We start from the raw sequence: 72,089 nt of genomic DNA on the forward strand, positions 1-72,089 counted from the left end.
GGTTAAAGAAACATGACTATTTTGTTCCAAAAAAATAGCATCAGACTTTTCCAGTGGTTGTCTGTTATCATTGCTCTGTCCCAATCATCCCAGGAAAGGGGCTCCGGAACCTGAAAACTGGACTCTGCAGAATCCCCCTCTTGAATGAAGCCGAGATGCACATGTTTGCCTTCACTTCATTCATTGTTTATGGGCCTCACAGAGGACGTCATGTACAGATCAGCTATTTTGGGCTGTACCACAGAAAAAAATGAAGGTCAGGTTGAGCAGACCTTCAGCAATCAGGTGTAGGTGGACTGTCAAGAGTGTTTCCTCAGCGGCAGATATCTGTAGACTGTTGGGATTGTTTCCTCAGTGGCAGAGGTTCATGGACTGTCTGGGTTGTTTTCTCACCAGCATGAACTGTCAGGATTGTTCCAATAGCAGCAGATGTTCATGGAGTGTTGGGATTGTTTCCAGAAGTCATTAGTTTCCTCAGCAGTAGATATTGGTGGACTGTAGGAATCGTTTCCTTAGCAGCAGATGTCTGTGGATTGTCGGGATTTTTTCCTCAGCTGCAAATGTTGGTGGACTGTCAGGAACGTTTCCTCAGAGGCAGATGTAGGTGGACTGTCAGGATTGTTTCCTCAGCAACAGATGTTGGTGGACTGTCGGGATAGTTTTCCCAGTGGCAGATGTTGTGGACTGTCAGGATAATTTCCTCAGCGCCAGATGTTGTTGGACTGTGGGGATAATTTCCTCAGCGGTAGATGTTGGTGGACTGTCAGGATTGTTTCCTCAGCAACAGATGTTGGTGGACTGTGGGGATAATTTCCTCAGCGGTAGATGTTGGTGGACTGTCGGGATCATTTCCTAAATGTCAGCTGTTTGTGGATTGTCAGAATTGTTTCTTCAGCGGCAGGTGTTGGTGGACTGTTGGGATAGTTTCCCCAAGTACAGGTGTTGTGAACTGTGGGGACTGTTTCCTTAGTGGAAGATGTTGGAGGACTGTAGGGATAATTTCCTCAATGGAAGATGTTGGTGGACTGTCAGGATCATTTCCTTAGTGGCAGATGTTGGGTCTTTTTCTCTTAACTGCAAACATTGAGAGACCATCGGGACTCTTTTCTCATTGGCAGACACTGGGGGTCTGATATAAACCCTCTTTTTCTCAACAAACAATATTGTAGTAGCGTAGGGATCTTTTTTTTCCCCCAACAGTAAATGGTAGAAGACTGCTAAAATACCTTTTTTCCTATGAGAAGAGTCTTAACATTATATAACATTATTGTTTGTTGTTGAAATGACAAGAACAATTAAAAAATGCAAATACAAATGTGTGAGAGAGATAAGGACAGATGAGGCTAAAATCCAAAATTCCAAATCCTCATAGACGCCCCTATACCAATAAGGTTTATGTTGGTTCCTTTGGGATGTGATAATGTCATTTCATTTCATATTTGTTTTTTATTCCTTTCGCATTCTCACTGTTGCAAGTGCAAGAAGTCTAAATAAGATTTAAGGTGGAAAGAGGGAATCGGAGAAGTAAATGTTAATGTAGACAAAGCCAGTCGTCCTTGGTTTCATGTAGGCGTTTTTTGGATTCCCGAGTAGATAACTTATTTGTACTTATTATCTGCGGTTGGCACCCCGCTGTTCCCTCTGCAACAACCAAACCTACCGCAGAGCAGCAGCCTGTCACCTTTTTATAGGTTGAAAACCCTTTCCACAAAGAGCACTTCAAAAGCAGCAGATTGAGCATGAAATATACAAAACATTTCACTGCAATTTAGAAAATATGCGATGAAATGCCATCCTACCTGATTGCCATGCTTTTTAGATTTGAATACCTCTGATTAGAGCCAGGTTCATTATCTCCCACCGGCCCGTTCTCTGCTGCCTCGCACAGCGTGTTCTCCGTCTCCGGTCTAGTAAAACTTTGAGCTTCTACAAAACCACATAAAGCTTGTGGGCGCCATGGGGTCAACTGCAACACAACTTCCTTATAAAAGTCAAATAAAATGGATGAACCTGTGGGTCACCAGTCCGGACACAACACATTACGTTGACATACCGACAACCAGTCACCTGATTCTGCATCTAATGACCTCACTGGTTGTCAGGTCACTGGTGGTAGTGGCATAATCACTTCTGGTCTGGTGGAGATCTTCAGAGCGGGCAGCGGAGGGCAGTCTCCGATGCTTTGCATTACTTCTTTTTTCCTATGCAGCTGTCGTGCTCGAGTCTAGAGAGCCGCCGGCCAATCCGAGCATTGCGTTGCGATCACCGGCCGAGTCACATAGCCATCTTGGCCATCTGACTGATACAAAGGCAAATAAAATAATGGGATGCATTAAAAGAGGCATAGATGCTCATGAGGAGAACATAATTTTACCTCTATACAAGTCACTAGTTCGACCACACTTAGAATACTGTGCACAGTTCTGGTCTCCGGTGTATAAGAAAGACATAGCTGAACAAGAGCGGGTGCAGAGAAGAGCGACCAAGGTTATTAGAGGACTGGGGGGTCTGCAATACCAAGATAGGTTATTACACTTGGGGCTATTTAGTTTGGAAAAACGAAGACTAAGGGGTGATCTTATGTTAATGTATAAATATCTGAGGGGACAGTACAAAGACCTTTCTGATGATCTTTTTAATCATAGACCTGAGACAGAGACAAGGGGGCATCCTCTACATCTGGAGGAAAGAAGGTTTAAGCATAATAACAAAGCGGGTTCTTTACTGTAAGAGCAGTGAGACTATGGAACTCTCTGCCGAATGATGTTGTAATGAGTGATTCATTACTTAAATTTAAGAGGGGACTGGATGCCTTTCTTGAAAAGTATAATGTTACAGGGTATATACACTAGATTCCTTGATAGGGCGTTGATCCAGGGAACTAGTCTGATTGCCGTATGTGGAGTCGGGAAGGAATTTTTTTCCCCAAGGTGGAGCTTACTCTTTGCCACATGGTTTTTTTTGCCTTCCTCTGGATCAACATGTTAGGGCAAGTTAGGTTAGGCTATGGGTTGAACTAGATGGACTTAAAGTCTTCCTTCAACCTTAATAACTATGTTATGTTACTATGTTACTATGACTCTTCCCTTACAGAAATCGCTATCAATCTTTGACAAAGGCATTTAAAGAGAACCTGCCAGCAATATCGATACATTAAAAACTCTTGCCACGTGACTTAGGACAAGAGGCCAAACCAGAAACTCAATTTGCAAACACATATTTCGGGGTGTTTGCTCCTCATCAGCACAAGGCAATAGAACTGCTTGGCTGGGGGTGAGGCCTCTGACAGGGAGTAACAGGTACCGTCACATTTAGCGACGCTGCAGCGTCGCTGTTTGGTCGCTGGAGAGCTGTCACACAGACAGCTCTCCAGCGACCAACGATGCCGGTCCCCTGGTAACCAGGGTAAACATTGGGTTACTAAGCACAGGGCCGCGCTTAGTAACCCGATGTTTACCCTGGTTACCAGCGTAAACGTAAAAAAAAACAAACACTACATACTTACATTCCGGTGTCTGTCCTCCAGCGCTCTGCTTCTCTGCACTGACTGTGAGCGCCAGCCGGAAAGCACAGCGGTGACATCACCGCTGTGCTCTGCTTTCCGGCTGGCCGGCGCTCACAGTGCAGAGAAGCACAGCGCCGGGGACAGACAGCGGAAGGTAAGTATGTAGTGTTTTTTTTTTTTTTACGTTTACGCTGATAACCAGGGTAAACATCGGGTTACTAAGTGCGGCCCTGCGCTTAGTAACCCGATGTTTACCCTGGTTACCAGTGAAGACATCGCTGAATCGGCGTCACACACGCCGATTCAGCGATGTCTGCAGGGAGTCCAGCGACGAAATAAAGTTCTGGCCTTCTAGCCCCGACCAACGACATCACAGCAGGATCCTGATCGCTGCTGCGTGTCAAACTCAACGATATCGCTATCCAGGACGCTGCAACGTCACGGATCGCTAGCGATATCGTTGATTGTGAAGGTACCTTTAGGGGTAATGTTTCTCCATGTGCAGAGTGACAAGTTTGCATAGCCAGACTTATAGACCATGCAATGGCTACGTCCCGGCTTCTTATCCCAATTAATATGGCAAGGACCACTAAAAGGTTGATATTGACTTTAGATATTGCCACTTCCAATAGGTGGCGCTGGAGTTCCTGCCTTCTTCATGTCTGAAGAGAATATTTGCATATTTAAATTCCAGGGGAGCATTGCATGGCTTATAAGTCTACCAACGCCATCTTGGGGCTCTCCACAAGGAGAAGAATTATCTGTGAGCCACATTACTATTGCATTATCAGTATTTTAGGGCTTGTTCACACATTGCGTTTTTGCTTCTTTTTTTTGCAGTGGACAATACAGTATTTTACAGTGCCAGCAAAGTGAATCAGATTTCTGAAATCGTTTATTTTTTCCTTGCAGATTTGAGCATCGAAACATTTTTTAATTCAGTCACCGTGTTTTCACCCATTCAAATAAATGGAAAAAAATGCAGGTATAACTCCATCAAAGAGGCAGGTACCTTGCATGGAGCTATTCCTGCCAACAAGCTGGTTGTACTGCAGAAAAGTCGCCGCATTGTCTGAGAGCTGTCAGTGTTACACTGATCGCCTGTTAGACTCTGCTGCTGGCGGACCCCCTGAAGGTCATCATGTGAACTCCGGCTGCCATGACAACGCTCGGTTCCCCTGTTATGTGATCACGTCATCACGGGGGGCGTCAGAGAGGTAAGTGAAGCAGCGCTCTACCTCTGCCATCTTCTAGATGCCATGATTGCGACATTTAGAAGAGTAAAAGGGATAATATCATTGGGACCAATCACATATCACCTGTCAGAGCTACCGATCTCCGCCGGAATTGCACTTGCAGGACCCTACATTCACTCTGCAGACTTTTGCATCCCCCCGGAGCACGCACCGTGCGCTGCTGCAGGGATTGTGACCCAGAACCGGAGGGTGTGTATGCGTTATACATACTCCCGGCCAGTGGGTGTGGCCTCACTCCATACACTTCAATGGGGAGAGGCAGCGCCCTCTAGTCGGCCACACCCACTGGACAGCTGCGTCACTAGTCAGGGCGTGGCCTCAGTAAATACAAGTGCGTGGAGCGAGGCCGCGCCCTCTGGACGGGCTCTGCCCGGGAGCATGTATAACGCATACATATCCTCTGGTGCCGCAGTGACTGCACACTTATCGGTTTGGACCGGATGACCCTTTTAACAGCCAACGCACAAATATGGCCAGTTTTCAGATCAGTCTAATTAACCAATGAAATGCTGATGTGAAATTTCTGATGATTCCAAGTTGGGCGTCCGTTCAGGTGCCCATTGACCCCTCCGAGAACACAACAGGTTACCATGGCAGCCAGAGACCGTGTCTCCCCTGAGACCCCCGGCCACAATCCGGCTCTGTATGATGCTGTGGTTTTCACTCTATGCTGCAATACTACAGTATCCAGTGCAAGAGACCGAATGATGGAAGCTTCACCGCGCCGCGGGGACTAGAACCAGAGAGGAAAAAAAAGTTTTAAACAATATAAAAATTCCAATCACCCAATTTCCCCCAATTCAAAAACAATGGAAGAAATCCCATCTAAATATACAAACACTGCAGGAAAAAATCAAAACACCAAAATTGCCGAATTCATTAGGGGGAGACCAAAAAATGAAGAAAAAAATGATTAACCCTCCATCAGGGGCAACTGATCTGACAGGCGCAGCTCACTTAGGCTACTTTCACACTAGCGTCGGGCTTGGCCTGTCGCAGTGCGTCGGGCCAAGGTTACTGACGCTAGCAGTGAATGCGCCGCACAATTGCATTTTTCCAGCACATACGCTGCCCTATTGTGAGGTGCGGGGAGGTGGGGGCGGACCGTCGGCAGCAAAAACGTTACATGTAACGTTTTTTGCTCCCGGCAGACCGCCACAACACGGCGCAACCGTCGCACGACAGTTGCAACGTGTGTCAATGCGTCGCTAATGTTAGTCTATGGGGCAAAAACGCATCCTGCAGACAACTTTGCAGGATGGGTTTTTTCCCCTAAACCACGCGTTGCGACGTATTGAAAAAAACGCCAGTGTGAAAGTAGCCTTAGTTTCAGTTCTCTATTTTCAGTGGTTTGTCTGGGAGACACCATCCTCCCAGTACCTTCATAACTTTAAAGGCTGTGTGAAACCTGAGAAGCCTCTTGTGCTGCAGAGCTGCAGGAGATCAGATTTATTATGATGGAATATAGGCTGAACTGGATGGACAAATGTCTTTTTTCAGCCTTACTAACTATGTTACTATGTTACTAGATATCAGTGTTTTGGCTTCTCAGGCTCATTGCCCCTGAACAGGGCCGGACTGGCCATCAGGCAGTTCTGGCAAATGCCAGAAGGGCAGGTGGCAGTAGTGGGCCGCTCGAGTGTGCCGCTGTCGGCACACTCTCCCCGCTGTCAGCACACTCCCCCCGCGGGGAATGATGGAGGAGAGAGCGTCTGCTGTCGCTCCCTCTCCCATCATTCCCCGCTCTGCCTGCCGCTGACACTGCGGGTGCGCGATGACGTCATATCATCGCGCACCTGCTGTGTGTCGGGCAGGCAGACTGCAGCTGCTGAGACCGGAGCCAGGAGCAGCAGAGGAAAGGTGAGTAGAGTTTGTTTTTTTTTAATTATTATTATTATTATTATATATCAATGAGTGATAACTGGATTGTGGGGCTATTGGGGGGGGGGGGGCTGCATTACATTCTATGGGGCTGTGCTGCATTACATTCTATGGGGCTGGCTGCATTACATTCTATGGGGGATGTGCTGTATTACATTCTATGGGGACTGGCTGCATTACATTCCATGAGGGCTGTGCTGCATTACATTCTGTGGGGCTGTGCTGTATTACATTCTATGGGGGCTGTGCTGCATTACATCCTATGGGAACTGGCTGCATTACATTCCATGGGGGCTGTGCTGCATTACATTCTATGAGGGCTGTGCTGTATTACATTCTATGGGGGCTGTGCTGCATTACATTCTATGGGGGATGTGCTGTATTACATTCTATGGGGACTGGCTGCATTACATTCCATGAGGGCTGTGCTGCATTACATTCTATGGGGGCTGTGCTGCATTACATTCTATGAGGGCTGTGCTGTATTACATTCTATGGGGGCTGTGCTGCATTACATTCTATGGGGGCTGTGCTGCATTACATTCCATGAGGGCTGTGCTGCATTACATTCTATGTGGCTGTGCTGTATTACATTCTATGGGGGCTGTGCTGCATTACATCCTATGGGAACTGGCTGCATTACATTCCATGGGGGCTGTGCTGCATTACATTCTATGAGGGCTGTGCTGTATTACATTCTATGGGGCTGTGCTGCATTACATTCTATGGGGCTGTGCTGCATTACATTCTATGGGGCTGTGCTGCATTACATTCTATGGGGACTGAGCTGTATTACATTCTATGGGGGCTGTGCTGCATTACTTTCTATGGGGGCTGTGCTGTATTACATTCTATGGGGGCTGTGCTGCATTACATCCTTTGGGAACTGGCTGCATTACATTCTATGGGGGCTGGCTGCATTACATTCTATGGGGGCTGGCTGCATTACATTCTATGGGGGCTGTGCTGCATTACATTCTATGGGGCCTGTGCTGTATTACATTCTATGGGGACTGAGCTGTAATGATAGATACAGCTGTAATTATATGTTATATAGTCGTCTTCCCCTCACTTCTTGTAACCTACAAGTGTACAAAGATATTATACAGTCACCATGTGACAAGTGGGCCTGTGTGACTCCAAATGCAAGGGCTGAATTTTAGTCCCAGTCCGGCCCTGCCCCTGAATGCGTCACACCTTTGACGATTAGAATTTGCTGTTTTTATTCATCCCAATTGTTTTTTTAGCTTGTTTTGTGAATAGCTAGTGCTAAATTTGTGTATTTGTCATAGAAGGTTTTGTTAGAAATAAGAGTGTGCTTCTCCGGCACATTGTGCCCTAACACATATTCTCTCTCTTGCTTCTGCTTTTCTTCTGAAATGGCGAGGAGAATATTTGACTTGTCCAATGCCCTTCATGTTGAGCAAGTGCAAACTATACTGCTTGATGATGAGACAGACCCCTTACAGCTAGAAGATTTAGGGGAAGAAAGTGACATTGATTCAGAAGATGATGTGGAAGAATGTCCAGATGTGTCTGATACAGATCAAGAGGAAAGAGTGAGGAGGATGCTCAAGACATAGAAACATGTTACTTTTCTGGTTATTAAACATTTTTTTTTACACCTGATTATGTGTATTCTCATTTATTACATTCCTATTAAGGTAACTGATCACTTTTAGAGCATTGGAATTTTTAAAAAAGGAAAATATAGCCAATTTTCTAGCCTGTGCCGGATAGGCGCAACTCGTTATGAAACATATTGCCCCTGACGGAGGGTTAAAGTCGACTCTGCAAAAACTCTTACTGTCTCACTTATTCATTCTCGTCTGGACTATTGTAACTCTCTACTAATCGGCCTCCCTCTTACCAAACTCTCCCCGCTCCAATCTGTGCTGAATGCTGCTGCCAGGATCATATTCCTCACCAACCGTTACACCGATGCCTCTACCCTGTGCCAGTCATTACACTGGCTACCCATCCACTCCAGAATCCAGTACAAAACTACTACCCTCATCCACAAAGCACTCCATGGCTCAGCACCACCCTACATATCCTCTCTGGTCTCAGTCTACCACCCTACCCGTGCCCTCCGCTCCGCTAATGACCTGAGGTTAACATCCTCAATAATCAGAACCTCCCACTCCCGTCTCCAAGACTTTACACGTGCTGCGCCGATTCTTTGGAATGCACTACCTAGGTTAATACGATTAATCCCCAATCCCCACAGTTTTAAGCGTGCCCTAAAAACTCATTTGTTCAGATTGGCCTACCGCCTCAATGCATTAACCTAACTATCCCTGTGTGGCCCATTAAAAAACACAACATAATCAGGTTCCTCGCATCATGTTCTCATACACTTTATGCAGTTATTAGCCCTCTGTGTCTGTACTGCTACATACTTAGGCAGTTAACTGGTTCATGCAGCTTTACATGAACACCCGAGCCTTACACTATAGCTGGTCCGAACGACGAAAGCAATTGTTACCATCCACCTCTCCTGTCTCCCCTTTTCCTTATAGTTTGTAAGCTTGCGAGAAGGGCCCTCATTCCTCTTGGTATCTATTTTGAACTTTAATTTCTGTTATGCTGTAATGTCTATTGTCTGTACAAGTCCCCTCTATAAGTTGTAAAGTGCTGCAGAATATGTTGGCGCTATATAAATAAAAATTATTATTATTATAGTATGTAAGTACCCCAAAAGGGCAACAAAAGGGGGCACAAAAAACATACCTCCCAACCGTCCCGGATCCAGCGGGACTGTCCTGATTTTGACAGTCAGCCCCGCGATCCCGGGCGGGACATTAATTGTCCCGCACTGGTTGGGAGGTATGCGATATCACCCGGTCAGCTGAGAGCTCCCTGAGTCGCTGCACCCGGCCCGCACAGCAGCACACCACATAATGGCTGCTCTGTGCGCACAGGACCTGTGATGAGGTCACAGGATGGGAGGAGTCAGGGGGTCACATGATCGGGAGGACATCCTTGTACAGGACTCTGCTGGTTGCCATGGGCGCCGGAGGAGGTTAAGTGTATGTGTGCGAGGTCAGGAGGTGTTTACAGTGTGGATGTAACAGAGCCGTGTGTGTACGAGGTGTATGGATCGGAGCAGCGTGTAAGAGGTGTACGGAGCGCAGCTGCGTGTGTACAAGGTGTACGGAGCGGAGCAGCATCTGAAAGGTGTACGGAGCGGAATTGTGTGTGTAAGAGATGTACGGAGCCGTGTGTACAAGGTGTACGGAGTGCAGCCGCGTGTGTACGAGGTGTACGGAGCGGAGCAGCGTGTGAAAGGTGTTTTGAGCGGAGTCGTGTGTAAGAGGTGTACGGAGCCATGTGTACGAGGTGTACGGAGTAGAGCCGTGTGTGTACGAGGTGTACAGAGCTCAGCCGCGTGTGTACGAGGTGTACGGAGCTCAGCCACGTGTGTACGAGGTGTACGGAGCGGAGCAGCATGTGAAAGGTGTACGGAGCGGAGTCATGTGTAAGAGGTGTACGGAGCCATGTGTACGAGGTGTACGGAGCAGAGCCGTGTGTGTACGAGGTGTACAAAGCTCAGCCGCGTGTGTACGAGGTGTACGGAGCGGAGCAGCATGTGAAAGGTGTACGGAGCGGAGTCATGTGTAAGAGGTGTATGGAGCCATGTGTACGAGGTGTACGGAGCAGAGCCGTGTGTGTACGAGGTGTACGGAGCGGAGCAGCATGTGAAAGGTGTACGGAGCGGAGTCGTGTGTAAGAGGTGTACGGAGCCATGTGTACGAGGTGTACGGAGCTCAGCCGCGTGTGTACGAGGTGTACGGAGTGGAGCAGCATGTGAAAGGTGTACGGAGCGGAGTCGTGTGTAAGAGGTGTACGGAGCCATGTGTACGAGGTGTACGGAGCACAGCCACGTGTGTACGAGGTGTACGGAGCGGAGCAGCATGTGAAAGGTGTACGGAGCGGAGTCGTGTGTAAGAGGTGTACGGAGCCGTGTGTACGAGGTGTACGGAGCACAGCCGCATGTTTACGAGGTGCACGGAGCGGAGCAGCGTGTGAAAGGTGTACGGAGCGGAGTCGTGTGTGTACGAGGTGTGCGGAACAGAGTGTGAAAGGTGTATGGAGCGGAGTCGTGTGTGTACGAGGTGTACGGAGCACAGCCGCGTGTGTACGAGGTGTACGGAGCGGAGCAGCATGTGAAAGGTGTACGGAGCGGAGTCGTGTGTGTACGAGGTGTACGGAGCACAGCCCCGTGTGTACGAGGTGTACGGAGTAGAGCAGCATGTGAAAGGTGTACGGAGCGGAGTCGTGTGTAAGAGGTGTACGGAGCCGTGTGTACGAGGTGTACGGAGCAGAGCCGTGTGAGTGCGAGGTGTACGGAGCTCAGCCACGTGTGTACGATGTGTACAGAGCAGAGCCACGTGAGTACGAGGTGTGCGGAGCAGAGCCATGCGTGTACAAGGTATACGGAGCGGAGCAGCGTGTGCAATGTGTATAGAGCGGAGCCGTGTCTGTACGAGGTGTACGGAGTAGTGCCGTGTGTGTACGAGATGTATGGAGAGGAGCCGTATGTGTATGAGGTGTACGCAGCGGAGCCGTGTGTGTGCAAGGTGTACGGAGCGTGTGCAATGTGTATAGAGCGGAGCCGTGTGTGTACGAGGTGTACGGAGTAGTGCCGTGTGTACGAGATGTATGGAGAGGAGCCGTATGTGTATGAGGTGAACGCAGCGGAGCCGTGTGTGTGCAAGGTATATGGAGCGGAGCAGCGTGTGCAATGTGTATGGAGCGGAGCAGTGTGTGTACGAGGTGTACGGAGTAGTGCCGTGTGTACGAGATGTATGGAGCGGAGCCGTGTGTGTATGAGGTGTATGGAGCGGAGCTGAATGTGTACGAGGTGTACGGAGCGGAGCCGTGTGTGTATGAGATGTATGGAGTGGAGCCGTGTGTACGGAGCGGAGCCGTGTGTGCAAAGTGTACGGAGCGCAGGAGTACCTATGTGTGGCCATTATACGGTACGAAGTATCATGTGCTGCCAATATACAGTATGGAGCATCATGTGCAGCCAATATACAGTATGGAGCATCATGTGCAGTCATTATACAGTATGGAGCATCATATGCAGTCATTATACAGTATGGAGCATCATGTGGGGTCATTATACAGTATGGAGCATCATCTGCGGCCATTATACAGTTTGGAGCATCATGTGCAGCCACTATACAGTATGGAGCATCATGTGCAGTCATCATACAGTATGGAGCATCATGTGCGGCCAATATACAGTATGGAGCATCATGTGCAGTCATTATACAGTATGGAGCATCATGTGCGGTCATTATACAGTATGGAGCATCATGTGTGGCCATTATACAGTATGGAGCATCATGTGTGGTCATTATACAGTATGGAGCATCATGTGCGGTCATTATACAGTATGGAGCATCATGTGTGGTCATTATACAGTATGGAGCATCATGTGTGGTCATTATACAGTATGGAGCATCATGTGCAGCCATTATACAGTATGGAGCATCATGTGTGGCCATTATACAGTATGGAGCATCATGTGTGGTCATTATACAGTATGGAGCATCATGTGCAGCCATTATACAGTATGGAGCATCATGTGCAGTCATTATACAGTATGGAGCATCATGTGCGGCCAATATACAGTATGGAGCATCATGTGCAGTCATTATACAGTATGGAGCATCATGTGCGGTCATTATACAGTATGGAGCATCATGTGTGGCCATTATACAGTATGGAGCATCATGTGCGGTCATTATACAGTATGGAGCATCATGTGCGGCCATTATACAGTATGGAGCATCATGTGTGGTCATTATACAGTATGGAGCATCATGTGCAGTCATTATACAGTATGGAGCATCATGTGCGGCCATTATACAGTATGGAGCATCATGTGCAGCCATTATACAGTATGGAGCATCATCTGCGGCCAATATACAGTATGGAGCATCATGTGCAGCCATTATACAGTATGCAGCATCATGTGTGGCCATTATACAGTGTGGAGCATCATGTGTGGTCATTATACAGTATGGAGTATCATGTGCGGTCATTATACAGTATGGAGCATCATGTGTGGCCATTATACAGTGTGGAGCATCATGTGTGGCCATTATACAGTGTGGAGCATCATGTGTGGTCATTATACAGTATGGAGTATCATGTGTGGTCATTATACAGTATGGAGTATCATGTGTGGTCATTATACAGTATGGAGTATCATGTGCAGCCATTATACAGTATGCAGCATCATGTGTGGCCATTATACAGTGTGGAGCATCATGTGTGGCCATTATACAGTGTGGAGCATCATGTGTGGTCATTATACAGTATGGAGTATCATGTGTGGTCATTATACAGTATGGAGTATCATGTGCAGCCATTATACAGTATGCAGCATCATGTGTGGCCATTATACAGTGTGGAGCATCATGTGTGGTCATTATACAGTATGGAGCATCATGTGCAGCCATTATACAGTATGGAGCATCATCTGCGGCCAATATACAGTATGGAGCATCATGTGCAGCCATTATACAGTATGCAGCATCATGTGTGGCCATTATACAGTATGGAGCATCATGTGTGGTCATTATACAGTATGGAGCATCATGTGCGGTCATTATACAGTATGGAGCATCATGTGCAGTCATTATACAGTATTGAGCATCATGTGCAGCCATTATACAGTATGGAGCATCATGTGCGGTCATTATACAATATGGAGCATCATGTGCGGCCATTATACAGTATTGAGCATCATGTGGGGTCATTATACAGTATGGAGCATCATGTGGGGCCATTATACAGTATAGAGCATCATGTGCGGTCATTATACAATATGGAGCATCATGTGCGGTCATTATACAGTATGGAGCATCATGTGGGGCCATTATACAGTATGGAGCACTGCGGGGCCATTATACAGTATGGAGCATCATGTTTGGCCATTATACAGTATGGAGCATCATGTGCGGTCATTATACAGTATTGAGCATCATGTGTGTTCATTATACAGTATGGAGCATCATGTGTGGCCATTATACAGTATGGAGCAACCTCTATTGTTGGTAAAATATTTGAAGGGTTTCTGAGGGATGTTATTCTGGATTATCTCAATGAGAATAACTGTTTAACTCCATATCAGCATGGGTTTATGAGAAATCGCTCCTGTCAAACCAATCTAATCAGTTTTTATGAAGAGGTAAGCTATAGGCTGGACCACGGTGAGTCATTGGACGTGGTATATCTCGATTTTTCCAAAGCGTTTGATACCGTGCCGCACAAGAGGTTGGTGCACAAAATGAGAATGCTTGGTCTGGGGGAAAATGTGTGTAAATGGGTTAGTAACTGGCTTAGTGATAGAAAGCACAGGGTGGTTATAAATGGTATAGTCTCTAACTGGGTCGATGTGACCAGTGGGGTACCGCAGGGGTCGGTATTGGGACCTGTTCTCTTCAACATATTCATTAATGATCTGGTAGAAGGTTTACACAGTAAAATATCGATATTTGCAGATGATACAAAACTATGTAAAGCAGTTAATACAAGAGAAGATAGTATTCTGCTACAGATGGATCTGGATAAGTTGGAAACTTGGGCTGAAAGGTGGCAGATGAGGTTTAACAATGATAAATGTAAGGTTATACACATGGGAAGAAGGAATCAATGTCACCATTACACACTGAACGGGAAACCACTGGGTAAATCTGACAGGGAGAAGGACTTGGGGATCCTAGTTAATGATAAACTTACCTGGAGCAGCCAGTGCCAGGCAGCAGCTGCCAAGGCAAACAGGACCATGGGGTGCATTAAAAGAGGTCTGGATACACATGATGAGAGCATTATACTGCCTCTGTACAAATCCCTAGTTAGACCGCACATGGAGTACTGTGTCCAGTTTTGGGCACCGGTGCTCAGGAAGGATATAATGGAACTAGAGAGAGTACAAAGGAGGGCAACAAAATTAATAAAGGGGATGGGAGAACTACAATACCCAGATAGATTAGCGAAATTAGGATTATTTAGTCTAGAAAAAAGACGACTGAGGGGCGATCTAATAACCATGTATAAGTATATAAGGGGACAATACAAATATCTCGCTGAGGATCTGTTTATACCAAGGAAGGTGACGGGCACAAGGGGGCATTCTTTGCGTCTGGAGGAGAGAAGGTTTTTCCACCAACATAGAAGAGGATTCTTTACTGTTAGGGCAGTGAGAATCTGGAATTGCTTGCCTGAGGAGCTGGTGATGGCGAACTCAGTCGAGGGGTTCAAGAGAGGCCTGGATGTCTTCCTGGAGCAGAACAATATTGTATCATACAATTATTAGGTTCTGTAGAAGGACGTAGATCTGGGGATTTATTATGATGGAATATAGGCTGAACTGGATGGACAAATGTCTTTTTTCGGCCTTACTAACTATGTTACTAACTATGTTACTATGTGCAGCCATTATACAGTATGCAGCATCATGTGTGGCCATTATACAGTATGGAGCATCATATGTGGCCATTATACAGTATGGAGCATCATGTGCAGCCATTATACAGTATGGAGCATCATGTGCGGTCATTATACAATATGGAGCATCATGTGCGGTCATTATACAATATGGAGCATCATGTGGGGTCATTATACACTATGGAGCATCATGTGGGGTCATTATACAGTATGGAGCATCATGTGCGGCCATTATACAATATGGAGCATCATGTGGGGTCATTATACACTATGGAGCATCATGTGCAATCATTATACAGTATGGAGCATCATGTGTGTTCATTATACAGTATTGAGTATCATGTGTGTTCATTATACAGTATGGAGCATCATGTGTGTTCATTATACACTATGGAGCATCATGTGCAATCATTATACAGTATGGAGCATCATGTGTGTTCATTATACAGTATTGAGCATCATGTGTGTTCATTATACAGTATTGAGCATCATGTGTGTTCATTATACAGTATTGAGTATCATGTGCGGCCAATATACAGTATGGAGCATCATGTGTGTTCATTATACAGTATTGAGCATCATGTGTGTTCATTATACAGTATTGAGCATCATGTGTGTTCATTATACAGTATTGAGCATCATGTGTGTTCATTATACAGTATTGAGCATCATGTGTGGCCATTATACAGTATTGAGCATCATGTGTGGCCAATATACAGTATGGAGCATCATGTGCGGCCATTATACAGTATGGAGCATCATGTGCGGCCATTATACAGTATGGAGCATCATGTGTGGCCATTATACAGTATTGAGCATCATGTGTGTTCATTATACAGTATTGAGCATCATGTGTGTTCATTATACAGTATGGAGCATCATGTGTGTTCATTATACAGTATTGAGCATCATGTGTGTTCATTATACAGTATTGAGCATCATGTGGGGTCATTATACACTATGGAGCATCATGTGCAATCATTATACAGTATGGAGCATCATGTGTGTTCATTATACAGTATTGAGTATCATGTGTGTTCATTATACAGTATTGAGCATCATGTGTGTTCATTATACAGTATGGAGCATCATGTGTGTTCATTATACAGTATTGAGCATCATGTGTGTTCATTATACAATATGGAGCATCATGTGGGGTCATTATACACTATGGAGCATCATGTGCAATCATTATACAGTATGGAGCATCATGTGTGTTCATTATACAGTATGGAGCATCATGTGGGGTCATTATACAGTATGGAGCATCATGTGCGGCCATTATACAATATGGAGCATCATGTGGGGTCATTATACACTATGGAGCATCATGTGCAATCATTATACAGTATGGAGCATCATGTGTGTTCATTATACAGTATTGAGTATCATGTGTGTTCATTATACAATATGGAGCATCATGTGGGGTCATTATACAATATGGAGCATCATGTGGGGTCATTATACACTATGGAGCATCATGTGCGGCCATTATACAATATGGAGCATCATGTGGGGTCATTATACACTATGGAGCATCATGTGCAATCATTATACAGTATGGAGCATCATGTGTGTTCATTATACAGTATTGAGTATCATGTGTGTTCATTATACAGTATGGAGCATCATGTGTGTTCATTATACACTATGGAGCATCATGTGCAATCATTATACAGTATGGAGCATCATGTGTGTTCATTATACAGTATTGAGCATCATGTGTGTTCATTATACAGTATTGAGCATCATGTGTGTTCATTATACAGTATTGAGTATCATGTGCGGCCAATATACAGTATGGAGCATCATGTGTGTTCATTATACAGTATTGAGCATCATGTGTGTTCATTATACAGTATTGAGCATCATGTGTGTTCATTATACAGTATTGAGCATCATGTGTGTTCATTATACAGTATTGAGCATCATGTGTGGCCATTATACAGTATTGAGCATCATGTGTGGCCAATATACAGTATGGAGCATCATGTGCGGCCATTATACAGTATGGAGCATCATGTGCGGCCATTATACAGTATGGAGCATCATGTGTGGCCATTATACAGTATTGAGCATCATGTGTGTTCATTATACAGTATTGAGCATCATGTGTGTTCATTATACAGTATGGAGCATCATGTGTGTTCATTATACAGTATTGAGCATCATGTGTGTTCATTATACAGTATTGAGCATCATGTGGGGTCATTATACACTATGGAGCATCATGTGCAATCATTATACAGTATGGAGCATCATGTGTGTTCATTATACAGTATTGAGTATCATGTGTGTTCATTATACAGTATTGAGCATCATGTGTGTTCATTATACAGTATGGAGCATCATGTGTGTTCATTATACAGTATTGAGCATCATGTGTGTTCATTATACAATATGGAGCATCATGTGGGGTCATTATACACTATGGAGCATCATGTGCAATCATTATACAGTATGGAGCATCATGTGTGTTCATTATACAGTATTGAGTATCATGTGTGTTCATTATACAGTATGGAGCATCATGTGTGTTCATTATACAGTATTGAGCATCATGTGTGTTCATTATACAGTATTGAGCATCATGTGTGTTCATTATACAGTATGGAGCATCATGTGGGGTCATTATACACTATGGAGCATCATGTGCAATCATTATACAGTATGGAGCATCATGTGTGTTCATTATACAGTATTGAGTATCATGTGTGTTCATTATACAGTATGGAGCATCATGTGTGTTCATTATACAGTATTGAGTATCATGTGTGTTCATTATACAGTATGGAGCATCATGTGTGTTCATTATACAGTATTGAGCATCATGTGTGTTCATTATACAATATGGAGCATCATGTGGGGTCATTATACAGTATTGAGCATCATGTGTGATCATTATACAGTATGGAGCATCATGTGTGTTCATTATACAGTATTGAGCATCATGTGTGTTCATTATACAATATGGAGCATCATGTGGGGTCATTATACACTATGGAGCATCATGTGCAATCATTATACAGTATTGAGCATCATGTGTGTTCATTATACAGTATTGAGCATCATGTGTGTTCATTATACAGTATGGAGCATCATGTGTGGCCATTATACAGTTTGGAGCATCATGTGGGGCCATTATACAGTATGGAGTATCATGTGCGGCCATTATACAGTATGGAGCATCATGTGCGGCCATTATACAGTATGGAGTATCATGTGCGGCCATTATACAGTATGGAGTATCATGTGCGGCCATTATACAGTATGGAGCATCATGTGCGGCCATTATACAGTATGGAGCATCATGTGCGGCCATTATACAGTATGGAGTATCATGTGCGGCCAATATACAGTATGGAGCATCATGTGCGGCCATTATACAGTATGGAGCATCATGTGCGGCCATTATACAGTATGGAGTATTATGTGTGGCCATTATACAGTATGGAGCATCATGTGCAGTCATTATACAGTATGGAGCATCATGTGCAGTCATTATACAGTATGGAGCACTGTGTGGCCATATTTTTTTGTTTAGAATTATTCTTTATGAACAGTGTGATCAGCAGTGCTAAATGGGTGTGGTTGGGACGTGAATATGGGTGTGGCTAGTGAATGGGTGTGGTCAGAGGCGTTGCGCGCCGCAAACTTTGTCCCTTTCCCAGCTTCAAAAGTTGGGAGGTATGCAAAAAAAAGAGCTGTGATTGGACAACACAAGCACAGTCTGCGCATCACGTGTAACCAACATCCAATCACAGCGCAGCTCTCATCAGCGTAAAGAAAAAATGCTGCCATCTGATTGGTTGTTACGGGTAACATGGACTGTTTTTGTTAGGTAGTTTCATAAATCTCCATGAAGTTTCACCATAGAAACTAAATATAAATGTAAAATAAAGAATCGTCCGTTACATTTACCTACAGTCTTAATATTTACCTTACACCTCGGCTTCCAAGTGCCATGTTGAGACTGGCAGAACTGCTGTCGAAACGCCATCTTGTGAATGTCAAATTCGCCATCTTAAAGGGGGCAATGTTTTGACGAAAGACGCCATGTTGGGAAGGTCACGGAGCAGTTTCGTTGTTTCCGGTTACCGGCAGTGCTGCTGATTTCTGATAACATTTCCCCCACAACAATGTCTACTCCGCCGTTATCGGGAGTCGGGATGGCCGGAGCCGCCGCTGCCGCCGGTGGTTTTCCCGGACCTCCGCCTCCTGCTGCCGCCGCCACCCGAGAGGTGAACACGGCGTCCCTGTGCAGGATCGGGCAGGAGACGGTGCAGGACATCGTGTTCAGGACCATGGAGATCTTCCAGCTGCTGCGTAACATGCAGGTGCCCGGCTATACGGCGTGCGCCCCAGTGTAGTGTCAGTGTGTGCCCGGCTATACGGCGTGCCCCCCAGTGTAGTGTCAGTGTGCCCGGCTATACGGCGTGCCCCCCAGTGTAGTGTCAGTGTGCCCGGCTATACGGCGTGCCCCCCAGTGTAGTGTCAGTGTGTGCCCGGCTATACGGCGTGTCCCCCAGTGTAGTGTCAGTGTGCCCGGCTATACGGCGTGTCCCCCAGTGTAGTGTCAGTGTGCTCGGCTATACGGCGTGTCCCCCAGTGCAGTGTCAGTGTGCCCGGCTATACGGCGTGCCCCCCAGTGTAGTGTCAGTGTGTGCCCGGCTATACGGCGTGCCCCCCAGTGTAGTGTCAGTGTGTGCCCGGCTATACGGCGTGTCCCCCAGTGTAGTGTCAGTGTGTGCCCGGCTATACGGCGTGCCCCCCAGTGTAGTGTCAGTGTGCCCGGCTATACGGCGTGCCCCCCAGTGTAGTGTCAGTGTGTGCCCGGCTATACGGCGTGCCCCCCAGTGTAGTGTCAGTGTGTGCCCGGCTATACGGCGTGTCTCTCTGTGTAGTGTCAATGTGTGCCCGGCTATACGGCGTGCCCCCCAGTGTAGTGTCAGTGTGTGCCCGGCTATACGGCGTGTCTCTCTGTGTAGTGTCAGTGTACCCGGCTATACGGCGTGCCCCCCAGTGTAGTGTCAGTGTGTGCCTGGCTATACGGCGTGTCTCTCTGTGTAGTGTCATTGTGCCCGGCTATACGGCGTGTCCCTCAGTGTAGTGTCAATGTGTGCCCGGCTATACGGCGTGCCCCCCAGTGTAGTGTCAGTGTGCCCGGCTATACGGCGTGTCTCTCTGTGTAGTGTCAGTGTACCCGGCTATACGGCGTGCCCCCCAGTGTAGTGTCAGTGTGCCCGGCTATACGGCGTGTCTCTCTGTGTAGTGTCAGTGTACCCGGCTATACGGCGTGCCCCCCAGTGTAGTGTCAGTGTGCCCGGCTATACGACGTGTCTCTCTGTGTAGTGTCAGTGTACCCGGCTATACGGCGTGCCCCCCAGTGTAGTGTCAGTGTGTGCCCGGCTATACGGCGTGCCCCCCAGTGTAGTGTCAGTGTGCCCGGCTATACGGCGTGCCCCCCAGTGTAGTGTCAGTGTGTGCCCGGCTATACGGCGTGTCCCCCAGTGTAGTGTCAGTGTGCCCGGCTATACGGCGTGCCCCCCAGTGTAGTGTCAGTGTGTGCCCGGCTATACGGCGTGTCTCTCTGTGTAGTGTCAGTGTACCCGGCTATACGGCGTGCCCCCCAGTGTAGTGTCAGTGTGTGCCCGGCTATACGGCGTGCCCCCCAGTGTAGTGTCAGTGTGCCCGGCTATACGGCGTGCCCCCCAGTGTAGTGTCAGTGTGTGCCCGGCTATACGGCGTGTCCCCCAGTGTAGTGTCAGTGTGCCCGGCTATACGGCGTGCCCCCCAGTGTAGTGTCAGTGTGCCCGGCTATACGGCGTGCCCCCCAGTGTAGTGTCAGTGTGCCCGGCTATACGGCGTGCCCCCCAGTGTAGTGTCAGTGTGCCCGGCTATACGGCGTGTCCCTCAGTGTAGTGTCAATGTGTGCCCGGCTATACGGCGTGTCCCCCAGTGTAGTGTCAGTGTGTGCCCGGCTATACGGCGTGCCCCCCAGTGTAGTGTCAGTGTGCCCGGCTATACGGCGTGTCCCCCAGTGTAGTGTCAGTGTGTGCCCGGCTATACGGCGTATTCCCCAGTGTAGTGTCAGTGTGTGCCCGGCTATACGGCGTGTCCCCCAGTGTAGTGTCAGTGTGTGCCCGGTTATACGGCGTGTCCCCCAGTGTAGTGTCAGTGTGTGCCTGGCTATACGGCGTGTGCCCGGTTATACGGCGTGCCCCCCAGTGTAGTGTCAGTGTGTGCCCGGCTATACGGCGTGTCCCTCTGTGTAGTGTCAGTGTGCCCGGCTATACGGCGTGCCCCCCAGTGCAGTGTCAGTGTGCCCGGCTATATGGCGTGCCCCCCAGTGTAGTGTCAGTGTGTGCCCGGCTATACGGCGTGTCCCTCTGTGTAGTGTCAGTGTGCCCGGCTATATGGCGTGCCCCCCAGTGTAGTGTCAGTGTGTGCCCGGCTATACGGTGTGTCCCTCTGTAGTGTCAGTGTGCTCGGCTATACGGCGTGCCCCCCAGTGCAGTGTCAGTGTTACCGGCTATACGGCGTGTCCCTCTGTGTAGTGTCAGTGTGCCCGGCTATATGGCGTGCCCCCCAGTGCAGTGTCAGTGTGCCCGGCTATACGGCGTGCCCCCCAGTGTAGTGTCAGTGTGCCCGGCTATACGACGTGTCCCTCTGTGTGTCAGTGTGTGCCCGGCTATACGACGTGTCCCTCTGTGTAGTGTCAGTGTGCCCGGCTATATGGCGTGTCCCCCAGTGTAGTGTCAGTGTGTGCCCGGCTATACGACGTGTCCCTCTGTGTAGTGTCAGTGTGCCCGGCTATATGGCGTGTCCCCCAGTGTAGTGTCAGTGTGTGCCCGGCTATACGACGTGTCCCTCTGTGTAGTGTCAGTGTGCCCGGCTATATGGCGTGTCCCCCAGTGTAGTGTCAGTGTGTGCCCGGCTATACGACGTGTCCCTCTGTGTGACAGTGTGTGCCCGGCTATACGGCGTGCCGCCCAGTGTAGTGTCAGTGTGTGCCCGGCTATACGGCGTGTTCCCCAGTGCAGTGTCAGTGTGCCCGGCTATACCAAACCAAGCAAAGAATGGACTACAAAAAGGCCCGCACAACCATATATCATGAAGAAATACAAAAAACGTTTTATTCAAACACCACAACAAAACATTTAAAATACAATACCATGTACAAATCACCCCTATACAATTATATCTGTAGGCAATAAATCCCTATGGCCATATAGTATATAGAGCGCAGTGGAAAGGGTTAAGCAATAGACATAATACCTCAAAGATATCTCGGCTGAAAACAAAGCCCGCATGAATGCGATAATCCACAGTGGCTACGCTATACTGAAAGAGCCCCCTAGTGAAGCCTGGATAACGAGGTGAAGTATAATGCCTGCAAAAACCATAAAGGTAACATAGCGCCAAAAATACTCAGCTGATTCAGAGAGGAGCTGGGCAAAAACCCGCACACAATCCAGCCATAAGGTCCCAAACGAATGCCCATGCCTAAGTGCCCGGCATAAGGACAAGAAATGGGGTGAGTAGAGAGAGCCCCATGCGTATCGCCGCCGCAGCGGCTTCGTCAGGGGAAGTATATTAAGTGTGCCCAGCTATACGGCGTGTGCCTCTGTGTAGTGTCGGTGTGTGTCCGGCTATACGGCGTGCCCCCCAGTGTAGTGTCAGTGTGTGCCCGGCTATACGGCGTGTCCCTCTGTGTAGTGTCAGTGTGCCCGGCTATATGGCGTGCCCCCCCAGTGTAGTGTCAGTGTGCCCGGCTATACGGCGTGTCCCTCTGTGTAGTGTCAGTGTGTGTCCGGCTATACGACGTGCCGCCCAGTGTAGTGTGTGTGTGCCCAGCTATACGGCGTGTCCCTCTGTGTAGTGTTAGTGTGTGCCTGGGCTTACGGCGTGTCCCCGAGTGTAGTGTCAGTGTGTGCCTGGCTATACGGCATATCCCTGATTGTAGTGATAATGTGTCCTGCTGTATGGTGTGTGCACGGCTATATTTTGTGCCCCCCCCCCCCCCCCCGAGTGTAATGTCATTGTTTGTGTATATGGCATTTGTCCACCCCCCAAATATAGTGTCAGTGTGACCCACCGCCATCCCTGGCTGTACGGTGAGTGTGTGCCGCTGGCTATAGCTGTAGTCTGTGTGCCCCATAACCTCCCACTCCTTGTCGGCTGTAGTGTCGATGCGTGTGGTGCTCCTGTAGTGTCTGGTGCGTGTGGTGCTGCTGTAGTGTCCGGTGCGTGTGACGCTCCTGTAGTGTCCGGTGCGTGTGGCGCTGCTGTAGTGTCAACGGTACGTGTGGCGCTGCTGTAGTGTCGGTGCGTGTGGCGCTGCTGTAGTGTCCGCGGTGCATGTGGGACTGCTGTAGTGTTTGCGGTGCGCGTGGCGCTGCTGTAGCATTGGTGCGCGTGGCGCTGCCGTAGCGTCTGTGCGCGTGGCGCTGCCGTAGCGTCTGTGCGCGTGGCGCTGCCATAGTGTCGGTGCGTGTGGCGCTGCTGTAGTGTCTGTGCGTGTGGCGCTGCTGTAGTGTTTTGCGGTGCGCGTGTCGCTGCCGTAGCGTCTGTGCGCGTGGCTTTGCCATAGTGTTGGTGCGTGTGCCGCTGCTGTAGTGTCCTCGGTGCATGTGGGACTGCCGTAATGTTTGCGGTGCACGCGACGCTGCCGTAGTGTATGTGCGTGTGGCGCTGCTGTAGTGTATGTGCGTGTGGCGCTGCTGTAGTGTATGTGCGTGTGGCGCTGCTGTAGTGTATGTGCGTGTGGCGCTGCTGTAGTGTATGTGCGTGTGGCGCTGCTGTAGTGTATGTGCGTGTGGCGCTGCTGTAGTGTATGTGCGTGTGGCGCTGCTGTAGTGTATGTGCGTGTGGCGCTGCTGTAGTGTATGTGCGTGTGGCGCTGCTGTAGTGTATGTGCGTGTGGCGCTGCTGTAGTGTATGTGCGTGTGGCGCTGCTGTAGTGTATGTGCGTGTGGCGCTGCTGTAGTGTATGTGCGTGTGGCGCTGCTGTAGTGTATGTGCGTGTGGCGCTGCTGTAGTGTATGTGCGTGTGGCGCTGCTGTAGTGTATGTGCGTGTGGCGCTGCTGTAGTGTATGTGCGTGTGGCGCTGCTGTAGTGTATGTGCGTGTGGCGCTGCTGTAGTGTATGTGCGTGTGGCGCTGCTGTAGTGTATGTGCGTGTGGCGCTGCTGTAGTGTATGTGCGTGTGGCGCTGCTGTAGTGTATGTGCGTGTGGCGCTGCTGTAGTGTATGTGCGTGTGGCGCTGCTGTAGTGTATGTGCGTGTGGCGCTGCTGTAGTGTATGTGCGTGTGGCGCTGCTGTAGTGTATGTGCGTGTGGCGCTGCTGTAGTGTATGTGCGTGTGGCGCTGCTGTAGTGTATGTGCGTGTGGCGCTGCTGTAGTGTATGTGCGTGTGGCGCTGCTGTAGTGTATGTGCGTGTGGCGCTGCTGTAGTGTATGTGCGTGTGGCGCTGCTGTAGTGTATGTGCGTGTGGCGCTGCTGTAGTGTATGTGCGTGTGGCGCTGCTGTAGTGTATGTGCGTGTGGCGCTGCTGTAGTGTATGTGCGTGTGGCGCTGCTGTAGTGTATGTGCGTGTGGCGCTGCTGTAGTGTATGTGCGTGTGGCGCTGCTGTAGTGTATGTGCGTGTGGCGCTGCTGTAGTGTCCGCGGTGCGTGTGGCGCTGCTGTAGTGTCCGCGGTGCGTGTGGAGCTGCTGTAGTGTCCGCGATGTGTGTGGCGCTGCTGTAGTGTCCATGACGTGTGTGGCGCTGCTGTAGTGTCCGTGACGCGTGTGGCACTGCCGTAGTGTTTGCAGTGCGCGTGGTGCTGCCTAAGGCTACTTTCACACTAGCGTCGGTACGGGGCCGTCGTGATGCGTCGGCCCGACGTACCGACGCTAGCGTTGTCTCCGCCGCACAACGGGTGCAGCGGATCCTGCTTTTCAGCGCATCCGCTGCCCCATTGTGAGGTGCGGGGAGGTGGGGGCAGAGTTCCGGCCGCGCATGCGCAGTCGGAAAAGACAGTCCGTCGGCTGCAAAAAAGTTACATGGAACGTTTTTTGCGGCCGACGGTCCGCCAAAACATGGCGCAACCGTCGCGGTTTGCAGGATGCGTTTTTTCTGCAAAACGACGCATTGTGACGGATTGCAGTTAACGCTAGTGTGAAAGTAGCCTTAGCGTCGGTGCGCGTGGCGCTGCCATAATGTCGGTGCACGTGGCGCTGCCATAGTGTCGGTGCGTGTGGCTCTGCCGTAGTGTCTGTGCGTGTGGCACTGCTGTAGTGTCCGCGGTGCGTGTGGCGCTGCTGTAGTGTCGGTGCATGTGGCGCTGCTGTAGTGTCCGCGGTGCATGTGGCGCTGCTGTAGTGTTTGTGGTGCGCGTGGCACTGCCGTAGCGTCTGTGCGCGTGGCTCTGCCATATTGTCGGTGCATTTGCCACTGCTGTATTGTCCGCGGTGTGTGTGTGTGGTGCTGCTGTATTGTCTGCGGTGCATGTGTAACTGCTGTAGTGTCCGCGGTGCTTGTGGCGCTGCTGTAATGTCCAGGGCGTGTGACGCTGTTGTGTCTGCGGTGCGTGTGGCATGGCTGTAGTGTCCGCGGTGCGTGTGGCGCTGCCGTAGTGTCCGCCGTGCGTGTGGCGCTGCTGTAGTGTTCGCGGTGCTTGTGGCGTTGCTGTAGTGTTCCCGGTGCGTGTGGTGCTGCTGTAGTGTCTGTGGTGCTGCTGTAGTGTCTGCGGTGCGTGTGGCGCTGCTGTAGTGTTCACGGTGCTTGTGGCACTGCTGTAGTGTTCGCGGTGCGTGTGGCGCTGCTGTAGTGTTCGCGGTGCGTGTGGCTCTGCTGTAGTGTCTGCGGTGCGTGTGGCTCTGCTGTAGTGTCTGCGGTGCGTGTGGCGCTGCTGTAGTGTCGGTGCGTGTGGCGCTGCTGTAGTGTCGGTGCGTGTGGCGCTGCTGTAGTGTTCGCAGTGTGTGTGGCGCTGCTGTAGTGTCTGCGGTGCGTGTGGCGCTGCTGTAGTGTCTGCGGTGCGTGTGGCGCTGCTGTAGTGTTCGCAGTGTGTGTGGCGCTGCTGTAGTGTCGGTGCGTGTGGCGCTGCTGTAGTGTCGGTGCGTGTGGCGCTGCTGTAGTGTCGGTGCGTGTGGCGCTGCTGTAGTGTTCGCAGTGTGTGTGGCGCTGCTGTAGTGTCTGCGGTGCGTGTGGCGCTGCTGTAGTGTCTGCGGTGCGTGTGGCGCTGCTGTAGTGTTCGCAGTGTGTGTGGCGCTGCTGTAGTGTCGGTGCGTGTGGCGCTGCTGTAGTGTCGGTGCGTGTGGCGCTGCTGTAGTGTCGGTGCGTGTGGCGCTGCTGTAGTGTCGGTGCGTGTGGCGCTGCTGTAGTGTCGGTGCGTGTGGCGCTGCTGTAGTGTCGGTGCGTGTGGCGCTGCTGTAGTGTCGGTGCGTGTGGCGCTGCTGTAGTGTCGGTGCGTGTGGCGCTGCTGTAGTGTCGGTGCGTGTGGCGCTGCTGTAGTGTCGGTGCGTGTGGCGCTGCTGTAGTGTCTGCGGTGCGTGTGGCGCTGCTGTAGTGTCGGTGCGTGTGGCGCTGCTGTAGTGTCGGTGCGTGTGGCGCTGCTGTAGTGTCGGTGCGTGTGGCGCTGCTGTAGTGTCGGTGCGTGTGGCGCTGCTGTAGTGTCGGTGCGTGTGGCGCTGCTGTAGTGTCGGTGCGTGTGGCGCTGCTGTAGTGTTCGCAGTGCGTGTGGTGCATGCAGGTGACGGGGATGCACAGATCAGCCACTGTGGAGATATCAAATACCGGTAGGCTTTTTAAAAAAAAAAAAAATAATAATAATATTGTTTGAGGATAAAGGGGATTTTCATAAAAATATTCTTGAAAGCAATTTATTTGTTTCATTTTCACTTTATTTTTTTGATTCCCCTTATGGGCTTCACGATTGCGGTGTGTAGTAAATATCCGTCCCCTATGGACCCCTCCTTAGGATCAGCTCCTTTTTTGAGGGTAGGGCAGTGGTAAGGACTGGGGGGGATGGGAATTTAGAGGAGTTGTTATTTTCCTGACGTAAAATAAAACAATTACCTAGAAGGTTTGTCGCCCTCATGATTGAGTCTCCTCCTCTGGCTTACACATGTGGCCCCTATGGCGGAGACATGGGCCGTCCTCTGCTCTTTGTAGCCGTACTCACTTCATTTTTGTGACTTTCCAGCTCCCGAACGGCGTCACATATCACATGGGAACCTACCAGGACCGGCTCGGGAAGCTCCAGGAACACCTGCGGCAGCTCTCCATCCTCTTCCGGAAGCTGAGGTTGGTGTACGATAAGTGCAACGAGAACTGCGCTGGGCTGGAGCCGGTGTCCGTAGAGGTACGTGATGCTGACTGATCACACTTACTGCCTATGGGTAGTGGTCCTGAACCCGAAAGATCGCATCCTGGTCGCTCCAGGTTGTGGGACACGACAGAGGGTGCACAGATTTTCCGATTTACCACCTATGAGAGCAAGAGGATCAGGCATGTTGAGCCTCAACATATCTGATCCGCAACATCATCCACCCCTTTAATTGTCAATATTGCTTTGAAAACACATGCGCCCTCAGCCGAGCGGAGCGTCCACGTGTGCAGGGAGTCGGGTGTACATAACTGTTGGCTGAACGAGCCAGATTAGATTAAGTCCCATTCAGGACCTGCATCTATTGGTGTGGGGAGCGGATTTTGCTGCTGCGGATTTCAGTACAGATTCTCCTCTCTGAGTGGATGTACCCTGACGCTGCGGACAATCACACTACATCATTGTAACATCGCAGCGTAACGTCGGTGACTCAGATCACGTTGGGACCTGCGATCTGCCACCACTGCGATAAGCAAGTTGATAAAAAGTCAATTCATTTTGACTATTGTTGACTTGCTTGTTTGTGATCACCAGCATTGCGCTGCGTTGTAGCACATGGTACGGTCTCTGGCATTGTTGCGCTTAGTCGCCCTGTAGCTCCAGCCTAAATCTTAGCTTCCAATGAATTATTGCCATTTTTCCTCCTTATTGACACATCCACAAGTGTGAAGTATTTTACCATAAGCTCAGACATAAATGGCGATGCAGTGTCCCGATTTTTGCAGTCTGACCCGGACCGTCTTCCTCTTTCAGCACAGTGCGCCATTGCCTTCCCGCTCTGTATTATGTGTTCCGTGTTAGACAACAAACTACATTTTACGTCTTTTTTTTTTTTTCTTAGCAATTAATTCCATACATTGAAGATGACTACTGGAAGAATGACGACCGCGGCTTCGCCAGTCAGCTTCGGTACGCAAGCGAAGAAAGGAGGGAAATTTTGGAAGTAAATAAGGTAATGTTGAGAACATGGAGCTATAGTACTTTGCCATGCCCTGAATGATGAAGAAGCTTTCTAACAAAATAGGGGTTAGGAATATATGGTGGTCAGAGGCTGGCGGGGTTAGAGGAAGAGGCGGGCAGAGTTAGAGGAAGAGGCTGGCGGAGTTAAAGGAAAGAGGCTGGCGGAGTTAGAGGAAGAGGCTGGCGGGGTTAGAGGAAGAGGCTGGCGGGGTTAGAGGAAGAGGCTGGCGGGGTTAGAGGAAGAGGCTGGCGGGGTTAGAGGAAGAGGCTGGCGGGGTTAGAGGAAGAGGCTGGCGTAGTTAGAGGAAGAGGCTGGCGGGGTTAGAGGAAGAGGCTGGCGGAGTTAGAGGAAGAGGCTGGCGGAGTTAGAGGAAGAGGCTGGCGGGGTTAGAGGAAGAGGCTGGCGGGGTTAGAGGAAGAGGCTGGCGGGGTTAGAGAAAGAGACTGGCGGGGTTAGAGGAAGAGGCGGGCAGAGTTAAAGGAAAGAGGCTGGCGGGGTTAGAGGAAGAGGCTGGCGGGGTTAGAGGAAGAGACTGGCGGGGTTAGAGGAAGAGGCGGGCAGAGTTAAAGGAAAGAGGCTGGCGGGGTTAGAGGAAGAGGCTGGCGTAGTTAGAGGAAGAGGCTGGCGGAGTTAGAGGAAGAGGCTGGCGGGGTTAGAGGAAGAGACTGGCGGGGTTAGAGGAAGAGACTGGCGGGGTTAGAGGAAGAGACTGGCGGGGTTAGAGGAAGAGGCGGACGAGTGATTAGAAGTGAGTGGGATTTGCAGTAACAACGTAGCAGAGCGATCTACGGTCTTTGTGTGTCCCGAGTTACATAACAATGTATCTCACTGTGCCCCTCGCTTTTGGCAATTCCCTTTGAAAGTTACGCGAACAGTGTACCAAAGCCCGTTTTATTTTTTTTATCCTTACTCTTGGACACTTTTAGCCCGAACAGGATCTCCCGTCTCACCTGAGAATGGATAAGATGGGAATACTCCAAAATCGGGGCTGAGTAGTATAAGATGTGAAATACTTCAGCCCTTTACTTCCTCCCTGCTGATGTCAGAGAATAGGACGGAGAGATTAGGTTCTAATAATCTGGATAATAGATACATGGTCGATTGTCAGGTCACCTATAGAAAAACCAGATGCATGGGGGATCGCAGAAAAGAGAGATAGTGCCAGCATTGATGTCCTCTTCTAGAAACACTTCTTTATTGAGAAGTCCAAAAAAAATAAAATATTTGGCCTTAATTGATATTCTGCCAAAATATGGGATATTTCTTGACACTACGTGCAACAACTAAAGATTTGGTCTGAAACCCGTTTTCCTTTTGTATTGGTAATGGAAGCTGTGAATTTTTAGACTCATCAATAAAAAGTGTTTTTAGAAGAAAAGTTCAATGCTGGAATTATATCTCTTTTCTACTTGTCTCAAAAATAATAAATGTTTTACCTAAATTGGGAACATATTTAGTCTGAAGAGAGGATGGTTGGCTGATAGTCCTGTGCTTCCTGCAGCCTCTGCACCAACGCAGACTGTATAGGAGAGTCTAGCTTAATTATATTGGGTCGTCTTCTTAGTAACACGTTTTACTGCTATGTTTTTTTTTTACTTTTTTTTTTTTTTTTTTGTATTTTTCTCACAGAAATTAAAACAGAAGAATCAACAGCTGAAACAAATTATGGACCAATTACGGAATCTGATCTGGGATATTAACGCCATGTTAGCCATGAGGAACTAAGCCGGTTCGGCGATTTAATTTTTTTTTAAATTTAATATCACATCAAGGGATGTTTTCTGTGTAATAAATATTGTTTGTTTTTTGTCCTAAAAAAAACAATTATTACTCAGAATTGATTAGAAATACTGACCCAGTTTTTAAGTGTGACAAATAATCTGACCACAAAGAGGACTGTGAATTACCAAAGCTCCAAGATCTCCACTCAATTCTCTAGCTAAGGCATGTGAGATGATAAATGCAGATATCACAGTCACTAGAGGTATATTTGGGGTACAACTACTAAACAAATGGGGTTTGAGACAAGTTCTGACTTGTTATGATACGGTGGTCTAGGAGCAACATGGAACGAGCTCTGAAGGAAGTGGTAACTGTACTGACCGCAGTCCCTGAGCTCAACACAACACTAGAAGTAGCCGTGGAATGCTCCTAACTCTCCCTAGGCATCTCGTCACAGCCTAAGAGCTAACTACCCCTAAAGATAGAAGCAGGAAAGCTATCTTGCCTCAGAGAAAATCCCCCAAGGATAGATTAGCCCCCCCAAATAATGACTGTGAGTGGAGAGGGAAAAGACATACACAGAATGAAACCAGGATGAGCACAGGAGGCCAGTCTAGCTAAATAGATAGGACAGGATGGAATACTGTGCGGTCAGTATAAAACACTACAAAAATCCACGCAGAGTTTACAAAAAATCTCCACACCTGACTAAAGGTGTGGAGGGTAAATCTGCTTCCCAGAGCTTCCAGCAAGACAGAATTAATTCATACTGATAAGCTGGACAAACATAGAAAGCACAGAATGGATAAGTCCACAATCTATGGACAGAAAAGAACAAGCAAAAACTTAGCTTTGCTGAACTGGTCAGGATAACAGGGAACTCCAAAGAGATGTGAATCCAACCAGGAACCATTTACAAGTGGCACTGGCTGAAGAAAGAGCCAGGCCTAAATAGCCGAGCAGAAGAGACGATAAGTGGAGGCAGCTGATGACAGCTAACTCCAAGGAGCAGCCATACCACTAGAAACCACAAGAGGGAGCCCAAGAGCAGAACTCACAAAAGTGCCACTTACAACCACCGGAGGGAGCCCAAGAGCGGAATTCACAACAGTACTACCCAAAGTCATCGCAGTGGATCCCAGTGTCACTGCAGTACAGCAGTTTGGAGATACCGATGTGTTCTCGGATACATAACAAGGAATAACGACCGGGATGAGGGGTCAATGAAGATCTACCATAGGGAGGGGGGCACCTGCTTTCCTTCACTGTAACGTTTGGAAAGTTGCAGTCTTACTTGGACCCAGTGGGGTCAGCACTAGCTGTCCCGGTGATCGCATGACACTGGCCTAACTTCACTCTTCCTTTCTATGGACGTAATTGACATCCGATTAAAGTGAGAGCTGCTGGTCTGTCACTGTCTACGAATGTCTTGATTTGTATGGGAGAGTAAAGCCAGAGCTAATTGGCCCCAGTGATTGTGTGGCATAATAATGTCACGCGATCCCCGGGGAGAGCTACAGCCGAGACCACTGAAACGGGGCCGGGCGTACTGGAGGTGAGTATAACTGTTATTATTTTACAGGGGGGAAAAATATAGATTCGGATGGGGTTGTCCGATTTATGTACCAACCCATTTAAAGGGGTTGTCCAGAGTTGTCACCTATCTTCTGGATAGATAGGCTAGTGGCGGTCTGACAGACTGGCAGAACAGCCACTTTCATCCCCGGTAGAATGGACTACGACGCTTCTTCTCAACTGCTCCTCCAATGATTCCCTACGGGGCTGCCGAGTTGTGCACTCAATGTTCGTCACATTTATAGAGAATGAGTGGAGCTGCAGTCGGTCATCCTTCCAGTTGTTCCATTTTGTGGTAGGAATGATAGTTCTCCGCTCTGCCGATCTGTGCTGGTCCCGGCACTTGGACCTCCATCGATCAGTAATCGATCGCCTATCAATGTGGATAAGTGATGAATTGTTTTCAGGAGGCATGTGAGCTGTAGTCCTGAAGTGATAATCTCCTGCTGATAAAACACTGATTGTACAGAAACAGAGCCTAGTAAGTGACACATCACTGGAATCAGGATCTGTGTCCCTACATCATGGTGCTCTCAGATTTCTTAATGGGAGTCTGTCAGCAGGTTTTTACTAAGTAAACCGCTTCCCAACCGACAAAGCTAGCAAAGGATCTTAGGCACTGTTCACATTACCATCATGGTTTCCACTAATTTATGATGACTATGGCCGGTCCTGATGACCTCTTTGACTTATAATGAATCTTATGTATAACCAATGTTTTTTTTTTTTTCCATCAAAAAATGCCGAATCCTCCAAAAGAAGTGGGAAAGTGACAAATGTGAACAGGTCCTAACTGCGACGTCTTTAGACACTTGTGATGAGACACTGCGTGTGCAGTCGGCCATGATGGGGATATTGGTTCCATCACAATGTGCTTTCACAGATTGGAATGAAATTCTAAACCTTTTAGAGAAAAAAAAAAACCCGATCACAGCTGGCACCTGTTAAAAAATCATTTTGGAAATCATCTTTGCTATTACGTGCTCAGCGTCCCCGCGGGGATCCATGTGTCAGACGCACACACGTTCTACAGGATGGAACATTTCTTCTCTTCAGGGACTTCCTTCTACTTGTCTGAGACTTTTACCAACATAACATAGATTTATAAAACATCTTGAAGGATACGTACTCGACCCCCTAAATGCTGCGCACTCTTCCACTTCCAGAATTTCATACTTTTAATTTTCATAACCACATTGGAAATTATCTAAAATATTTTTTAGTCATCTATGATTTTATATAGGATAATTTATAATTTTTTTTACCTATTTTATTTTTATTATTTTTTACTTATTTTTATTATATTTTGCCTATTTTTTTAATCTTTTTTTTTTTTTTTACGTAATTATTTTTATTTTAGGGGTTGGAGGCTGTCAGTAAAAAAAATGACTTTTCAATGATCAATCCAAGCAGCTAGTTGCTCCTTTGACGTTGCCAAACATTTTAGTGCACCTTTCCACCTACTTGTTTTCCATCTATCTCAACTTTTTTCTGGCTCCTGTTGTGCCAGAGTTGTCAATCAAGGAAGAAAAGGATGGAGATCGATAAGGAGGAAGGTGCACTGAGCTGCTCGGCCACACCAAGGGTACACCGAGAGCCGGTGCTTGGTTTGAACAGTCGTTTCGTGCTATGAGATCATCGGTCATCACACATCTTCCCCTTGCGCATGTATAACAGGCTTATATTTAGAAGGAAATTAGTAAATTGCTTCGCTCTAGGGTCATGGGTCTTTTATTTGGCGCTGTGCCTTTTTTTCATTTTAAGTGGTCTCATGATGGCAACCACTGTTAAGGATATGCTCAAGTTTAAAGAGGTATTTTCCAAGAAGTTGTCCTCTATATATGCGGTAGTAGATAACTTCCCAAACTGTTGGGGGTCTGCCTGCTGGGACTCCTACCAGTCCAGAGTGTCCAGTGATCGATCATGGGCCCTGCTGCTTCATTCACTTTATTGGGACCTCCGTAGATAACGGAGGTCTTCTCTCAGCTGTTCACTGGCACTTAAAGAAGAATGAATAGAGCGGTAGTGCGTATGATCGACCACCGCGCCATTCTGGTCTCTTCACTTTTCCGGTTCTTGGGATCAGTAGCGATCACAGAGGTCAGACCCCAGCGATCGGGAAGTTAGCCTCTATCCCGTGTATAGGGGATAACCTCTAAATTTTAGTATACCCCTGTAGGGACATATGAATGCCGTAGAGGAGGGTTCCCCAGCTTGGGGATATCTCCGAGTCAGAGAAAAGAGTCAATCTTTAGGGTAGGTTCCGGATCTGGCAGACTCAATTACGTTGCTGTTGTACTTCATGAGTTGCCAAGGCTCCTTTCAGCAAAATATAAAAGTTCAATACTCCAGACCCCTGATCAGAAGCCAATGTACAAGTATGGAGTTAGCTAGTAGATTAGAGGTTGTCTCATGAAGACTCTTGTGCCGTAGAAGATGGAACTGTAATCAGCCGTTCACAGAAGGTCTGGCTTATTCAGGTCCTAAGTATCAGCTGGGGAAGCCAGTTCTAGCCATGCGTCTCTCATGAATTGGTAAGAATATGTACATTGATATAGTGGCCAGTTACACTTATGGCTAACCATGTAATCGGTAAATGAGCTAGGTCCGCCTTTTTCAGTAAAAAAACAAAAATACAAATTATTCTGTTATAATAATCCGTACTACAGACATATTGACATAAAATAGATTATTAATTGTAGTTACCATATTGGCCATTAGATGTCAGTATATCTTAGGAAAGCATCTCATTTTACAACCTGCTGTAAAATTGAATTTTAGATTCTTGTTGGCTTAACACTTAAAAAGATTGTGATAGTTTACAGTATAATTCATGCTGTACTGGGGGAAAATATATAAAGCATACAGAAAGCTGATCAAAGACATATAGAGCGTTGTGTAAAAGTTTTAGGATGGTGAGGAAAAAACTCTGCAAAGTAAGATTGCTTTAAAAAAGTGTTAGTTTATTGTTATCAATTAACGAAATATTAAAGTGAATGAGCAAAAGGGAAATCTAAATCACATCAATAGTTTGCGACTGCCCTTCATCTTCAGGAGACCATCAAAGCATCATTTCCTCTAAGTACTTGCACACATTTTGCAAAAGAACCTGTCAGGGAGGTTGCTCCAAACATCTTGGAGAAATAACCACAGATCTTCTGTGGATGTCACTCGTACAATACTATCTTTTCATATAATCCCAGACAGACTGGATGAGGATGAGATCAGGGCTCTGCGGGGGCCGGATCATCACTCCCTGGATTCCTCGTTCCTCTTCATGACATTGGCTGTGTGTTCGAGGTTGTCCTCCAGCTTTAGAATATATTTGGAGGCAATCAGACGCCTCCCTGATGGTATTACATGATGGAGAAGTATCTGGCTGTATTTCTCAGGATTGAGGATGCCAAGAAATGGGCAACGATGAAGATCATGGAAACTTAGTGCAGCAGCTGAAGGACCCATCATGCTACTTTCCTTTGAAATCAGAATATGTCCAGCAGTGCCATCAGCTGAGACCTGACAGCAACTGGGGGATCCTTCTACACCCATCTACTCTTTGGGAAAGTCTGTCCAGGATTGTGGCCAAACACTATACCCTCTACATGGAGACAAGGCCGGGTGACTAAACTATGCATGAAAACATAGAAACTGGGGTGCATTAAAATGGCCGCAGGTGATCTGGACTGAAGACTCAAAATCATAGAATGTTAGAAGGAACCTCTCCAGAGTCATCTGGTCCAACCCCCTGCTCAATGCTTGATTCATTAAACCATCTCAGACAGATGTCTGTCCAGCCTCTGTTTGAAGACTTCCATTGAAGGAGGACTCGCCACCTCTCGTGGTGAAATAATTGCTGTTATTGAAGGCAGATTGATTGCGAAAGAGCTGGAGAGCGGTACCATAATGAGGGTCTGTAGGAGCAGTGAAGCATGCGGGAGGGTTGTGCAAGTTTGCGGCTGCATTTCAGCAGATGAAGTTGGGGATTTGGTCAGGATTAGCGGTGTCTTCTATTTTGAGAGATGCAGGCAAATACTTCTCCATCATGTAATACCATCAGGGAGGCGTCTGATTGGCTCCAATTTTATTCTAAAGCCTGACAACGACCCCAAACATCCAGCCAATGTCATTAGGAAATATCTTCAGCATAAAGCAGAACATGGAGTCCCGGAATTGATGTGGCCTCCACAGAGCTCAGCATCTGGGACTACCGGAAGAGACAGAAGATCTGGGGTTAGTTCTCCATAATATTTCTATTGCTGACTTCCTTTAAAAACTGTTGAAGTGTAACTAGAAGAACTGATGGCGACAACGGACGGTCATCAAATATTGTGGGGCTTTAGATTCTTCTTGCCTTCATTCTCTTTGCATTTTGTTAAATTAATATAAACTATTGACACTTTTCTTCATTCTTACTTTGGAGCATTTTTTTTTCACACCTGCCTAAGGGTATGTGTCCACGTTCAGGATTGCATCAGGATTTGGTCAGTATTTTACCTCAGTATTTGTAAGCCAAAACCAGGAGTGGAACAATTAGAGGAAAAGTATAATAGAAACATATGCTCCACTTTTGCATTTATCACCCACTCCTGGTTTTGGCTTACAAATACTGATAAAAAATCCTGACCAAATCCTGATGCAATCCTGAACGTGGACACATACCCTTACACTTTTGCACAGTGCTGTGCATATAGGAAAAAACTGCTGTCGGAATAACTGGGGACGATTACCAAATCTAAGCCAAATGGCTTTATTTTGGTTCTCTCGGAACCATGGCAATACCTAACCTCATAGAAGCAGCTTTGTTTATCTGCCGCCAAAACCTGCTGCTCGTCGTGATTACTGCCGTTACCGACCAGCAGTTCCACTTCACAAAGAGGTAATTCGGCCGCTCCACATAAACGATCGCAGAATCCAGTGCAAGATGAATCGGGCAAAACCGTCAGCGGGAGCTGTCCATGCCTTACTGATTTCAATAGTTAACCAACCATTTCTTTCCGTACTGCAGCAGACAGATTCCCATTTAGCAAAAATATGAAAAATCTCACTCCAGTGTCAAAACAGTACATAAAAGATATAAAATACGCCGGGGATGCTGGGCTGCGGCAATGCGGTCTCAGAGCGGAGGAGCCACGTTCCCCGGGCTGCCGCTTTATGCTTAACAATATATTCATTGAGAATTATACAGTGGAGCACGCTGCGAGGCGCCAGCTCTGAGGACCTCAGCGCGCATCGGGACTATAAGGGTCAGATCACAGCACCGGGCTGGAGGCTCCGCTGGCTTATATCTGCAGGTGGATACGTTCACACATTTTTGTTCTTTGTGGGTTTCGATATCTCAGTTTCCCATCATTTTATAATCCTATAACGGCCCGTTCACATTGCGCTCTTTGTTGTGAATTCTGTGGTCAAGCTCACTCCTGTGGTCATGAGCGGTACTTCGGCTGATTCTGTCTATGAGCTTCCTCTGGTGGATGTGAGTGGGGCTGCGGCTTCTGAGTTTCCTTCCTCAGGTGACGAGGTTAAGTCGTTAGGTGCTGCTCTATTTAACTCCACCTAGTTCTTTGTTCCTGGCCTCCAGTCAATGTTCCAGTATTGGTTTTGCTCTCTCCTGGATCGTTCTTGTGGCCTGTCTGCCCTGCATAAGCTAAGTTCTGCTTGTTACTTTTGTTTGCTATTTTTTCTGTCCAGCTTGCTATATTGATTTGTCTTGCATGCTGGAAGCTCTGGGACGCAGAGGAAGCACCTCCGTACCGTTAGTCGGTGCGGAGGGTCTTTTTGCGCCCTCTGCGTGGTTGTTTGTAGGTTTTTGTGCTGACCGCAAAGCTATCTTTCCTATCCTCGGTCTATTTAGTAAGTCGGGCCTCACTTTGCTAAAATCTATTTCATCTCTGTGTTTGTGTTTTCATCTTTGCTCACAGTCATTATATGTGGGGGGCTGCCTTTTCCTTTGGGGAATTTCTCTGAGGCAAGGTAGGCTTATTTTTCTATCTTCAGGGCTAGCTAGTTTCTCAGGCTGTGCCGAGTTGCATAGGGAGCGTTAGGAGCAATCCACGGCTACCTCTAGTGTGGTGTGATAGGATTAGGGATTGCGGTCAGCAGAGTTCCCACGTCTCAGAGCTCGTCCTATGTGATTAGCAACTATCAGGTCATTTTCTGTGCTCGTAACCACCAGGTCCATTGGGGTTCTGAATCACCTGATCATAACAGCTCTTCCCTGCGTCCAGTGGTCCCGTTAGGGCTAATATCGGAACCCTCGGCAAAACGGGGTTTGGGCGTATGCACCGATTGGGTCATTGGCTATACTGATGCACATGGAGTCACTGTGTGCGCTGTCTTGCATAATTTTGGGCCGTATATTGGAGGCCGACACCAAGCCGTAGATTTTGTCTACCTGTCCGCCTCCAGTAGGCATATATATGGCTGAAAATGATACAGGGCACATGGTGACTCCATCTGCATCATTACAGTCAATGGCTTCGTCGCCACATACGCCCAAATCCTGTTTTGCAGGGGGTTCGGACGTAAGCCCTGACGGGACCACTGGAGAGGAACGCAGTGTGAAAGGGGTCTAACTGATGGAACAATCACCCAATTCATGGAAGAACTGATTCAACAACTTGTAGAAATAAAGCCTCAAAGATCTCACGTCAAATTACGGAAACTTTGCTTCCCTAGCCTGGATCTGAATGCCCTCGGCCAAGGAAGAGAGACAGGGTGGCACTGTTCCTCGTTCCCTAGCCCTCGCCAGATCTCAGAAGGCCAGCATGGTTTCCAGCTGCAAAAGTGGAGCTTATTAACCCCTACCCGTACTGTGCTGTAAATGAACGGTGCAGAATACTCTGGTGCAATGGCCGATATAGGAGACAACTTCAGTTCCTGCCATTAAACACATCAGATATTACTTATTATTATTGTTCTGGGTCCACACTACTCAGCAAAGACCCCTCCCCAAACTGCTACAATGCAATACCTTGTGATTCAGAAGTATTTGATCATATTAGGCCACTTTCACATTTCCGGCGGTACGGGCCCGTCGCAATGCGTCGGGCTGACGTACCGACGGACGTTGTGAAATAACTGCACGACGTGGGCAGCGGATGCAGTTTTTCAACGCATCCGCTGCCCATTCTGCAGTCCGGGGAGTAGGGAGTGGAGTTTCGGTCACGCATGCGCGGTCGCAAATGGCGGACGCGATGCACAAAAAAGCATTACATGGAACTTTTTTTGTGCTGACGGTCCGCCAAAACACGACGCATCCGTCGCACGATGGATGCAACGTGTGGCAATCCGTCGCGATCCGTCGCTAATACAAGTGTATGGGAAAAAAACGCATCCTGCAAGCACATTTGCAGGATCCGTTTTTTTCCCAAACCGACGGATTGCAACGGAGCTCTAAAAACGGAAGTGTGGGCATACACCCATGAGTACTAAGAGAACTAAGTAATGTAATAGATAAACCATTATTTCTTATTTTTAGTGACTCTATAGCGACAGGGTCTGTTCCGCAGGACTGGCGCATAGCAAATGTGGTGCCAATATTCAAAAAGGGCTCTAAAAGTGAACCTGGAAATTATAGGCCAGTAAGTCTAACCTCTATTGTTGGTAAAATATTTGAAGGGTTTCTGAGGGATGTTATTCTGGATTATCTCAATGAGAATAACTGTTTAACTCCATATCAGCATGGGTTTATGAGAAATCGCTCCTGTCAAACCAATCTAATCAGTTTTTATGAAGAGGTAAGCTATAGACTGGACCACGGTGAGTCATTGGACGTGGTATATCTCGATTTTTCCAAAGCGTTTGATACCGTGCCGCACAAGAGGTTGGTACACAAAATGAGAATGCTTGGTCTGGGGGAAAATGTGTGTAAATGGGTTAGTAACTGGCTTAGTGATAGAAAGCAGAGGGTGGTTATAAATGGTATAGTCTCTAACTGGGTCGCTGTGACCAGTGGGGTACCGCAGGGGTCAGTATTGGGACCTGTTCTCTTCAACATATTCATTAATGATCTGGTAGAAGGTTTACACAGTAAAATATCGATATTTGCAGATGATACAAAACTATGTAAAGCAGTTAATACAAGAGAAGATAGTATTCTGCTACAGATGGATCTGGATAAGTTGGAAACTTGGGCTGAAAGGTGGCAGATGAGGTTTAACAATGATAAATGTAAGGTTATACACATGGGAAGAGGGAATCAATATCACCATTACACACTGAACGGGAAACCACTGGGTAAATCTGACAGGGAGAAGGACTTGGGGATCCTAGTTAATGATAAACTTACCTGGAGCAGCCAGTGCCAGGCAGCAGCTGCCAAGGCAAACAGGATCATGGGGTGCATTAAAAGAGGTCTGGATACACATGATGAGAGCATTATACTGCCTCTGTACAAATCCCTAGTTAGACCGCACATGGAGTACTGTGTCCAGTTTTGGGCACCGGTGCTCAGGAAGGATATAATGGAACTAGAGAGAGTACAAAGGAGGGCAACAAAATTAATAAAGGGGATGGGAGAACTACAATACCCAGATAGATTAGCGAAATTAGGATTATTTAGTCTAGAAAAAAGACGACTGAGGGGCGATCTAATAACCATGTATAAGTATATAAGGGGACAATACAAATATCTCGCTGAGGATCTGTTTATACCAAGGAAGGTGACGGGCACAAGGGGGCATTCTTTGCGTCTGGAGGAGAGAAGGTTTTTCCACCAACATAGAAGAGGATTCTTTACTGTTAGGGCAGTGAGAATCTGGAATTGCTTGCCTGAGGAGGTGGTGATGGCGAACTCAGTCGAGGGGTTCAAGAGAGGCCTGGATGTCTTCCTGGAGCAGAACAATATTGTATCATACAATTATTAGGTTCTGTAGAAGGACGTAGATCTGGGTATTTATTATGATGGAATATAGGCTGAACTGGATGGACAAATGTCTTTTTTCGGCCTTACTAACTATGTTACTATGTTACTATGTTACTAAATTAGCCTTACAGAGGTCCCATATGAGGATAAGGCAGTGGCTACATAATCAACTGGTTGCCATGCAGGTCACGCCGCCAAAAAACGCTGCATGTCGCTGCTACATCACGGCATGGTGGAAATTAATGGGATCACATTATGGCCCGCATGGTACAAGCAAGTAGCAAACTAGTTGGATTTTTTGTGACTTGCTTGCTGCGGTCACTGTATCGTGTGGTGCAAAATGCACCCCATTCAATAGTATGTCCCGATTTAACAGCGATCTTTGGCAGCACAACCCATGTAATGGCCAAAAGTGCCGCATAGCCCCTGTCATAAAATTACAATGGTCAATAAATTTTCTAAAGAAAAGAGTTGTGCAGATTTATTAAAATATATACCCATGGCTGCCTTTGCTTTGCCGTAACAAAGTAAGCAGTATTTTTTTTTTATCAAAGCCCCTGTTGCTCCGGTGCCACTTGTCTGTAGTTCCCTGTAAGTGTGGTGGTGTCCAATTTTTATCCTGTGACCACTGCTGCCCTTCATTGTGCGCAGCGGTCTCATGCCATGTACCGTAGTATGACTGCTGTGCTCAGTTATTGGCTGCAGTGTACACATGATGTTGACTAGACATCACCACTGCAGCCTCTCGGCAAACATTAGCAGGAAGCAGCAGGAAATAAGTACTACTTATTTTGTTAAGGTAAAGCTAAATCAGCCATGTATGAATTAAAAAAAAATCTAGCAACACTAAAGAAAATATCTCTACAAATTGATAAAACCATTAAAAATGAAAAAAAAAATAAAAAAACATAATGTAAAAAAAAAACCCCTTAAAACACCAAATTAAAAAAAAAGGTGGAATTCCAGTAGTCCCATCCTCTTCCAAAAAGCATTAAAAATATAATTTGCCTTGCAAAAAACAAACCATCAATGGAAATTTAATGCCTGCTGCAGCGTAGTGGCACAAAACCTCCACCAGGGGGTGACGGTGATAGGTACACTCACAGAGAAACCACAAAGCAGTAGGCAGGAGCCACTAGGTGGCAGCAGAGTCTTCAGAAAAGCCGGGTTGGCAACTGAGAAGGAATGAGTACCAGAGGTCACAGCAATACACATGGTCAGAAACAAGCCAAAGAAGTCAGAGCCGGTTGGGAGCAGGAAAGCCAGAGACGGAAGACAATCAAACAGGTCAGGGGACAAGCCGAGTCAAATACCAGGAGGTCACAACAGAAGTCACAGGGGAAAACAGGAACGGAACCTAGGTAAACAGGCAGAGGACAAATCAGGGTATAACAGGATCAGCTGCTCAAGCCAGAGACTGGAACTATAACCGACACCGCTTGCAGGAAACAGTAGACTGAAATAGCCAGACAGATACCAAAACGAGGCAGGGAAGATTAACCCCCACATGACCATCCCGGCGAGGGAGTAATCAGAAACAAACCCCGGACTGGATCATGACAGGAAACACATGGCTCGCTGAATGTGTCAGCAACTAATAGGAGGACAGATCTGCGGCTGGTAAGCAATGAAGAGAAGCCTGTGCTGAGCGGAAACTCGGGTCCTCCACAGTTTTGCTCAATGAGTTATTATGATGCCATCCATTTTTGGGGTCCAGATGATCTGCAATCAGTGACTGTCAAGAGAAAATCTGAGGATAAATCTCTGAGACACAGTTCCAATAATTAAAGGGGGTTTCACAACATTATAAAAGGTGATAATTGCAAAGTTCTTGTAAAAACAGGCAACTTTACTTGTTAGTAAAAAATCCTCTTTGTTATCCAGAATGCAGGGTTTTTTTTATTCTATTGTCCGCTCGTTGCCTAGTTTACCGACCACGTGCGAAGTCTATCAAAGATGAACGATCTCATTTGCTATAGAACTTGTAAGCGCTGCTCTGAAGCTGACCAGATTACTGGATCTGGCCAGCTGTAGAGCCCCTGTGCTCCTCTAAAGCTGGAGATGCAGAGTTCTCTCTACTTGCATCATCAAAGAGTGTGCAGTTCAGGCCAGAGATTCAACCATGTCACCGGCTGTCACTGTCAATCACTGTGGAACGCACCGCCTCCTGGAAAGCAGGAAGCTAGGGAGCGGTGTGCTGCTGAAGATTTATCTTGAGAACATTCCATTAAAGAGGAATGTTGCTTAATAACCTAGGATGTCCTGAATCCCCCTCACTCACAGGTATTGAGCTTCAGGAAAGGGAGACCACCAATCTCTTACCCTTGATTCAAAATTCAAGTCAAGATGGTTAGAGAGGGTTTCTTGGGTGACATTTTGGAAAGGGTTTACCCTAGACCCTATACTTAGGCTTTTTTTCCTGTGTGCGTTAGACCTTCATTTTTTTATTCACATGGTGTCACGTGGTCAATGGCTACCACGAACAGGCTTGGCCCAAGTTTTTCATTTCCCTGATCTCAGCGGTTGCATTGCCTTCACCCTTTAATCCCTATACAGAGATCAGGACTTACACAAGGGTCCCTGGGATAGGGCCTCAAAGTCAACCGCTGTTTCCGGTGGCGCAAGCTGCCAAGAAGGATAGTCAGGTAGCCGAGTCAGATACAGGAGGTCACCCCAAGGAACAAAATAAAAAAACAAGTGGATAGTCAAATGTCAAGTAGAGGTCGAAGAACAGGAATGATCAGGATAAAACAAAGGATCACAGCACCGAGGTACATACCAGGATAGCAGAACTATTGACTGGCAGTGGGAACTGAATACAGGGGTTTATATAGTAACATCCCAACCCAGTGCTGACAGAAGATTGAAAACCCAAATTAACGAGATTAACCCTGCAGCTTCTGGACTGGCCAGAGCCACAAGTCCCAGCAATAATACATGATAAATGCTGTCTAGCATCACCCGCAATAGGAGAGCGCTGTAGCCCACCAGCCGAAGCAGTAACCGGCACAGATACAGATACACTTGGCTAACAAAAGACCCAAGTACCGTTTAGAAAAAAATCACAGTGATCTGACAGCTGTAGGTCCCAAGCTATTTTATAGCTCCTAGTCAGAGCTGCGTTTCCAGAACCTTGCCATCTGTAATCATGGAGACAAATAGATCGGCATAGGAGCTATATACGCAAAGTGGTAGTTGATTTTTTTTTAATGAAAACCATTTGCAAACTTCCTTTATTATGTATTTTAGATGCATCGAAATCATAAAATCTAGTGGCAAAGATTTAATATGAAGAGGGGTAAAAATAAAGAATATATCCTTCTTTTGGGTTGAATTTAGGGAAATCTGCCCAGAAGACTCTGGAGTCTTTTTTACTCCTCTCTCCATACTAATTATTTCCTAGGTTCAATCACTTTTCTCACCAGGAGGAGACTGATAACCTCATTTTCCTCTCCGGCTAATTACGTCGGTTCTCACTCTACTTGACCTCGACAAAGAATTAAGAACGAAAGATCCGCAAAGAAATCTAGAATAAAAGTCACAAACGGAGATGACTAAATATTGAGATTTGCTGCAGTGACCTTAAATGAGGGGAGTTTGATTGTCGCATTAACTGTTTGGTAATTACCAAAAGAACTGAACTTTACAGGATTCCGTAAAGTCTGACGCGTAGAATTCCATTAGCATCCGGTCCTAAGGGGGCGCTCTGCCCCGGACTGTGGGACGAAGACCCGCTTCTTGACTTATTTATTGTAAATAGCCGTATAATGGAGAGGCCTTCATGCCTATATCTAAAGGTATAAGATCATATCTACACAAATTATAATTGCTCTCCAGGCAACAGGGCAGCCATAACGTAGCTTAATGAGCATGCGAATCAATTTATACGATACCCTTAGGTGGCAGCATAAAGCAGCGAAGAGGCCCGGAAATAGGCTAGAACGAGAAAAAGAAAGAAACGAAAAAATACAAAACTCATCTGTAATGGGAATCAGTGAGTTTGCAGTGTACTAATTGGTTTTTTGAGGTGCACCCATTGTTTGATTGCCTCCATTTATTAAATCAAAGCCCAGCGCTCATTTACAACACATGATATATTAGACATTATCTGTACGCGGGAAGCTATTTTTACATTTACGCCGAATGTTAAATGAGTGGAATGGACAGAAATGCTTAATAATACACCAGAGGGGGAGGGGAGGAGGCGCGTACGAGTGTCTATAGGCTTTGTGGGCTACGTGTATTTTAAGATTATGCATGGCCCGACTCTATATATCACTCCACCGCTCCCTGCTGTATAATGAAGCCTGGAATTAGCATTTTAGTTATAAAAATGTTAAGGATTCTTGGCAGCGAGCTGCTACGTCTCGCTCAGATCTTTATTGCCAGTATTAAAGGGCTGGCATATTCCGTCTGGTTTTGCAGGTGTGAGGCTGAAGGGGGCGCCGTTAGGTAAGAAAGAGGGGGGGCATTTATTAATGCGTTTGCTACAAAATCTTGGTGCAAATTGAGACATTTCATTGTAGTTAATACCCAAAGCCAATTTTTTTCAATGCTTTTTTTTAGTAATTATGGCAAAACTTAATAGTAATGAGAAAAGGGACTTGTTTAATCTTCTGACATAAACAACTGTGTGTTAAGTTCACCAGGTGGGGTGAATCCTAAAAGCCCAAGGTTGGGTGGGCACACGGGCGTCGATGCAGCAGACAGAGGTAGCAGAGTTACAGGAGACCTTAGACAGACTGGAGTCCCACAACATGTAGCAGAAGTACAGAAGACCGCAGACAGCTTGGAGTCCCAAAACAGGTACTAAAAGTCCTGAAATCCGCAGACAAGTAGATGAGGTCCTGGAAACTGCAGACAGGCAGCAGAAGTCCTGGAAACTGCAGATAGGTAGTGGAAGTCCTGGAAACTGCAGACAGGTAACAGAGGCTAGACAAATAGCAGAGCTCCTGGAGAGCTCAAACACGTAGCAGAGGTTATGGAAGCCGCAAACAGGTAGCAGAGGTCCTGGAGATCACAGACAGGTAGCAGAGGTTATGGAAGCTGCAAACAGGTAGCAGAGGTCCTGGAAACCACAGACAGGTAGCAGAGGTATGGAAGCCGCAAACAGGTAGCAGAGGTCCTGGAGACCACAGACAGGTAGCAGAGGTTATGGAAGCCGCAAACAGGTAGCAGAGGCCCCGGAGACCTCAGACAGGTACCAGAGGTTATGGAAGCCGCAAACAGGTAGCAGAGGCCCTGGAGATCTCAGACAGGTAGCAGAGGTTATGGAAGCCGCAAACAGGAAGCAGAGGTCCTGGAGACCACAGATAGGTAGCAGAGGTTATGGAAGCCACAAACAGGAAGCAGAGGTCCTGGAGACCACAGATAGGTAGCAGAGGTTATGGAAGCCGCAAACAGGTAGCAGAGGTCATGGAGACCACAGACAGGTAGCAGAGGCCTTGAATACCGCAGACACGTAGCAGAGGCCCTGGAGATATCAGACAGGCAGCAGAGGTCCTGGAGACCCTAGACAAGTAGCAGAGGCCCTGAAGACCGCAGACACATAGCAGAGGCCCTGGAGATGTCAGACAGGTAGCAGAGGTTATGGAAGCCGCAAACAGATAGCAGAGGTCCTGGAGACATTAGACAGGTAGCAGAGGCCTTGAAGACCACAGATAAGTAGCAGAGGTTCTGGAGACCGCAGACAGATAGCCGAGGTCCTGGAGATCACAGACAAGTAGCAGAGCTCCTGGAGACTGCAGACATGGAGCAGAGGCCCTGGAGGTCTCAGACAGGTAGCAGAGGTTACAAAAGCTGCAAACAGGTAGCAGAGGTCCTGGAAGTCACAGGTGGAGAGAAGACATCCTGGGACTCACTGACGGAAAAATAGCAGAGGACCTGAAACACTGAGAACAGGTAGCAGTGGTCCTGGAAGAGTGGGAACAGGTAGCAGTGGTCCTGGAAGAGTGAGAACAGGTAGCAGACAGAACTCAGGAGCTATAAAAAAGTCATAATATCAAGTATTTTGGTGAGCCTTGTGTAGGCCCAGACAGATGATCATATGGGATCATGCTGGGTCATCTGCAAAACCCAACATGGAGCACAACACGGTTCAGCGGACCGGAGTGTGGAGCTGAAGTGAGTGGATTAAAGATTTGGCATACATTTTAAGTCATTTTTGATAAATATGGGTCTGTACCTTATGGGTATTATATTTAATTATATATATTTTATCATTATGGCTTGGATTCATCAAGTACGGTAATTTGTGCCAAATCTTTAGCATATTCTCTACTACCCTGCCACTCCATATTCATCAGATGTCAGAACTTTAATAATAAACTTGCCGCCAGTTATTCCAACGTAAATTTTCAAGCATGGTAGTACACTTCCAATCTTAGATAAGAGACTTAATCCAGTGTGTCGGATTTTGCAAGGTAATGCAACATTTTGTGCGAATTCCAACTTTTTATGCCAACGTCAAAAAAGAACCGGAGACAAATGTGTCAACTTTTGCAAGATGGTGTAGAATATTATGCAAATTTTATCTTTTTGTGCAGGTTAAGAATGGTTGGGACAATATTGTATTTGCTCCACAACTTTTTGAAGCCAGATGTGACCCGATTACAATATGCAACATTTTTAGTAGAGATGAAAGGATTGATTCGCAGGACTCGGGTCCATCGGTCAAGTCAGTAGTCTCTGGCCACTGGACGCAAGGTTGGCAAATGTCTTACCTTTCAGGATCCCTGGTGCAGCTTTTGATTAGCTGGACTGGTGCGACATGATCTGTGCGTCATGCTGCAATGATAATGTCATGCTGGACCAGGTAATAAGCTAGGAAGCTAAGGAAGTTAGAGATTTGTGAGCCTTTTCTCGAATGGCCAGAGAGCCACAGCTTAGGTGGGAGAATCAGTCCACAGGACAATGATTAGTCATGTACTCCACAAATCAAGCCTTTTTGGATGAATTGCAGTAAAAAAAAGCCATTTTTTAAAGCAAGCCATAAGAGGTCCAATTTGCAGTTTGCAAAAAGCCATGTAGCGGACACAGCGAGTACATGGAAGAAGGTGCTCTGATCAGATGAAACCAAAGAAGAACTTTTTTGGGTGAAATACAAACTGCTATGTGTGATGGAAAAATAACACTGCACATCACCCTGAAAACACCATCCCCATCATCAAACATGGTGGTGGCATCATAATGCTATGGGGATGCTTTTCTACAGCAGGGTCAGGGAAGCTGGTCAAATTTGCTGGAGAGATGGATATAATTAAATACAGGACAATCCTGGAGGAAAACCTGTTAGAAGCTGCAAAAGCCTTGAAACTGTGGGGGTAGATTCACCTTCCAGCAAGACAATGACCCGTAACATCCTGAATTGCCTAGTCACAGTCCAGGCCGAAATCCCATTTAGAATCTGAAGCAAAACTTGAAAATTGCTCTTCACAGATGTCTCCATCCAATCTCGCTGAGCGAGAGCGAATGCGCACAGAAGAATGGGCAAAAATGTCACCTCTACATGTTCAAATCTGGTGGGAGGCAGACCCCAAAAGACTTGCAGTAGTAATTGCAGCAAAAAGTGGTTCTACAAAGTATTAAACGTCACAATTTTCAGATTTTATCAGCTTCTCACATAGATTTAATATTTTATTTTATGGCATACAGTGTCCTCTCTTATTATATACACAATTCTCTCTTTTTACATGGTGACCCTTATTATGATAAACATTTTTCTCCTTTATTAACCCCTTAATCCCATTGGACGTACTATCCCGTCAAGGTGACCTGGGAGTTAATTCCCAGTGACGGGATAGTACGTCCAGTGCGATCAGCCGCGCTCATGGGGGGAGTGCAGCCAATCGCGGCTTGGTGTCAGCTGACTATCGCAGCTGACATCCCGCACTATGTGCCAGGAGCGGAACGGTATAAACGCCCCCCCAACCCCCCATTTAGAAATTCATGAATAGCTGGTTTTTGGTCATACTGCCTCACAAAAATCGGAATAAAAAGCGATCAAGAAATGTCACGTGCCCGAAAATGTTACCAATAAAAACATCAACTCTTCCCGCAAAAAACAAGACCTCACATGACTGTGGACCAAAATATGGAAAAATTATAGCTCTCAAAATATAACGCAAAAAAATATTTTTTGCAATAAAAAGCATCTTTTTGTGTGTGTCAGCTGCCAATCATAAAAAAACGCTATAAAAGTAAATTAAACCCCACTTCATCACCCCCTTAGTTAGGGAAAAATAAGAAAAAATTTAAAAATGTATTTATTTCCATTTTCCCATTAGGGTTAGGCCTAGGGTTAGGGCTAGGGTTAGGGCTAGGGTTAGGGTTGGGGCTAGGGTTAGGGTTTGGATTACATTTAGGGTTAGGGGTGTGTCAGGGTTAGGGGTGTGGTTAGGGTTATGGTTGGGATTAGGGTTAGGGGTGTGTCAGGGTTAGGGGTGTGTCAGGGTTAGGGGTGTGGTTAGGGTTATGGTTGGGATTAGGGTTAGGGGTGTGGTTAGGGTTGGGGTTAGGGGTGTGGTTGGGATTAGTGGTGTGTTTGGGTTAGGGTTTCTGTTAGAATTGGGGGTTTCCATTTTTTAGGCACATCAGGGGCTCCCCAAACGCGACATGGCGTCCGATCTCAATTCCAGCCAATTCTGCTTTGAAAAAGTAAAACAGTGCTCCTTCCCTTCCGAGCTTTCCCGTGCGCCCAAACGGTGGTTCCCCCCACATATGGGGTATCAGCGTACGCAGGACAAATTGGACAACAACTTTTGGATTCCAATTTCTCTTTTTACCCTTAGGAAAATACAAAACTGGGTGTTGAAGATAATTTTTGTGGAAAAAAATGATTTTTTTATTTTCACGGCTCTGCGTTACAAAACTGTAGTGAAATACTTGGGGATTCAAAGTTCTCACAACACATCTAGATAAGTTCCTTGGGGGGTCTAGTTTACAATATGGGGTCACTTGTGGGGGGTTTCTACTGTTTAGGTACATTAGGGGCTCTGCAAACGCAATGTGACGCCTGCAGACCAATCCATCTAAGTCTGCATTCCAAATGGTGCTCCTTCCCTTCCGAGCTCTGCCATACGCCCAAACGGTGGTTACCCCCACATATAGGGTATCAGCGTACTCAGGACAAATTGCACAACAATGTTTGGGGTCCAATTTCTCCTGTTACCCTTGGGAAAATACAAAACTGGGGGCTTAAAAATAATTTTTGTGGGAAAAAAAGAATTTTTATTTTCACGGTTCTGCGTCACAAACTGTAGTGAAACACTTGGGGGTTCAAAGCTCTCACAACACATCTATATAAGATCCTTAGGGGGTCTACTTTCCAAAATGGTGTCACTTGTGGGGAGTTTCAGGGTATGTGCACACGTCAGGATTTTTTCCTGACAAAATCCTGAGAATTCTGCCAGAAATCCGCGTGCTTTTTTAGCGCGGATTTCTCACGGAATTTGCGCGTTTTTTGCGCGGATTTTTAGCGTTTTTTTTTTTTTCGGAATGACCTTTTTGTTAGGAAATCCGCAAAAAATCCGGAAAAAGATAGAGCATGTTCGGATTTTTTGCGGTATGCGTTTTTTTTGCGGAAAAAAACGCTAACATCTGCACAAAAAATGCGGAATGCATTCTAAAACATAGGATGCATAATGTTAGCGTTTTTTGACCGGATTTATAGCGTTTTTATAGCGAAATTCCGCAAAAAAACGCTAAAAATCCTGACGTGTGCACATACCCTTAATGTTTAGGCACATCAGGGGCTCCCCAACGCAACATGGCGTCCCATCTCAATTCCAACCAACTTTGCATTGAAAAGTCAAACGGCGCTCCTTCCCTTCCGAGCTCTGTCATGCACCCAAAGTGGTTTACTCCCACATAAGGGGTATCAGCGGACTCAGGAAAAATTGTACAACAAGTTTTGGGGTACAATTTCTTCTGGTACCCTTGGGAAAATAAAAAATTGGGGGCGAAAATTCATTTTTATGAAAAAATATTATATTTTATTTTTTCGGCTCTACATTATAAACTTCTGTGAAGCACTTGGTGGTCAAAGTGCTCACCACACATCTAGATAAGTTCCTTAGGGGCTCTACTTTACAAAATGGTGTCACTTGTGGGGGGTTTCAATGATTAGGCACATCAGGGGCTCTCCAAACGCAACATGGCGTCCCATCTCAATTCCAGTCAATTTTGCATTGAAAAGTCAAATGGCGCTCCTTCTATTCCGAGCTCTGCCATGCGCCCAAACAGTTGTTTACCCCCAAATATGGGGTATCGGCGTACTCAGGACAAATTGTACAACAACTTTTGTGGTCCACTTCCTCCTGTTACCCTTTGTAAAATAAAACAAATTGGAGCTGAATAATTTTTTTGTGAAAAAAATTAAATGTTCATTTTTTTTTAAACATTCCAAAAATTCCTGTGAAGCACCAGAAGGGTTAATAAACTTCTTGAATGTGGTTTTGAGCATCTTGAGGGGTGCAGTTTTTAGAATGGTGTCACACTTGGGTATTTTCTATCATATAGACCCCTCAAAATGACTTCAAATGTGATGTGGTCCCTAAAAAAATGGTGTTGTAAAAATGAGAAATTGCTGGTCAAATTTTAAGCCTTGTAACTCCCTAACAAAACAAAAATTTTGCTTTCAAAATTGTGCTGATGTAAAGTAAACATGTGGGAAATGTTACTTATTAAGTATTTTGTGTGACATATCTCTGTCATTTAAAAGCATAAAAATTCAAATTTGGAAAATTGCGAAATTTTCGCCAAATTTCCGTTTTTTCACAAATAAGCGCAGGTACTATCAAAGAAATTTTACCACTATCATGAAGTACAATATGTCTCGAGAAAATAATGTCAGAATCACCAGGATCCGTTGAAGCGTTCTAGAGTTATAACCTCATAAAGGGACAGTGGTCAGAATTGTAAAAATTGGCCCGGTCATTAACGTGCAAACCACCCTCTGGGCTTAAGGGGTTAATACATTTAGCAACGGATGCCTCTGTATGTAGTTTGCACTTCTTTAGCGGTCTGACATGTGGCAAGTATTCGTTTTACGGTCTCAGGAATTCCATCTTATATGTGTTTAATCTCTGAGTGTGCAGCTGGAAATATATCTCTGTCAAAAAGTGTTGAGAATTGTTGACCACTCCCTTTGTACTCAAAATAATGCAAATAATGGCTGGTGCACATGTGTCATAACACCGATCCAGTCTGTACAGAGCCATAATAGGTCTGCATGGTCCCCTACTGTACCTCTATATGACGCTGATTTCATACAGAGGTACGTAGAGACTTTATCTTTTAGATTCTATACAAATCGTAGCTTACTCGATTGGGCCTTCTTATGTATTATTATTGCTTTCAGGAAGAATATCTCTGTATGGCAGTGCACAGAGGATGAACGACTCCATATGAAGTTGTGTGGACCCTAAAAGGTTTGAATACCTTGCAATGACTTTATCCTATTGCAAGGACAGATATTAAAACCAATAAAGCCAGCTCACCGAACAACTACCGCAGGTGCACGGAACTCCGCGTTGATTCACGTCAGTCACATGTGAAGAAAGAAAAAAACTGGTTCCAGCTCCATATTCATAAAATTCAAACTTGGCACTATATTGATCCATTAAAAGCAGTAGATGTGTGGCTCTCCAAACGGCACAACGGGAAGAAAGAGCGACGCGTTTCGATCACTACAGATCTTTGTCAAAGCTAAACACATAATGCCCAATCAGCATTATATGGACACCATTCACCAATAGAAAAGTATCAGAAAGTCACATGACAAATCCAAGGTCCTAAACATACAAGAAAATATGTACAGTATATATATATATATATATATATATATATATATATATATATGTATATATATATATACTGTACATCTACAATGCACAAATCCAAAATAAAAAAACATAAAAAGAAAAGAACTACACTAAAATCAAAATAGTAATATATATCTATAATTTGACATTAATCGTGATACGTTAATTCATTACGTTTATTAAGGCCAGCAGGAAACCTGGTATTCAGTTAATATATCCAGAATGCCTCACGTGTGAGGAGACGCCGTCTGACATCCCCCCACGTAAGGGCTTGTTCACATGTTCTATGCCATATACATGAAAAAACTTGGTACTCCCGGCATGTTGTGCAATAATATGTTTTGCAGCCGCCGAGACATTACGACCTGAATCACCAGTATTGCCTATATCATATAAATGCCCAGTGATCCGTACCCTGATTCTGCGTGATGTACATCCAATATAAGATAACTGACATGCAGTACAATCTATTTTATAAAGCACATGAGTGGTATTTGTCATGCAGCTGCAGTGCAGTACAGCGCAACCTCCACCAGGGGGAGCCTGGTAGGGAAGCCAGACTGCACACACAGAGCAACTGAACAGACGCCACCTAGTGGCGAGAGCGAGGTAAGGAAAACCAAGTCAGAGCACAACAGTGCAAAAGGATTTAGACAGAATGGATAGTCAGGACATAGCAAGGGATCTGTAAACCAGGACGGGCAAAATACGGTACAATAGGGACAAACTGAAACGGAGTCAAAAAGCCAAGCCAAGAGATCAGAACCAGGGAATCAAGCAGATATACAGACAAACAAAGAGACACTAGGAAAGGGCAGGCAGGGGGAGATAACAGACACAGGACAAGTCAGGGTTCACAGTAGGACAAATCAAGAGCTTCCAGAGTCAGGTTCACATGCCAAAGACAGAGCTATAGCTCTGGATACCTGGAAGCTAAATAGCAAACACCCTCTGGATACCTGGAAGCTAAATAGCAAACCTGAGCCCAGAATGAGGCAGAGCAAAGTTAACCCAGTTAAAGGCAAGACTAAACTCCGGAACGGATCATGACAGTATTGCAATTAATGAATTGCTTAATATTGAAACTTGCCGAAATATCATAGTTATTAAAAGTTTTAGTAATCTGCGCGTGTTTGCAAGTTTTACAATTATTGGAACCGCATATGAAAAACACAGTGCAGTTTAGCCACTTTTTATTTCTGGCTCTATCTGCAAAAAACATGCTTGGTGAAATTTTATTGCCGATAGTGGGGGCTCTCCTGGCTACCACATTGACTCCCGACTTTAAAATGTTGGCCAAATTTTCATCTTCATATAAAGCTGGGAGAAATGTATTAAATACTTTTCTGTTGGTGAATGGTGTCCATATAATGTTGATTGGGCATTATGTGTTTAGCTTTGACAAAGATCTGTAGTGATCGAAACGCGTCGCTCTTTCTTCCCGTTGTGCCACTTGGAGAGCCACACATCTACTGCTTTCAATGGATCAATATAGTGCCAAGTTTGAGTTTCATGAATATGGAGCTGGAACCGGTTTTTTCTTTCTTCACAAAGGACCGATAGTGACTTGTCGGATTGCTGCTTCCAACAGGTGGCGCTATAGAGTTTAATCCTCTTCCTCTCTGAAGAGGCAATTTGCCTATTGCAATAAGGTAATGACTCAGAAAATGATTTTCGCCCTTTACTGTACCCATTTATTAATTCCACGTACCACATGAATTAATGGATTACCGCAATGGCACAGTAAACAGCCTATCTTGATTGTGTGTCATTGGCTTTACCTTCTACCCAGACGACATATTCCATCTGCAAATGATTAAATTCTCATTTATTCCAAATGCAGATTAGACAAAACCCCATAAATGTCACCAAATGTCACACTTGAGTTTTTACACCACAGTCATGATAAATGCTTAATACTTCATAATATGCAAAGGCCAAGAAAGGTCGTTAATGAGGTTTGGGTTTTTTTTTTCAGCCTTTTGTTATCTATGTCTTCCCTCTGATACACATCTACCTTACTGTTCATATAGATTTTAACTTCTAAACCAAAATAATATTTGCAATTCAAATCAGGATGGGAACACGCCTGAGATGCGCGCTGACTGCATGCAAAATGCAGATTTTTTTTAGATTTACGATCTGGAACGTTTAATCTATTAATCTAAAGAGCAACTGATATCTGCAATTGGTAAAAGGTCATCTAATTCTAAAGAGGCCGAAACTCAGGTGGTTTCTTGACTTTTGATATAGAGGAAGATTTATCAAAATATTTATAGGATGCCAGGTTTTACAAGGTGTCAAAATTGGCACAAAGTGCATCAAAATTTGCTAAAACAGCACACCTAGTATGATCAGGGGTGTAATTGAACTTTATTCTTACAACAAAGAATCATGGAACAGGCAGCAAGTGGGTGTTGTACAACTTCTGAACAATTATGGTGTCAGTCTATGATAGGTCGATGCCAACTCCACTCCATATATGGTATTCAATCCAATGTCCAGTGTTCAGTGACTACTTCACATTCCAAAATTTCCTTCCAGGGTGTTGCTCCATGATATAGTCGCCATCTTGCCACATTACATCTGAGTTGGCTTATGTAAGGTTTAATAATTCATTTCATTAGCCATTCTCTTCTTCACATAATGATCGCAGAGGTCACAACTAGTGATGAGTGAGTATACTCGTTACTCGGGTTTTCCCGAGCACGCTCGGGTGGTCTCTGAGTATTTGTAACTGCTCGGAGATTTAATTTTCTTCGCCTCAGCTGCCTGATTTACAGCCACTAGACAGCTTGATTACATGTGGGGATTCCCTAGCAACCAGGAAACCCCCACATGTACTTAGGCTGGCTAGCAGGCTAGCAGCCATAAATCATTCAGCTGCGCCAACAAAAACGAAATCTCTGAGCAGTAACAAATACTCGGAGACCACCCGAGCGTGCTCGGGAAAACCCAAGCTACGAGTATACTCGCTCATCACTAGTCATGACCATGATCAAGCCCATGCAGGGGAGGAATCTGCCGACACCAGTGAAAACTTCAACTGGATGTGCATCCTGGGCTGCACATTCAGCTGAAGTGTATTGAGGCATAAAAAGCCGCCGGGTCTGAGCTCTGCAATACACGCTGCCGGCCAATCAAATAATTATTTTTTCCTGTAGGATGCCAGAGCATGCAGAAGCAGCACCACGACTACCTGACTGAGGGGGGACATATTTACCAGGAAGGAGCCCAAGATGGGAGACATTATTACATAATGATGGAGTGGTGCAACTCGTATGTCCTTATAGAATTCAGAAGGCTACAAGGCCCCGTACATCTGACCAACATACAGGGGAGTCGGGTCCAAATTTTGCACTGGGGCCCATGAGAAATATGGTGCACTGTCTCTTCCTTAAGTAATCTGTTCTTTAATGCATAGAAAATAGATTCTACTCACCTTCCCTCCGCTCCCTCCACTGTGCAGCATCCTCTTCTGAAGCCGGTAGCTGACAGGGGTGTACACGTTAGTGGGGGCGCATGATAGTGACATTACGTTCTCCTGTCACTCGCACGTTGAAGTCACATCCCGGTCTCAGAAGAGGACGCCGCACAGCGGGGAGAGGAGGGAAGGTGAGTAGAATCATTTTTTCTTTTTTCTATGCATTAAAGAACAGCAGCAGATTGAAGGTATTATCCGAGTATCTTGGGTGTGCTCAGATAATATATTCGCATCTCTGTGGCTGCATGGGTGGGGCTTATCGGACTGTAGTTACGCCACTGAGTATGAGTAATTTGGCGCACCGTCTCTTCTATATGTGATCTGATGGCTACCATGTACAAAAGCATTTTTCTCTGGAAATGGCATGCCATTTTTATAAATTTGGTGTATCTTAATGGGAATCTGTCAGAGGTCAGGAATTGGCCAGGAATCGGCACACCATCGTGTAGAAAGATTCAAAGTGGATTGTCTCAGAGATGTAACATCAATTTCCAGCCAGAAAGAAACCTATAAGCAGGGCAATTTATGGACTTATAGACTTTCTATATAGGCGGTACACTACTTGGTTCTCTCCTGGGTATGTTGAGTGCTTTTGTATAATAAGCAAACAATGGTCTCAATCTGACCCCCATCAATCAGTCTTCCGAAATGATGTTGCAACTTGTCAAAGGTTTAATAAAAGTTTAGTTACTCTGTAAGTGTTCTTTAAAAAGATTGTCTCTTTACCGATATTTATGGCATAAGTAGAAAATTTGCCAGAAATGTCTGACAGATACCATGGGAATAAATACAAGGACCATCTCCCAAACAAGGCGACCGCCCACCAGTCAGAACGGGGAATCAGGGAAGCCGCATCTACACAATATTTATGATTATTTGAATCTGAAGCTTTCTCTTGGGTTGTTCACCTATTGTAACATTTTTTTTCCTTTTTACTTAACCCATTACTTGCCAAATTAGCAATTTTCATATTTTTTTATGACAGATTTTTAATGATTTGGGTTCTAATGAATCAGAAACATAATTTGCAAAATTTTTTCAAGTACGGATTTTTCAGAAAAGGCCGTCCCAATATTCAATTAAAAATGACAATGACATGATTTCCTATTTTGTAAACATTCATTTTACAAACACAGCACAAAAAATTGGACCTAATTATAAAAATTATAAAATCTTAGTTGCTAGAAGCCAAAGATTAGGCGTCCCAAAAAAAGGACATTGGTAGATAATGGGTTAATTAAATACATGTATTTGGGGCTAAAAAAAATCATTTTTGCTATTTGGTTTCAGTAAAAATGTTGCACCGCCTTCTTTTTACAATTTCTATTTTTCCTTCAACCTTGACAAAATCAGCTGAGAATGAGTTGAGCTTAAAAAAAAGTTAAACAAAAACGTTAAAGACTCTTTCGTTGGACCATTAGAATGAACTCACTAATGAATTCCCCCAGACTTTTACATAGATAAGCGCCAACAGAGAATATGGAGAGGGGTTTTTTTCCTAGACAACCTCTTTAACTAGATCTAGAAAGCAGCCAACAGCACGTCAATAATGGGATGCTCGCTCCAAATCCAAGGACCGAATTTGGTAATAAACAGTCCAACATATAAAAAAGAAGAACAGTGTCCAGTCCAGGTGATGATTGATAAAGACCTTAATTGGTTGAAACGTCGCATCATGGTGGAATAAAATTTGCTACATTTTTTCATCACCTGGGTTGGATCCTGTTCTTCTTTGTTATATGTTGAACCTCTTTAACGAGCTCAGAACCCAACCTTACCAGGCACAATTTTTTTTGTTGTTCTTTTGTACTTGTATTTTAAAAATGTTTCTCACTTGGTTACTCAAATAACTTTGCATATTTTTTTCCGTGATACATGGGGCTTCATTTTTATGTTATTTTTATTCTTTGTTCTTTTCAAAAATCATAAAGATTTAATGTGGTTTTTTTGCATTTTCTAAGTTATTTTTTTGTGACCACAAAAAAGCACTAAAATACATTTTAAAACCTGTTCCTGCTTCTATACTTTAATATACTGGACAATTTTTTTGTTTTTTCAACAGTGACAGGGTCAGTTACCATCAATTTGGAGTGGCATTATTTTTATTTATTTATTTTTTATTTATTTTTTTTTCATTATTTTCACATACGGTGCATCCCCCATACGATCATACAAAATCTTTAGGGGCATTTAAACACTTAAATACTTTTTTTTTTTTAATCTGATTTCTCCTGTAACTGTGGTTAGTATATTAGCCCCGGTTACAGTGGAAATGAAGCATTCTAGCTGCATAGAAAGGCTAACTCTGTCTTCTAGAACCCAGCAGCTTCTGCTCCCTCCCTACACCCAGCAATCATATAACCACTGGGTCCGCCATTAGCACTTCCTAAGGCCAGTCTCACATGTCCAGATAATTCCGGTACCGGAGAAATCGGTACCGGAGTTATCCGTGTCCGTGTGTCTGTGTGCTCACATAGCACATCAGTGTGGCACAGGTGCGGGAGCCGGGTGCCGCCTGAGGACCACACGGACCGTGCAGGAGAGACAGCGCTGTCCCCTGCGTGTGGTGCTGAAGGCGGCATTCTTCCCTTCTGTCCTGCTCGGCTGAAAGCAGCGCTTGCAGGAGAGAAGGGATGAAAAATCAAGTTTTTTTTTGTTAAAAATTAAGTTTGGGGTGGAGCCACATATTCATCACTGTAATGAGCGGTACCACGTGACCGCTCACACAGGACAAGCTGCCGGCGCTGAGAGGAGGCATCGGGGGAGCTGGGTGAGTATTTCTCTGCTAGGGGGCGGGCGCGCGGGGGGTGGGGAGGGGTAGGAGTTTGGAGATAACCCCAAACTTTGTATTTAACAAAAAAAACTTGATTTTTCATCCCTTCTCTCCTGCAAGCGCTGCTTCCAGCCGAGCAGGACAGAAGGGATGAATGCCGCCTTCAGCACCACACGCAAGGGACAGCGCTTAACTGTAGCGCTGCTTCTCCTGCGGCGGTAAGTGCACACGGAGGAGAGTGCACACTGTTCTCTGTGTGCACGTGTGCGGGACGCTTTGCGGACCGTGCTGCCGGAGAAAAGCGGACATGTCTCCGTGTTTTCAACACGGACACAAGGTCTGTGAAAACACGGTGACGTGTGCATAGACCCATTCATTTGAATGGGTCTACGTGTGTCAGTGTCTCCGGTACGTGAGAAAATTGTCACTACACGTACCGGAGCCACTGACGTGAGAAACCGGCCTAAGACTGTATGCACAGGGCTCGTTCAGAAATAGAGAAGGCAGAGACGATAATAAACCATCTCTGCCTTCTCTGTGGGGAGCCTTAAGCATGCTTGTGCTCTACTGTACAATGATGATTTACATGGACTGCCCGGAGGTATAAAGTGTATGGGTGGTCCAGAAGCAGTTAAACAGAAAGTATCATCCACTATGCAAATTTTTTATTTAAAAAAATGCAAAAATGTAAAAAAAACGAGGTTTCAAAAATGTTTTTAGTGTCTTTTTTCTTAAGTAAATGGATAAACAGATAATCCATATGTTATCTGAGAAGTCATCTCATCTGCTTGTAGCATTGTATATCCTTTTGTGTCGTAAATCCATCCTGCAGGCGGCTGTCGGCGGTACGTAACATCATATGGCGTTGTTTGCATTGAAATGCGTCTTGATGCAGGCTTCGGCTTTGAAGCTCCTATTCCCTTTTGGTCGGTGGATTATCACAGCTACAATAATTCCAGCTTCATGTCATTTGTTTTTATTTGAAAAAGCCGCACTTGGGACGTAGACTGAAAGCCAGCATTTTGTTTGCATTTCTGTTAGATACATCATATTGACAGTGCAGTCACATTCGGAATGGCCGAAACAAACCACAAGAGGGATACAACAAGCAAGATCAACAGTATCTGGAATTTTCATTGCATCGTGTTCATTTTCTAGGTGGCGAGGGCAGGGGCGGCCGCCTGTCGTGTTCGCCTTTGAACGGTTAAAGATTTCTCTTTGACTTTCCAGCTTTGTTGTTTGTCATCAAACTAAAATATCCTTCCTAGGGTCTAATAAGAGGGTCATAAACTTTGGATATTACACGACGTAGAATGGCATTTTAGAATCTCTTGCCAGAATTTTTAGTCTTCGGCAATGGAGAAAGGAAAAGCCATAGAATTAGATCATCGTATTCATTTCTATTTCATAAATCAATAGTACGCGTGAAAATAAGAAACTTTATAACATATCTTATTAGAAAAATCTGCTTCTTTCTCCTCCAGGACTGATTTTCATTTTGTTACCGTTCTCCATAGAATTTTATGAGCACCAACTGCCATCTCCTATTTCAGCAATGGAAAACTTTGAATTCACTGGTTTTTTTACCCCTGAATTGAGAATTTTGAGAGTGAATTATCAGTATTATTTTTCTAATAAATCATATTACAAAATTTCTTATCTTCATAAGCATTATTTATTTATGAAATAAGATTAAAATGACAATGAATCTGTAAAACTTAGGTCCCGGTTCATTATTGCATTTGCGCCTCTTCTTTGTCTAGTTTTTGATGCTTTATGCCTGTATTTCGTTTGCACCTTGCTCTTCTTTAAATTGCGCCCTTTTTTAGTCTGTTTTATACAACAGGTGAAATAAGTACTAAGCATGTCACTAATTTTGTAAGTAAATATATGTTTTAAAGGTGCTATTGACATGAAATGCTCACTAGATATCAGAAACAAGCCATCCAATCCACACAGGCAAAGAAATCAAATCATAGATGTCCATAAATTAAGTTATGTGTAATAATGAGAAATGACACAGGGAAAAAGTATTGAGCATATGAAGAAAGAGAGATGCAAAAAGCCATGGAAATTCATGACACCAGCGGAAATCTATCAGTAAGTAGAAAGCAATCCTGACACTTAATGAAAAATAATATCAGCTGGATCAACTGATGGCTTATGGAAATAATATCAGCTGGTTCAAGATGCCAAAGAAGAAACATCTCATGATGAGTAAAACCAGTGAGCTGTCTCAAGACGTTCACAACCTTATTGTCACAAAACATACTCATGGCATTGGTTACAGAAAAAATTCTAAACTAGTTAACGTTCCAGTCAGTACTGTTGGTGTCATAATCCGGAAGTAGAAAGAACATCATTAAACTGTCCACGACCAGGTGCTCCTTGCAAGATTTCAGAAGAGGAGTGAAAAGATTTATCAAAAGAGTTGACCACCTGTGGAGAGCTACAGAAACACCTGGAATCAGCAGGTACAATTGTTTCAAAGAAAGCTATAACTAATAGTCCAATTTAAGGGAGGATATTAGCGAAGGGAATGAGGATGTCGAGTCCATATGGGTTGAAATTCATGGAGGGAAAAATGGTAACAAAATTCTCATTGGGGTCTGTTACAAACCCCCAAATATAACAGAGAGCATGGAAAGTCTACTTCTAAAGCAGATAGATGAAGCTGCAACCCATAATGAGGTCCTGGTTATGGGGGACTTTAACTACCCGGATATTAACTGGGAAACAGAAACCTGTGAAACCCATAAAGGCAACAGGTTTCTGCTAATAACCAAGAAAAATTATCTTTCACAATTGGTGCAGAATCCAACCAGAGGAGCAGCACTTTTAGACCTAATACTATCTAATAGACCTGACAGAATAACAAATCTGCAGGTGGTTGGGCATTTAGGAAATAGCGACCACAATATTGTGCAGTTTCACCTGTCTTTCACTAGGGGGACTTGTCAGGGAGTCACAAAAACACTGAACTTTAGGAAGGCAAAGTTTGACCAGCTTAGAGATGCCCTTAATCTGGTAGACTGGGACAATATCCTCAGAAATGAGAATACAGATAATAAATGGGAAATGTTTAAGAACATCCTAAATAGGCAGTGTAAGCGGTTTATACCTTGTGGGAATAAAAGGACTAGAAATAGGAAAAACCCAATGTGGCTAAACAAAGAAGTAAGACAGGCAATTAACAGTAAAAAGAAAGCATTTGCACTACTAAAGCAGGATGGCACCATTGAAGCTCTAAAAAACTATAGGGAGAAAAATACTTTATCTAAAAAACTAATTAAAGCTGCCAAAAAGGAAACAGAGAAGCACATTGCTAAGGAGAGTAAAACTAATCCCAAACTGTTCTTCAACTATATCAATAGTAAAAGAATAAAAACTGAAAAATGTAGGCCCAAGTAAAGTCTTCCCACAGTGGAGGTATATGTGAAGGTACAATTGTACCTATGCAGCCTGTTAAGGTTGTAAAATTATGCAGCCTGACAAGGGTTAAAAAATAGTGAGGAAAGAATGGTTGTAGATGACGAGGAAAAAGCTAACATATTAAACACCTTCTTCTCCACGGTATTCACGGTGGAAAATGAAATGCTAGGTGAAATCCCAAGAAACAATGAAAACCCTATATTAAGGGTCACCAATCTAACCCAAGAAGAGGTGCGAAACCGGCTAAATAAGATTAAAATAGATAAATCTCCGGGTCCGGATGGCATACACCCACGAGTACTAAGAGAACTAAGTAATGTAATAGATAAACCATTATTTCTTATTTTTAGGGACTCTATAGCGACGGGGTCTGTTCCGCAGGACTGGCGCATAGCAAATGTGGTGCCAATATTCAAAAAGGGCTCTAAAAGTGAACCTGGAAATTATAGGCCAGTAAGTCTAACCTCTATTGTTGGTAAAATATTTGAAGGGTTTCTGAGGGATGTTATTCTGGATTATCTCAATGAGAATAACTGTTTAACTCCATATCAGCATGGGTTTATGAGAAATCGCTCCTGTCAAACCAATCTAATCAGTTTTTATGAAGAGGTAAGCTATAGACTGGACCACGGTGAGTCATTGGACGTGGTATATCTCGATTTTTCCAAAGCGTTTGATACCGTGCCGCACAAGAGGTTGGTACACAAAATGAGAATGCTTGGTCTGGGGGAAAATGTGTGTAAATGGGTTAGTAACTGGCTTAGTGATAGAAAGCAGAGGGTGGTTATAAATGGTATAGTCTCTAACTGGGTCGCTGTGACCAGTGGGGTACCGCAGGGGTCAGTATTGGGACCTGTTCTCTTCAACATATTCATTAATGATCTGGTAGAAGGTTTACACAGTAAAATATCGATATTTGCAGATGATACAAAACTATGTAAAGCAGTTAATACAAGAGAAGATAGTATTCTGCTACAGATGGATCTGGATAAGTTGGAAACTTGGGCTGAAAGGTGGCAGATGAGGTTTAACAATGATAAATGTAAGGTTATACACATGGGAAGAGGGAATCAATATCACCATTACACACTGAACGGGAAACCACTGGGTAAATCTGACAGGGAGAAGGACTTGGGGATCCTAGTTAATGATAAACTTACCTGGAGCAGCCAGTGCCAGGCAGCAGCTGCCAAGGCAAACAGGATCATGGGGTGCATTAAAAGAGGTCTGGATACACATGATGAGAGCATTATACTGCCTCTGTACAAATCCCTAGTTAGACCGCACATGGAGTACTGTGTCCAGTTTTGGGCACCGGTGCTCAGGAAGGATATAATGGAACTAGAGAGAGTACAAAGGAGGGCAACAAAATTAATAAAGGGGATGGGAGAACTACAATACCCAGATAGATTAGCGAAATTAGGATTATTTAGTCTAGAAAAAAGACGACTGAGGGGCGATCTAATAACCATGTATAAGTATATAAGGGGACAATACAAATATCTCGCTGAGGATCTGTTTATACCAAGGAAGGTGACGGGCACAAGGGGGCATTCTTTGCGTCTGGAGGAGAGAAGGTTTTTCCACCAACATAGAAGAGGATTCTTTACTGTTAGGGCAGTGAGAATCTGGAATTGCTTGCCTGAGGAGGTGGTGATGGCGAACTCAGTCGAGGGGTTCAAGAGAGGCCTGGATGTCTTCCTGGAGCAGAACAATATTGTATCATACAATTATTAGGTTCTGTAGAAGGACGAAGATCTGGGTATTTATTATGATGGAATATAGGCTGAACTGGATGGACAAATGTCTTTTTTCGGCCTTACTAACTATGTTACTATGTAATACACTCAACCTCCATAGTGAACCCTCACCACGCAAGATCATCTAAAGCCACCACTACTGGAAACCGAGGAGCTTCTGTACGTGATACATTTATAATGACATTCATTGGAGGAAAGGCCTGAGAACGTGCATGATGTGTGGTTGGGCATGTTACCTGATAGGTGACCAAATGTCTCATGATCCAGAACTTCTTTGATTGTTCCATCTTTTCGTCCCAGTCCAGACCATCATAATAACTTTTTTTCAGCCTTGAAATGTGTCTGCAGAGTTTATTATTCGGATGTCTTGGTTCTTCAAGTTTCAAGCACTTTCCCTAACTTTTCACAGTGTACTCCCCATCCTTCTGCTATCCCCATTTCTGTATTACTGCACCTGTCGAGTTGCACAGTGCCCACAGTGACTGTACTTTAGAAATAATGTTACCATTACTAATGTTTTTCTCTCAAAAATGGTGCAACATAGAGAATGTACCTGTAAACAATAATGTTTGCTGATAATGTTGCCGGGAAGGTAGGACATATCTTTTAGTACATATTTGCATTATTTGCTGTATGCTTCTTTCCATGCTCATATTTTTCTAAGGTCTCTCGCTTGATTTTGGATTATTCAACACACTCCTTTTCTCTTAACTGCCTGGTTTTAATGATGTTGGCGCATTTTCACTGATTAATTGATGTTGTTTCGGCCAATTACATTTTTATTACTAGTTTACGCCGTGTTCCTCTCTATTACTACCATGATCAATGGTTATTAGTGGCACTATTATCGCACGCTACGGTGGAGGTTCATTTGTGCTGCTACTATTTGTAGAACAATATTTAATGGTACTGTAGTGGCTAGCCATTCCTCTTCCCACTGTCATTAGAGCGGATCTGTCAGCTTAATAGGCTGTCCTTTAAAAGGGTGACATATTACTAATCCCAGTAGCCAACGAGGCACAAAAAAATAGTGTGCCGTTCATCTAATAGAAGCCAAAAAAATATACCGGTAACATGGTATATTTGTGATGGGAGCAGATGTTCCGGTACGGTCAGATCAAAATGAGCTTCCACATTCAGAAATCGCCCCAGCTAGTCTGTTTGGGACAATCTAAAGCACTCCTTGGTTTTCACCCTTTTATCCTTTACAGGATCTTTGGATGAGGCTACATGAGCTCCCAAGAAGCCTTGCGAGAGGAGTGAAGTGGACTGGTGGAGTGAGCTGGATATAGCTAGCCAAGAATGCAACCAGAAAAAACAGGAGTCCATGTCAAAATCAGGGTCTAGAACAAAAATTGGGGAAAGACTGGTCAGTAATCAATTGAGACAGCCAAAACAAACTAAAGGACAAATAGGGCCCTATGAAAGCTTCAGCAGTAAAAAGGTTAATTCAGAAAAGTGGTCAACAATAGAACAGACCAAATACCAAATAGCAATTCAATATTTCTACTCCAGGTATTGTTCTAAATGCAGTAACTGGCATTGAGTAAATGAGGCAGCAAGCTTTAGTAGGGTTTGGGAACCTTCTAATGTCTATCGACCCAGCCCTATAATTGGTCCATTGACTGGGCTTCCAGATTGGCAGGAAATAAATTAATCAGCCTAGTTTGGCAACCCATCATTTTCTCCAATGCTACTAAGACGTCCAGAATAATAGCAACTGGCAGAAGAGAACATCGACCATATGTTGAGTCTCGACTTGAGCAATTTGATTTGCGCTATCCTAGTGCGGCATTCAGTCCTTCATGTGGACTGGTCTTACCCTTCACTTCTGCACTTGGCATCTTCAACCCAGTCTAGTCACTATACCTGATGTGATTTGTGTTGTGCCATAAGATCATGGCATTGCAGGGCTTGAAAAAGGACCAGAATGCTGGGCAGAAGATGCCAGGTGCAGAAGTGAAGATCGGTTGTCAAGGAGGACCAAAGTGTACACTGGACCAGGGTAGCACAAATCAAATTGCTCATCTCTAGTCTTTACACATGACTCAGGCCACTCACTTAGCCAACCAGTATTCTATTGTGCACTCTTTAGAGGCAAGAGCCATGAAACAGTTGTCTATAGCAGGGGTCCCCAACTCCAGTCCTCAAGGCCCACCAACAGGTCATGTTTTCAGGATTTCCTTTGCATTGCACAGGTGATGCAATTATTACCTGGGCAAGACTAAGGAAATCCTGGAAACATGACATGTTGGTGGGCCTTGAGGGCTGGAGTTGGGGACCCCTGGTCTATAGAAGGAAATCTTTAGTTTTAAGAGAAGACTTTGATTTGGCTGAATATGCTGAGCCATGGATCATGATACATTATAGGATTGTTATTAATTTATAGTGAGGTGTCCTCCAGAAGGTAGCACTAGAGAGGATCATTTTAGGTAAATAGATAATAAACATAGTGACAGTGTAGGATGGGGCCAGGGCTGTAGTCGTGGCCGACAGTAATCCCTATATCACCCGCTGGCCCCTTCCCTTCCGAGTACATTGGCACTGCTCCTCTACGCCATCTGAGTTCTCCTGGTACGGGGTTATTTCCTCTGCAGACGGTTCCACAAATAAAGAGACACAGTCTGGCTTCACTTTAACTTCAACTCTTTTACTCAGCACAGCATCTTCCAGGGTACAATCAATCACAGCAGTTGGCAACGCTTTCCCTTGCCTCCTCTCTACCTGTTGTGAATTCTGTGTCAGAGCTCCCTCCTGTGGTCACAAGTGGTACTTCGGCTGATTCTCTTTGTGAGCTTCCGTTGGTGGAGGAAAGTGGTACTGCGGCTTCTGAGTTTCCTTCCTCAGGTGATATGGTGAAGTCGTTAGGTGCTGCTCTATTTAACTCCACCTAGTGCTTTGATCCTGGCCTCCAGTCAATGTTCTAGTATTGGACCTGTTTCCTCCTGGATCGTTCCTGTGGCCTGCTTCTCTGCATAGCTAAGTTCCGCTTTGCTATTTTGTTTGCTGTTTTTTCTGTCCAGCTTGTCTATTTGTTTTTTCCTGCTTGCTGGAAGCTCTGGGACGCAGAGGGTGTACCTCCGTGCCATTAGTTCGGTACGGAGGGTCTTTTTGCCCCCTTTGCGTGGTTTTTGTAGGGTTTTGTGTTGACCGCAAAGTTATCTTTCCTATCCTCGCTCTGTTCAGAAAGTCGGGCCTCACTTTGCTAAATCTATTTCATCTCTACGTTTGTCTTTTCATCTTAACTCACAGTCATTATATGTGGGGGCTGCCTTTTCCTTTGGGGTATTTCTCTGAGGCAAGGTAGGCTTATTTTCTTTCTTCAGGCTAGCTAGTTTCTCAGGCTGTGCCGAGTTGCATAGGGAGCGTTAGGCGCAATCCACGGCTGCCTCTAGTGTGGTTGGAGAGGATTAGGGATTGCGGTCAGCAGAGTTCCCACGTCTCAGAGCTCGTTCTATGTTTTTGGGTTATTGTCAGGTCACTCTATGTGCTCTGACCTCTATGTCCATTGTGGTACTGAATTACCTTATCATAACAGTACTGGAGGCCCAAAGTACTAATGATTCTCAATAGAGGGAAAAAAGAAGTTCTGATACCATTTTTTTTTCTCTGCACTGTGTTTTGCCTTTTTTTTCCCCTAGACATTTGGGTGGTTCAGGACACAGGTGTAGCGATGGACATTAAAGGTCTGTCTTAATGTGTGGATCAGCTCACGGCAAGAGTACAAAATTTTCAAGACTTTGTGGTTCAGAATTCTATGTTAGAACCGAGAATTCCTATTCCTGATTTGTTTTTTGGAGATAGAACTAAATTTCTGAGTTTCAAAAATAATTGTAAACTATTTCTGGCTTTGAAACCTCGCTCCTCTGGTGACCCAGTTCAACAAGTTAGGATCATTATTTCTTTTTTACGTGGCGACCCTCAGGACTGGGCATTTTCTCTTGTGTCAGGAGATCCTGCATTAAGTAATATCGATGCGTTTTTCCTGGCTCTCGGATTGCTGCACGATGAACCTAATTCAGTGGATCAGGCAGAGAAAAATTTGCTGGCTCTGTGTCAGGGTCAGGATGAGATAGAGGTAAATTGTCAGAAATTTAGAAAGTGGTCCGTACTCACTCAATGGAATGAAGGTGCGCTCGCAGCTATTTTCAGAAAGGGTCTCTCTGAAGCCCTTAAGGATGTCATGGTGGGATTTCCTATGCCTGCTGCTCTGAATGAGTCTATGTCTTTGGCCATTCAGATCGGTCGACGCTTGCGTGAGCGTAAATCTGTGCACCATTTGGCGGTATTACCTGAGCTTAAACCTGAGCCTATGCAGTGCGATAGGACTTTGACCAGAGTTGAACGGCAAGAACACAGACGTCTGAATGGGCTGTGTTTCTACTGTTGTGATTCCACTCATGCTATCTCTGATTGTCCTAAGCGCACTAAGCGGTTCGCTAGGTCTGCCACCATTGGTACGGTACAGTCAAAATTTCTTCTGTCCGTTACCTTGATCTGCTCTTTGTCATCGTATTCTGTCATGGCATTTGTGGATTCAGGCGCTGCCCTGAATTTGATGGACTTGGAGTATGCTAGGCGTTGTGGGTTTTTCTTGGAGCACTTGCAGTGTCCTATTCCATTGAGAGGAATTGATGCTACGCCTTTGGCCAAGAATAAGCCTCAGTACTGGACCCAGCTGACCATGTGCATGGCTCCTGCACATCAGGAGGTTATTCGCTTTCTGGTGTTGCATAATCTGCATGATGTGGTCGTGTTGGGGTTGCCATGGCTACAAGTCCATAATCCAGTATTAGATTGGAAATCCATGTCTGTGTCCAGCTGGGGTTGTCAGGGGGTACATGGTGACTGACTATTTCGTCATCCACCCCTTCTGAGGTTCCAGAGTTCTTGTCTGATTACCGGGATGTATTTGATGAGCCCAAGTCCGATACCCTACCTCCGCATAGGGATTGTGATTGTGCTATCGATTTGATTCCTGGTAGTAAATTCCCAAAAGGTCAACTGTTTAATTTATCTGTGCCTGAGCACGCCGCTATGCGGAGTTATGTGAAGGAGTCCTTGGAGAAGGGGTATATTCGCCCGTCATCGTCGCCATTAGGAGCAGGGTTCTTTTTTGTAGCCAAGAAGGATGGTTCGCTGAGACCTTGTATAGATTACCGCCTTCTAAATAAGATCACGGTTAAATTTCAGTACCCCTTGCCGTTGTTATCTGATTTGTTTGCTCGGATTAATGGGGCTAGTTGGTTCACCAAGATAGATCTTTGTGGTGCGTATAATCTTGTGCGTATTAAGCGAGGCGATGAATGGAAAACTGCATTTAATACGCCCGAGGGCCATTTTGAGTATCTAGTAATGCCATTTGTACTTGCCAATGCTCCATCAGTGTTTCAGTCCTTTATGCATGACATCTTCCGAGAGTACCTGGATAAATTCCTGATTGTGTACTTGGATGACATTTTGATCTTCTCGGATGATTGGGAGTCTCATGTGAAGCAGGTCAGAACGGTGTTTCAGGTCCTGCGTGCTAATTCTTTGTTTGTGAAGGGATCAAAGTGTCTCTTTGGTGTTCAGAAGGTTTCATTTTTGGGGTTCATCTTTTCCCCTTCTACTATCGAGATGGACCCTGTTAAGGTCCAAGCCATCCATGATTGGACTCAGCCGACATCTCTGAAAAGTCTGCAAAAGTTCCTGGGCTTTGCTAATTTCTATCGTCGCTTCATCTGCAATTTTTCTAGTATTGCTAAACCATTGACCGATTTGACCAAGAAGGGTGCTGATGTGGTCAATTGGTCTTCTGCTGCTGTGGAAGCTTTTCAAGAGTTGAAGCGTCGTTTTTCTTCTGCCCCTGTGTTGTGTCAACCAGATGTTTCGCTTCCATTCCAGGTCGAGGTTGATGCTTCTGAGATTGGAGCAGGGGCTGTTTTGTCGCAGAGAAGTTCTGATTGCTCGGTGATGAAACCATGCGCCTTCTTTTCCAGGAAGTTTTCGCCTGCTGAGCGAAATTATGATGTGGGCAATCGAGAGTTGCTGGCCATGAAGTGGGCATTCGAGGAGTGGCGTCATTGGCTTGAAGGAGCTAAGCATCGCGTGGTGGTCTTGACTGATCATAAGAACTTGACTTATCTCGAGTCTGCCAAGTGGTTGAATCCTAGACAGGCTCGTTGGTCGCAGTTTTTTGCCCGTTTTGACTTTGTGATTTCGTACCTTCCGGGCTCTAAAAATGTGAAGGCGGATGCTCTGTCTAGGAGTTTTGTGCCCGACTCTCTGGGTTTATCTGAGCCGGCGGGTATCCTCAAAGAGGGAGTAATTGTGTCTGCCATCTCCCCTGATTTGCGGCGGGTGCTGCAAAAATTTCAGGCTAATAGACCTGACCGTTGCCCAGCGGAGAAACTGTTTGTCCCTGATAAATGGACGAGTAGAGTTATCTCTGAGGTTCATTGTTCGGTGTTGGCTGGTCATCCTGGAATCTTTGGTACCAGAGATATGGTGGCTAGATCCTTTTGGTGGCCGTCTCTGTCGTGGGATGTGCGTTCGTTTGTGCAGTCCTGTGGGATTTGTGCTCGGGCTAAGCCCTGCTGTTCTCGTGCCAGTGGGTTGCTTTTGCCCTTGCCGGTCACGAAGAGGCCTTGGACACATATCTCTATGGATTTTATTTCAGATCTTCCCGTCTCTCAAAAGATGTCAGTCATTTGGGTGGTCTGTGATCGCTTCTCTAAGATGGTCCATTTGATACCCTTGTCTAAATTACCTTCCTCCTCTGATTTGGTGCCGTTGTTCTTCCAGCATGTGGTTCGTTTACATGGCATTCCAGAGAATATCGTTTCTGACAGAGTTTCCCAGTTTGTTTCGAGGTTTTGGCGAGCCTTTTGTGGTAGGATGGGCATTGACTTGTCTTTTTCCTCGGCTTTCCATCCTCAGACTAATGGCCAGACCGAACGAACCAATCAGACCTTGGAAACATATCTGAGATGCTTTGTTTCTGCTGATCAGGATGACTGGGTGTCCTTTTTGCCTTTGGCTGAGTTCGCCCTTAATAATCGGGCCAGCTCGACTACCTTGGTTTCGCCGTTTTTCTGCAACTCTGGGTTCCATCCTCGTTTCTCTTCAGGGCAGGTTGAGTCTTCGGACTGTCCTGGTGTGGATACTGTGGTGGACAGGTTGCAGCAGATTTGGACTCATGTAGTGGACAATTTGACCTTGTCCCAGGAGAAGGCTCAACGTTTTGCTAATCGTAGACGCTGTGTGGGTCCCCGACTTCGTGTTGGGGATTTGATTTGGTTATCTTCTCGTCATATTCCTATGAAGGTTTCCTCTCCTAAGTTTAAACCTCGTTTCATTGGTCCGTATAGGATTTCTGAGGTTCTTAATCCTGTGTCTTTTCGTCTGACCCTTCCAGATTCTTTTTCCATACATAACGTATTCCATAGGTCATTGTTGCGGAGATACGTGGCACCTATGGTTCCATCTGTTGATCCTCCTGCCCCGGTTTTGGTGGAGGGGGAGTTGGAGTATATTGTGGAGAAGATTTTGGATTCTCGTGTTTCAAGACGGAAACTCCAGTATCTGGTTAAGTGGAAGGGTTATGCTCAGGAAGATAATTCCTGGGTCTTTGCCTCTGATGTCCATGCTCCCGATCTTGTTCGTGCCTTTCATATGGCTCATCCTGGTCGTCCTGGGGGCTCTGGTGAGGGTTCGGTGACCCCTCCTCAAGGGGGGGGGGGACTGTTGTGAATTCTGTGGCAGAGCTCCCTCCTGTGGTCACAAGTGGTACTTCGGCTGATTCTCTTTGTGAGCTTCCGTTGGTGGAGGAAAGTGGTACTGCGGCTTCTGAGTTTCCTTCCTCAGGTGATATGGTGAAGTCGTTAGGTGCTGCTCTATTTAACTCCACCTAGTGCTTTGATCCTGGCCTCCAGTCAATGTTCTAGTATTGGACCTGTTTCCTCCTGGATCGTTCCTGTGGCGTGCTGCTCTGCATAGCTAAGTTCCGCTTTGCTATTTTGTTTGCTGTTTTTTCTGTCCAGCTTGTCTATTTGTTTTTTCCTGCTTGCTGGAAGCTGTGGGACGCAGAGGGTGTACCTCCGTGCCGTTAGTTCGGTACGGAGGGTCTTTTTGCCCCCTTTGCGTGGTTTTTGTAGGGTTTTGTGTTGACCGCAAAGTTATCTTTCCTATCCTCGCTCTGTTCAGAAAGTCGGGCCTCACTTTGCTAAAT

At 45.6% G+C, this 72,089-nt stretch overlaps 1 protein-coding gene across 1 annotated transcript; it reads left to right on the forward strand.

Annotated features, from left to right (window-relative positions):
- Positions 1-19,154: 19,154 nt before the first annotated feature.
- Positions 19,155-31,577, forward strand: MED30 (mediator complex subunit 30). Its single transcript, XM_069731808.1, has 4 exons — positions 19,155-19,448; positions 27,303-27,461; positions 28,327-28,437; positions 30,076-31,577. The coding sequence occupies exons 1-4, from the start codon at positions 19,251-19,253 to the stop codon at positions 30,169-30,171; spliced, it is 564 nt and encodes a 187-aa protein (XP_069587909.1). The 5' UTR covers positions 19,155-19,250; the 3' UTR covers positions 30,172-31,577.
- Positions 31,578-72,089: the final 40,512 nt, after the last annotated feature.

Source organism: Ranitomeya imitator, chromosome 6 (genome assembly GCF_032444005.1).
Source record: "Ranitomeya imitator isolate aRanImi1 chromosome 6, aRanImi1.pri, whole genome shotgun sequence".
NCBI classification, from domain to species: Eukaryota; Metazoa; Chordata; class Amphibia; order Anura; family Dendrobatidae; genus Ranitomeya; species Ranitomeya imitator.

Coding starts and splice junctions, on each gene's coding strand:
- MED30 (XM_069731808.1), top strand. CDS start 19,251: ATGTCTACTCCGCCGTTATCGGGAGTCGGGATGGCCGGAGCCGCCGCT. Junction 19,449..27,302: donor AGCTGCTGCGTAACATGCAG/GTGCCCGGCTAT, acceptor GTGACTTTCCAG/CTCCCGAACGGCGTCACATA. Junction 28,438..30,075: donor AAATTTTGGAAGTAAATAAG/GTAATGTTGAGA, acceptor TTTTTCTCACAG/AAATTAAAACAGAAGAATCA.